The sequence below is a fragment of the Juglans regia genome, chromosome 7, assembly GCF_001411555.2.
Source record: "Juglans regia cultivar Chandler chromosome 7, Walnut 2.0, whole genome shotgun sequence".
Lineage (NCBI taxonomy): Eukaryota > Viridiplantae > Streptophyta > Magnoliopsida > Fagales > Juglandaceae > Juglans > Juglans regia.
The window spans coordinates 38,608,225-38,662,125 of NC_049907.1; the positions used below are offsets into that span (position 1 = coordinate 38,608,225).

At 35.0% G+C, this 53,901-nt stretch overlaps 7 protein-coding genes across 12 annotated transcripts; 4 read left to right on the plus strand and 3 right to left on the minus strand.

Annotated features, from left to right (window-relative positions):
- Window positions 1-9,480: 9,480 nt before the first annotated feature.
- On the plus strand, window positions 9,481-13,807 carry LOC109019524. The gene is made up of 5 exons (XM_019001813.2): window positions 9,481-9,785; window positions 11,387-12,163; window positions 12,817-13,002; window positions 13,131-13,256; window positions 13,373-13,807. Exons 1-5 carry the CDS (start codon window positions 9,684-9,686, stop codon window positions 13,478-13,480), a joined length of 1,299 nt encoding a protein of 432 aa, XP_018857358.1. The 5' UTR covers window positions 9,481-9,683; the 3' UTR covers window positions 13,481-13,807.
- Window positions 13,808-22,699: 8,892 nt separating this feature from the next.
- LOC108983015 lies at window positions 22,700-28,558 on the plus strand. 6 transcript variants are annotated; one of them, XM_018954525.2, is made up of 4 exons: window positions 22,700-23,716; window positions 23,916-24,076; window positions 24,892-26,763; window positions 27,315-28,558. In XM_018954525.2, exons 3-4 carry the CDS (start codon window positions 25,003-25,005, stop codon window positions 27,483-27,485), a joined length of 1,932 nt encoding a protein of 643 aa, XP_018810070.2. In that variant the 5' UTR covers window positions 22,700-23,716; window positions 23,916-24,076; window positions 24,892-25,002; the 3' UTR covers window positions 27,486-28,558. The 6 variants fall into 6 exon arrangements, 3 of the variants coding, with proteins under 3 accessions (XP_018810070.2, XP_018810072.2, XP_035547848.1); XR_001994796.2 differs by lacking the exon at window positions 22,700-23,716 and having other exon boundaries at window positions 23,767-24,076; window positions 27,315-27,936; window positions 28,201-28,558; XR_001994797.2 differs by lacking the exon at window positions 22,700-23,716 and having other exon boundaries at window positions 23,767-24,076; window positions 27,315-27,936; window positions 28,232-28,558.
- Window positions 28,559-30,505: 1,947 nt separating this feature from the next.
- Window positions 30,506-34,291, plus strand: LOC109016475 (60S ribosomal protein L23). Its single transcript, XM_035692457.1, has 4 exons — window positions 30,506-30,736; window positions 31,606-31,890; window positions 33,784-33,825; window positions 34,004-34,291. The coding sequence occupies exons 1-4, from the start codon at window positions 30,724-30,726 to the stop codon at window positions 34,084-34,086; spliced, it is 423 nt and encodes a 140-aa protein (XP_035548350.1). The 5' UTR covers window positions 30,506-30,723; the 3' UTR covers window positions 34,087-34,291.
- A 232-nt stretch (window positions 34,292-34,523) lies between these two features.
- LOC108983007 (peroxygenase-like) lies at window positions 34,524-36,648 on the minus strand. The gene is made up of 6 exons (XM_018954514.2): window positions 36,299-36,648; window positions 35,608-35,757; window positions 35,390-35,475; window positions 35,210-35,304; window positions 34,996-35,121; window positions 34,524-34,891 (listed from the first exon to the last, which is right to left on the minus strand). Exons 1-6 carry the CDS (start codon window positions 36,405-36,407, stop codon window positions 34,738-34,740), a joined length of 720 nt encoding a protein of 239 aa, XP_018810059.1. The 5' UTR covers window positions 36,408-36,648; the 3' UTR covers window positions 34,524-34,737.
- A 1,191-nt stretch (window positions 36,649-37,839) lies between these two features.
- On the plus strand, window positions 37,840-40,394 carry LOC108983011 (eukaryotic translation initiation factor). Its single transcript, XM_018954519.2, has 5 exons — window positions 37,840-38,129; window positions 38,585-38,753; window positions 38,879-39,004; window positions 39,914-39,979; window positions 40,074-40,394. Exons 1-5 carry the CDS (start codon window positions 37,945-37,947, stop codon window positions 40,119-40,121), a joined length of 594 nt encoding a protein of 197 aa, XP_018810064.1. The 5' UTR covers window positions 37,840-37,944; the 3' UTR covers window positions 40,122-40,394.
- Window positions 40,395-41,076: 682 nt separating this feature from the next.
- On the minus strand, window positions 41,077-42,024 carry LOC108983012 (protein PROTON GRADIENT REGULATION 5, chloroplastic-like). The gene is made up of 2 exons (XM_018954520.2): window positions 41,654-42,024; window positions 41,077-41,358 (listed from the first exon to the last, which is right to left on the minus strand). The coding sequence occupies exons 1-2, from the start codon at window positions 41,930-41,932 to the stop codon at window positions 41,254-41,256; spliced, it is 384 nt and encodes a 127-aa protein (XP_018810065.1). The 5' UTR covers window positions 41,933-42,024; the 3' UTR covers window positions 41,077-41,253.
- A 4,621-nt stretch (window positions 42,025-46,645) lies between these two features.
- Window positions 46,646-51,587, minus strand: LOC108983009 (actin-related protein 2/3 complex subunit 2B). The gene is made up of 10 exons (XM_018954517.2): window positions 51,444-51,587; window positions 50,290-50,356; window positions 49,698-49,905; window positions 48,732-48,898; window positions 48,319-48,396; window positions 48,060-48,192; window positions 47,694-47,785; window positions 47,540-47,596; window positions 47,241-47,301; window positions 46,646-46,981 (listed from the first exon to the last, which is right to left on the minus strand). The coding sequence occupies exons 1-10, from the start codon at window positions 51,500-51,502 to the stop codon at window positions 46,782-46,784; spliced, it is 1,122 nt and encodes a 373-aa protein (XP_018810062.1). The 5' UTR covers window positions 51,503-51,587; the 3' UTR covers window positions 46,646-46,781.
- Between the last annotated feature and the right edge of the window lie 2,314 nt (window positions 51,588-53,901).

A 53,901-nucleotide genomic window follows, 5' to 3' on the forward strand; every position in this document is an offset into this window, starting at 1 on the left:
AAAAAATCAAACAAAATCTAAAAAACAGATAAAAAATCACAAAAGCTGATTTTGTACCCAGAAGCTGCCAAAAAACAAAATTGCCAAAAAAAAAAATTACACATTGCCTAGAAGCTGATTTTGTGCGATTGTCAGGGCAGCGCTCCAATATTAGCTTCCATGGTCCTGTTATTGCACTTTCTACAAAATAAAATAAAATATATGTCAAAAAGATTTTTAAGAAGAATACATATAAGTGGATAAAAAAAACTGTACAAAAAAAATTGTACCCCTCGCTGAACACAAAAAAACATATGCATGCATATTTGATGAATTTTTTTCCATATCTGATTTGAGAGTTTTTATTTTCTCATGTATGGCTTGGTTGGTTTTGCAGTTTTTACTTGGTTTTGAAGTGATCACCTGGGAGGAGAGGGAATATTGCACTTTAAAAAGATAATGTGTTTTGAGAGGCCAAACCAAACCAAACCACTTGAGATCTATGCAGCCTCGCTTCCAGCTAAACAAATTCTGGTTTTTGCTCTTCATATAACTTCACTTCCAACTAAACAAATTCTGGTCTTTGCTAAGGATCAATTAAATTGTCATAGGTGAATAATTGATTAAAGTGTTCGGTGTTCATCTTTGGCAAAGCTCTTCTCTTATCTTCCATTTTTTCTTCTTTTATTGGTTGGGTGTTCATTTTTGGCAAAACTCTTATATTCTCTTCCATTTTCTTCTTTTATTGGTTGGGTGTTCATTTTTGGCAAAACTCTTATATTCTCTTCCATTTTTTTCTTTTACTGGTTTTTGATGTTTATTACTGGTTTTTACTAATGATTTGTTTTCAGTTGCTTTCCCAGTTTTGTAAGGTGTTCTTGGCTGAGGATCAGTTGGAATTTCTGGCTCTTATCTTTGTAAGTGTATGGTATTATTTATTTTGTCCCGTCGTTTGTTATATAATTTATTTTTTCAATTTTATTTATTTATTGTTGTTCTATTTTATATTGTTTATGAGGCGACACTTTCATTAATGAAAATGATGCATATGTTATTCTATTTATTCATTAATAGTGCATGTGTATTGTGTGCTTTGATGTTATTTATTGTTGTTCTATTTTATATTGTTTAGGAGGCAACACTTTCATTAATGAAAATGGTGCATATGTTATTCTATTTATTCATTAATAGTGCATGTGTATTGTGTGGTTTGATGGTGACCTAAAAATCTTAACTTTCTGTATAGGGTTGGATAATGGTTACACGAACCTAGAATGGTGCATGTGCAAGTGTTGGCCCATGCAAACAATTTTATATAAAGAATGTCCGCAGACATGAGCACCCAAAATATATAAAATATTTTCCAAAAATTTGATTGATTGCAGAAAAATAATTGTTGAGGAATAATCTCACATTGACTGTGGACAAGGTCTTGGGCATGTTTATAAGTAATGAGCAATCCTCTCTTATACAACCGGTTTTATGAGATGAGTTAGGCCCATGAATTTCATCATGGTATCAGAGCCTGCCACAGGACGAATGTGGGCCTACACTACTTACCCCGTGACAAGGATCAGAAAAAATACTGGCCTGCACGTGAGGGAGGGTGTTGAGGAATAATCCCACATTGACTGTGGACAAGGTCTTGGGCATGTTTATAAGCAATGAGCAATCCTCTCTTATACAACCGGTTTTATGAGATGAATTAGGCCCATGAATTTCATCAATAATATTATATCTTTGAAGAGATAACGAATAACAAAAAAAAAAAAGACAACACAAAAAATCTCTTCACATATTTGAGAAGAATAAACCTCAACAGATAAAAGGCAACAATAGATAAATATAATATTATTTATATTGAGACAACGAATAACAAAAAAAAAAGGCAACACAAAAAATCTCTTCACATATTTGTGAATAATAAACCTCAACAGATAAAAGGCAACAATAAATAGATATAATATTATTTATATTATATTTATTTATTGTTATTCGTTGATTCTGAGATAAAAGGCAAGACACAGCAAACAAAAAAACAAAGAAGAATAAATCAGAATAAACCTCAACATATGTTTATATCTTTGAAGATATTGTCTCCAGATTTATTGTTTTCTATTTTTTTTTTCTGTTTGATCTTTATTTTGTTTTTTCTATTGTAAATCTGTAGATAAATTAATGGACTTTGTTCGGATCTGTTGGTTTTTTTTTCCGTTTATAAATCTCCACATATTTGAGATTTGAGGTTTCGAAATAATTTTAATAGCACAAGTCTAATCACAAAACCCTAATAACACAAACACAATCACAAAAATCCTAAATTTTGGATTAAAAAATCCTAATAAAACAATTACATAATATCATCTACCATATTTGAGATTTCAAACTAATTTTAAAAACACAAAAAAAACTTACCATGGGGAATCGAAGACAGAGAGGGTGAGGTGAGGCCGACTGTCTGTGCATGGTATCACTGGTAGGCTGCGGCTAGGTTGTGTGCGACGGAGAATGGAGCTCAAGGACGAGAGAGTGAGGCTAAGGAAGAGAGACGAGAGATGGGAGAGTGAAGTATAGACGAGACAGTGAGGTGGTAGAGACGGGAAGAGTTAGGCAAGACGAGAGAGTGAGGGGAGAGAGTTGAAGAAAAGCGAAGAGAGGACGTGGTGGTGGGAGAAACAGAGATACGCGGAAATGAGGATGGGTGAGTTCGGGGAGATGGGTATGGCGGCGCAAGGTTCAGCAAGAAGAAGAAGAAGAAGAAGCAGAATGAAGAAAGAAGAAGAAGAAGAGATAGGAGAAGGGAGGGGAGGGCTCGTGCGGCGCATCAGAGAGCGGATGAGAAAAATATAAAACCCTTAGGGTTTCACCAAGAATAAGAAGAATGAAGAAAGAAGAAGAAAAAGAGATGGGAGAAGGGAGGGGAGGGTTCGTGTGGCGCATCAGAGAGGGGAAGAGAAAAACATAAAACCCTTAGGGTTTCACTTCAGTAGCTCTAAAACAGCACCGTTTCCGCAGGGCTGGGCTCCCATTTTCTCTCGTACGAGTTGGGCCCGAAGTTACAGACACACACAAAGCACAACCGAAATAGATCACTATAAAACCACTATAAAAAGCCCAAACTCAAAGAAAAAGATTAGAGATGAAAAAGATTAGAACATAATTACTTAAAATAAGATAAAACAACCATCCACTTAAAAATAAATGCCAACAATAATAATAATTAAATCAAAATAAAAGCAAATAATTATAGGTAATTAACTAATTAAAAACATACTGATTAGGAATCTCACATCAAAAGTGGAAGACACAAACGCATGGCTTACAGGTAGGGAATAAAAGATCGTTGGTGTAAGTCGGAGTAGAGTCAATAATATATAAAAGACTATCATGTGAGAATAGGGTTCTTTCTTGCTTCAAACGGCGTCGTATGGGTTGCTGAAGTGTTAGGGACTGAGTTTTAGATGTGAGAATTTGAGTTTTTTTTTTGGCTTTAGATCTGAAAAATACATAAGTGTTAGAAATAATTTCCAACCTAACTATTTAAAATGTTAAATAGTTATTCATTACTCTATTTAAATGTTATTCTTGTTGTTTAAAATGTTATTTTACTATTTTACAATAGTAAAATAAAATAATAAAATATTATTAGAAAATTGAAGTTTATATCATATATTATTGTGACACAGGAGACCCAATCTGAAAAATGAAAATAATATATAAGAAAACACCTTAAAACAAAATACACAACAACTTTTACAATAGTAAAATAAAATAATGAATACAATCATAATAATAATAAAAAAATTGAAATTAAAGAGCCAATAATGATATAAAATATTATTAGAAAATTGAAATTTATCTAATATATTATTATGATACAGAAGGCCTAATCCGAAAAACAAAAATAATATATAAGAAAACACTTTAATACAAAATACACAATAATTTTTACAATAGTAAAATAAAATAATGAAGACGCTCATAATAATAATAATAATAATAAAAATAATAATAAATTGAAATTAAAGAGTCAATAATAATATAAGATATTATTAGAAAATTGAAGTTTATGTAATATATTATTGTGAGAGAAAAGGCCCAATTCGAAAAACAAAAATAATATATAAGAAAACACCTTAACTCAAAATACACAACAAGTTTTATAATAGTAAAATAAAATAATGAAGACCATCATAATAATAAAAAAATTGAAATTAAATTGCCAATAATAAAATAATGAAGACACTCATAATAATAATAATAAATTGAAATTAAAGAGCCAATAATAATATAAAATATTATAAAAAAATTAAGTTTATGTAATATATTATTGTGACAGAAAAGGCCCAATCCGAAAAATTAAAATAATATATAAGAAAACACCTTAACACAAAATATACAACAACTTTTACAATAATAAAATAAAATAATGAAGACCATCATAATAATAAATAAAAAAATTAAAATTAAAGAGCCAATAATAATATAAAATATTATTAAAAAATTGAAGTTTATATAATATATTATTGTGACAAAATAGGAGAAGTATAAAAAAAATTCTCGTGTCCTCATTTGGTTTGGGATTAATGAGAAAGTTTTGAATAAAATACTAGAAATAAGTTTTAAAAGTGGTTTAAATTTTTTTGCATCGTTTCAAAATATTTGCAAAAGACATATTTGAACAATCTTTTTTTGCTTATGTGTGTGTGTATGTATACAATATAATCAAAATTTACAATGCCTTTTGTGTCTAGACATGAATTATCCTCCTTATCAACAGATCTAAATATATAAAAAAACTCTTCAATATTTGTTACAAGACCTGTAAGTACCTTTTTATATAATATATATATTTCTTTTTTTGTTGGACCCTGCTTGTAATTTTTAGTGGGTACTTACTAATAGCAAATTAATTTGGATAAATATTTTATTTTAAGAATTTTGATATGGGATATTGATATATGCTTTTTATAGGTTCTATTTTCATGTGTGATTTTGTTGTCTTTGTTTCCTTGTTGATTTAATATGTATTTTTTAACATATTAATCAATAAAATTGTTTATAGCATTTAAAATGCATCATGGAGGTATACATTTCGCATTAAGTAGTTATTAATTATTCATTTAGTTTTGATTGTGTGGAATATTATCCAACGTTTGGAAGAATTATTTGCTTTATTTACAAATTATATAAATAATACCAGAAAACTTTACTAAAACTATCAATGTTATAAATATGTATTGCACTATGTTATATTCTGAACTAATGTTTTTATAATCTAATCTATGCAAGCATATAATTATTATACTCGATTTAACTATCATTACCCCTAAATATTTACTAGATTTTACATTTTTTTCCATATACTTTAAATTATTGATTAAATTCAACTTTTATATAAAATATATACTTTTTTTTCAAAATGATTATTCCGCGGAACAAGGTAAACGTGCTTTGCACGTTGTTCGGACCGAGTTATATACTTGAAACTACACCGCAATGGTAGAGTGGCGAATTGATGCCCCTCTGTCGAGAATCCTGGCATTCATTGTAGCAGCTAGGCATGTGAATGGAGACTGCCATTGCTAGCCAGTCATCCATTTTCCTCTCGACGCTGGAATCTGTTTTTTGCAGCAGAGCAGACCAGGGAAGATAGATGCAAAATACAGCGAAACATTATCTTAGAGCCCAAGCAAGCATATCTCGCAGGACTACTGGGGAAGATTTTTCATGAAGCACGCGAACCAGTTCGTGATCGATCATGCAATCGAATTTTGCCAAAGCAGGCAAAACAGAAGCTCTTTACGAGCGAATTTATAATCTGCCTTGCCATATTGGGTAACGAAAGAACTGAGTAGAGTTAATGCAGCTAGAATCTGAATAGCATGAATGCAGCACCAAGCATATATATATATAGCCCAAACTGAGAAAAGTGGAGGGGGAATTTAACCATCTTTTGCTGAGCAAATGCACGAGGTATGTTTTGATCAGCAATCAAGCAGATGACGAATGGGCCCGAGCTACGGGTCGTGTGGCAAAGAAACGAGAGGGATTTGATTCCTGTGACATGTACGAAAGGAGTATCTGAAGATTGCTGAAGATAGGTAGATACGTAAGGGAAGCAAAGCAGAGCAGGCCGCCATGAGATAAGATTTCATTTTCGTAGGCTAGCTAGCTAGGTGGTAATGCATGCAGCATGTGGTTGTCTGTCCTTTGCATTGTATTGGGAATCATGCATATATGAGTGCATGAAATCTCCCATCAGTTCGAGCTTTGTTCTGTTTAGCGTAAAACCTATTTTGTTGTCTTCTGGATGGATGGAAATTTAATCCCATTTTCGTGTTAATGCATTCGATCGAGTGCAGAAAATTATAGCAAGCTAGCATATAATTTAATTACGTATGGTGGTGGACTAGAAGCTGGCTTCGACTGTCCACGTGTCGAACAAAACAAAGTTGTGCAACCTGTTTTTTTTTTTTTTTTTTGGGGGTTTTCTTTGATCATGCATGTAATTTACGTACGTTAGGCAATGGCAACATGTTCGTAGCATAAGCAATTTTATCCATACAGGATGATGGAGATATTGTAGCTAGGCAACATGTTTGGTTGTTGAGATTATCTAAGTTTGGTTTAGTCCCCACTAACGCATGCATCGTGCGATAGATGAATTGGTGTTCGATCTATTACAATTTCAATCAATTTAAAACATGGATATATATGCAAATACCAATTGTGGTATATATAATTCGACAAAAATCAATAACAAACTACAAGAAAACTATTTATTTGTAGTCAGTTAATTCCAACAAAATGATTAGTTACAGTTAAAATGAGTCTATTTTGATCACAAATAGTATTTTCGTCGCAATTAAATAGTCACAAAAATCTATTTTTCTTGTAGTGACATGAATAAAAGCAGTAAAATTTAATGAACCCGTGCATGATCTTTATTGACAAGGTGATTTCATTTATAAAACATCATAAAAATCAAGTAGGCCATATCCAAACACCACTTACAAATCCACTATATATAAATCAGATGAGATCATGAGTTGAGAGTATTTCATTATCCAAACCACCCCTAAAAGAAAAGTTTGTTATACCTTCTCGGCTCTCGCTCGAAGGAAAATGCAATAATTAGAAATTTCAATTGATATTGGATTCCACACTTAATTGATGATTAAACCTACCTACATATACTCTCTTCCACAATTTTCCATTAGATAGACTATATACAGTGCAATTATAAATATACTTGAGAGATAGATCCTCATCAAACCTTTTAATAATCTTCTTATTATCAGACCTAATCACCACCATTATATGCACTACTGATTATTAGATGTTTAAATATTTTTGGTGAATTCATCGATGCTGTTGGAATTAATATCACAGAAATGGATCGATGAATTAAAGTGATTGCAACATCCACTCTTCTAACTTTTCCAAACTTCTAAATAAAATATAATAAACAATTCAATTTTTTCAAATTTCAGAATATAAATAATATTAAAAAATCATATGCAAATAATATTTTATTCAACTTTCAACTCTCATATCATCTTAACTCACTATCCAAACATCTATAAGTTATCGTAATTTCCACTCAAGCGATGATACTATAAACTTGCTGGATGAACTTTGCTTGAGCAAGTATTCATGTGTCAACCTTCTTCAAAGATCAAACCACCCTAACTAATTCAACTAAAATAAATTACAAGTCAAGATGCCTATGTTCTAAATTTAGAATTTGCCCACACAAATATTAACATTGTCACTATTGTTCCCTTCACACACTAGTAAAACATAAATTCACACACTAGGGGCAGGGTGTAAGTGGAGAATTAGAAATGACATATCAGAGTATTTGGAATGATCAATGGATTCCAAGACATCTCTCTTTATTGTCGGAAGGGGTTGGGATGGTGGAAGGCTCAAGGGCTAATACGGTTGACTCACTCTTTGTGGATAATGAGAAGGCGTGGGATATCAATAAGCTTATCAATCCAAGTATAGTAGCTGACATTCTGAAAGTGTTCTTGTACCCTACTAACATGGAAGATAGAATGATTTGGTCTCATGAAATGAGTGGTTAGTTCAGTGTAAGAAGTTGCTATAGATATATTTACTCTCGACTTGGTACCCAGATTGTAGAAGCTTCTAATCGGCAGACTCAGCATGTTTTTTGGAAGCATTTGTGGAAGATGAGAGTTCTCAATAAGGTTAAAATTTTTGCTTGACGTGCCTGTAAGGATGGATTACCTACTAGACAGAAGTTAGTGCAAAAACATGTTTTATCTGATGGCATATGTAGTCTTTGTCTCTTAGAGGTATGCAAATAAAATTTCAAAACTTGTGGTGGAAAGTAATAGCTTCATGATCATTGTTGAAGCTCTACAGGATGACAATATGAATAACTCTATGATAGGTGTTATACCAGGAAATTAAAAAAATGTCTTCTAGTTTTGGATCTTGTAGCTTTCCACATGTATATCGGGAGGGGAATATGGTAGCTCATACGTTGGCTATGAATGCTTTCAATGTTGAAAGTATTAATATATGGTGTGATTGTATTCTGGATTGTATTTCTCAAGTCTTATAGCTTGATAATTGTCTATAATCATGTTTTTAGTTGATTAATGAAATTATCTTTTCTATCAAAATAAAAAGAACCTGCCCTGCATCAATTAGTTTTGTGACCTTAAATTCGTTTGACATGCATGTTCATGGCATTAGAAATAGATAATAACAATTAAGTGAAATGTTTAAGGCATAAAAAGATTTTATAAAAATAAATTTACAGATTAACGTAATTTGATGTACTGTTATATCAAAATATAAAATTACATTTATTGTAAAATAAAATTAACGTATCATATGAAATCACGTCAATCTGTGATTTGTTTTTTATGAAATTTCTTTATGGACATAGTACTACTAGACAATTAAATATAAAACACAATATATATATATATATATCCCATATATAATACCAATTATTTCTCTCTTTTTTAAACTCAAAAGACCGAAGAATTCCTTATTAATCCGAAGATAAATTCCAAAGTTACTATCAAAAAGCAGGTCCTCCAAGAAGCAAGCCGCAAACAAGCCAAATCCCAGATATATATTGAACTATATATGATTTACTAAAAAAAAACTGTTAAAGAGAAAAGACAGAAGAGGTTTTTACTATTCAAACTCGGACAGGGCCCCAGGAATAGTAAAGGCTTGGTCAAAGGAATTTCAGCTAGACCGTTACATCCCATGTGTCACGAGGCATACCCTCATGCAAGTCCAGGGGGAGACTGATCAGCTAGGTCGCACATACAGAGTGGAGCAGGGAATAGTTTCTCTCCCCCTGTAAGGAAGTGCCACGCTTGCGCGAGTAGCTAGGGAGGCAATTGGCGGACGACCGCGACCCTCGGGTTGACCCTCCAACATTGTGCTAAGTACGGACGCTCCTCGGGCTCTATATATATTTGTAACTTCTGCCACCCCATTACTTCCATTTTCCAAGCTAATTATTAATTAGCTCTAACTTCTTCTTTCGAAACAAGAAAAACCAAAACTCATACCGAAATCACTCTCTCTAGAGCTCTCTTTTCTGTTATTCAGTTTGTTTGTGATCTGTTTGAGAGTGTATTCTTGTTTCGGATAAGCTTTTATAGTCCGAGGATTGGGGCGTCCGAGGTCGACTCTATTACATGCTTTCCATTGCTCGACAGGGAACTTCGGCTTTCGCGGCCTTGTGTAAAGGTGGTAAGATGTTGCAGGACGTGGTTCAGCCACCGGAGCAGCTTCCCCTTGTAATGTTTCCTGACCTTAAACAAACTCGTGTGCATTTGTCACGTTCGTGCATGCAATTGTTTGTTCTTTTGGCTAAATGCATGCGTGTTTCCTTCATGTTTTTCCAGAACCAATAATTTGCGTTAGCTTGTGGCTTATATGATTATGTTTTGCAAGTTCATCAGTTGGGTTACCACTTTTCTTTTCTTTTCTTTTCTTTTTTCCACGAGATTTTCTGTGTTTTGAAGCCCGAATTTGGGGTATGAACTCGATTCGTCAAACAAATTCGTGGGGATTAGATATCTTAGATTTTTTTTAACTTGTTCATTGGCGATTAAGCTCTGATATCCGTACATATTCTTATTTTCACAGGTGCGATTTTCCTCTTTCAACTTCTCAAAATTCATATATATATATATATACACACATATATTCTCAAGTGGCACCAATATTGTTCCCCTCCATTATCTTCTTTTACAATTTCCGATCTTAAGTCATCCTTTGCTCGATCTTCCCCACATCTCCTCGTTTAAATTTGTCATTGAACGTCTAGATTAACGATCTTTACATTCCCAAAAGTTCAAGTATACGTGCAATTAAAATAAAAAAGAAAAAGGGAACTTCTGTGTTAAAGTATAAGTAACTTCCGTTTCATCGAGTCAGTCACAGCTCGCTAGAACATTCACCGAAACATTATTTCAATCTTGTGTCCAAGCACGCCGGCCCACCAAACTGTCATTGTCGAAGGGCACCATCGTAGTTGCAGTAATATAATCCTGAATTTCCCTTTAGCTAGAAAATTTCAATCTTTGCTTTTGGTGCTTGTGGAATATGTAGCTTTTACGCTTCTCTTTTGAACTTTTCCAATTACGATTCTTTACTCAGATTGAATGAAAGGGCATTCATTGTGACAAGCATCGCAAATATGGATAACATTAGGCGTTCTTTTAAGTGCCTTTCAATTCCCAGTGTTTGTTCAAACTGGTCTATCTCTATATATATCTTGAACAAAATCAACATACCATTAGCTTCCTTCTTTGTTTACTATGTTGATTTCTTGCTAATATTGGATACCTTTGTTCCTACATGTCACATGGAGAGCATAAATGCGCATCCTTTTCAATTAGCAAAAAAACCCACCATTAGATCATCCACTTTTGCAGAACTTGTATGTTTGTTTATCTCATATTGGACACAGAACACTGGTTCATGGCTACCACTCGTGAACTAATTATAACATCGCCTTGAGTTTTGGTACATGCGTACAGAGAGAGGGGGATGTCATTTGAAATACGTATGCTTGAGTGGAATCAATTAAGGTCGGCTTAAAGAGATATGTAGCACGCTTTAAAAGGCTCACCTTTGATGACCTGCAAACTAAAAATCAGCATCATTAGAGAATATTAGCTTTCAGTTTTGACTTTCTTTCTCAAATCATGGCCTATGTGAATAGATGCACCGTGTCTATTAGTAAATAGGAACTTGATGAAGAAGGATCCTTCAAATACTTAGCTTAAAGAGAAGGTTCACCGTAATCTTAGGATTAATATTAAGGTTTGCATATGCTTCAGTTATTTATTGTCGTGATGTTAATATTGTCTTTTCAATCAATGTTTTGCAGGATGAAATTTTTGATTTTAGTGACCTAGAGCTTTTCCCTGATCAGAACTTGCAGAATTCTGAGGGTACTTCTAGCTCCAACTGTTGTTATGAAGAAAACTCCTATACCACAAATCTCTCCTTACCTCCAGATATAGACACTAACTTGAACGGCTACCAAGATAATAATGGCAATTCTAACACAACGTACAACCCTGCCCCCACAACCACCAACACCAGCACTGCCACCACAGCCACCACCTCAAACATTACCGCCAACAACAGTAGCAATCTGTCTATAATCTTTGGTTCCCAGGAGGAAATTGACAATGATATATCTGCTTCCATCGACTTTTCTCCATCCCCTCCCTTCTCTGTTCCACCGTATCTTACAATCCAACATGATCAATTTGATTTCTCTTCAGTGCAGCCTCAAATTCCTATATCAGATGCTGTTGTTGATGGGTTCTCACAGTATCCTGCTGACCCAGTTGCACCTCTTATGGGGGCTTCCTTACCAGCCGTTTACAAAGAGGATTGTTTGTCCTCAGTGCCATCTTATGTGTCTTTGAACCCTTCATCTCCTTCTTGTTCTTTTCTTGGCCCTGCTTTGGGAACATACATGCCTGCAGGAGCCATGAATGCTGCAGCATTATCTGCTGATAGCTCTGGGATTTTCGGTGGAACCATTCTTATGGGTTCTGACCTGCAACCACAAGAATTGGATTATCAAGGAGACAACGGTGGAATTTACTATTCAGATTCCATGCAGCGGGTTTTCAACTCTGGAGACCTTCAGGTACAAGGGGTTCTGTTGGACCGGTTTTGGTGCTTATGAAATGCTGAATAGATTTCTTATCTTCTGCCCCATAGGAACCTATATAACAGTTTGCTCTGAATAAAGCAGCATTAAAAGGTTCCACTTTATAGGGAGAATAAAAGAATTCAAAGCACAAAAAGAACTTTTTTTTATGCTGCTCTGGATAGATCGCTATCAGGTTTAGTGCTCTGGTATGATGAACAACATTTAGGATGTGGCATTCTTGCCAAAAGATCTTTAGTTTATGGCATTGCGAATGTTTCCCCTATTCTAGGACTAAAGGTTGAAACTTCTAATTAATCAAAAAGGAAGTGTGGGTAACTGGGTATGCATTTACTTCCCTTTCTCTTACTTGGGGCATCCGAACTGAGTGGCAAATCCTACAGAAAAGAGAGAAAATAGACTTAAGAGGACCTTTGTGAAGAACTTTTGGTCTATCACCCTCATGAAGCCCCACATCAACATACGTACCAAATTACTGACTAGGTAATCTATCAATTTTGAGATTAATAACATGGGAAAATATCAATACGTGTTTACCATAACATGGCTTCAGAAACATAAATTTAGCTCTAGCTTTTTCCATAAAAAAGGGACTCTTGTTTATTTTCCTTCTCAATTTTTCTAAAAAGGCACTTACTACTGAGAGTCAGCAACTCGTGGGTAAGGCTGGGAGTTCTACTCCATTAGCATCGGATATTTCAAGTCTGGAAGACTCAACTTACAAAGTAGGAAAACTCTCTGTCGAACAGAGGAAAGAGAAGATCCATAGGTACCTGAAGAAGAGGAATGAGAGGAACTTCAGCAAGAAAATAAAGGTGCTCTCTCTCTCTCTCTCTGCATCATGCTCAAAACAAGAATCTATGCATTCAATACCATCAGAATCTTATGTGCAGGCAGATTGTTTTGAAATTTTAGTTACTAATGATTGAAAGCATATGTGCAGTATGCCTGCCGCAAAACACTAGCAGACAGCCGACCCCGAGTCAGAGGAAGATTTGCAAAGAATGATGACTTTGGAGAGGCCCTTAGGCCTGCTTGTAGCAATCATGAAGAGGATGACGAGGATGAAGTAAGATCTGCTGAGCATGAAACATTAAAATTAGCAACTGTATTTACAAATTCCCAAAAACTTTAAAATGCCGGATCAAGCTGTTATCTCATCCTAAATGTTCATCTTTTGTACAGGTAGTTGTGAAAGAAGAAGATGATCTAGTTGATTCTTCAGATATCTTTTCTCATATTAGTGGAGTGAACTCCTTTAAATGCAGCTATCCAATACAATCCTGGATCTGATAAAGGTTCTGGGACATCAAATATTACTGCAATTTTGGAGGACCCTATTTTGGCCAGGATTTATGTATCTATCCGGGTTTATTAAACAAAAAGTGAATAATTGGGTCATTATTTATAATAGGTAATGGAGTCAGGATCATGTAGTGAGTAAATTACATTATAGTTTTTGTATACTTTTGTACACACTTCTAAAATCCAAAAGTTGTGCAAAACCAGAAGGCAAGTGACAAGAACTCGATCAAATATAGAGAGAGTTTGAGAGCTGATGGAAAAGGAAGGAATACTGAATTGTATTGAGGAATTAATGAATAGAAGCAATTTCACTAAGTCTGCTATTACATCATACTTATACTGAAAATGTAAACTAACATAATTAACTAATTACATTGTATTGACTATTTTAGCCTTAGCCTTTTCTACTTTGGACTTTAATTCCATATTATCTATATGTGATGCAATACTCCAACACCCCCCTTCAAGATGAACATGAATGTTAAGAATGTTCATCTTGCGAAGAACATGGTGAAAAGGCAATGATCCAAGTGGCTTTGTAAGTATGTCTGCCAGCTGTAGCCGAGAGGGAATGTAAAATAACTTGATGAACTTTTCCTGCAGCTTCTCTCGAACTAAATGGCAATCAATTTGTATGTGCTTAGTTCTCTCATGTTGTACTGGATTTGTGGCAATGGACATAGCAGATTTGCTGTCTGTATACAAGAGTGTTGGTTGAGAGTGATCAATCTGTAAGTCTTTTAGTGCATAGATTAACCATTGTATCTCACAAGTTGTAATTGCAAGAGCTCTGTACTCTGCTTCAGCAGAGGATCTGCTAATGGTGGCCTGCTTTTTCGACTTCCATGAGATCAAAGAATTTCCCAAGAACACTGCAAAACCTGTTATGCTCTTCCTGGTATCATTGCAGCCTGCCCAGTCACTATCTGAGAAAGCTTTCAACTGAAGTTCTGAGGATGAAGGGAAGAATAAACCTTGTCCAGGAGTAGCCTTTAAGTATCTGAGGACCCTCACTGTTGCTTTGTGGTGATTGACTGTCTGTTTTGCCATAAATTGGCTCAAGACTTGGACAGAATAGGCAAGATCTGGTCTGGTAATTATTAAGTATAACAATCTGCCAACTAGTTTTCTATATGCTAATGGATTTTCATATGGTTCTGAATCATCAATAGTCAGTTTAAGATTTGATTCCATAGGAAATGCTGCAGGTTTTGAACCAATGTGGCCAGTATCTTGTAGTATGTCCAATGCATACTTTCGTTGGCAAAGAGAGATCCCAGTTTGAGATCTTGCTACCTCTAGTCCAAAAAAATATTTTAATGGTCCCAAGTCTTTAATTGTAAATTGATCATCGAGAAATTTCTTTAACAGTTCAATATCTTGTAAACTATTACTGGCTAATAGTACATCATCAACATATACTATCAATGCCATAAAGGATGTTGCTGACTTTTTGATGAATAATGAACAATCAGAGTTACCTTGAGAGAAACCATAGCTGATAAGAGAGGTAGACAGTTTTTCAAACCATTGTCTAGAGGCTTGCTTAAGACCATATAGACTTTTTAAAAGTCTGCAAACTTTGTTGTTCTGATTTGGCAGTCCAGGAGGTAAATCCATGTAAACCTCTTCATGTAGTTCACCATGTAAAAATGCATTGTTCACATCTAATTGATGAATATGCCAATTCTTAATTGTAACAACAGCAAGTAGAAGTCTAATAGAAGTAATCTTAGCAACAGGTGAGAAGGTGTCAAAGAAATCTAAACCTTCTTGTTGATTGTAACCTTTTGCTACTAATCTTGCTTTGTGTCTCTCTATTGTTCCATCAGCTTTGTATTTGATTCTAAACACCAATTTGCAACCAATGGTCTGTTTATATTTAGGTAAAGTAACAAGCTCCCATGTTTTGTTTAACTCTAAAGCATCAAGTTTATTTTTCATAGCTTTTAGCCATTCTGGAAATTGAGCAGCTTGTTTATATGTTTTGGGTTCTAATGAAGTTGTGATAGAAGTAAGAAAGGCCTTATGAGATAATGAGAGTCTATTTGCAGAAAGGAAAGGGGAAATGAAATAGAAATTACCTTTGCTAGAACCATCAGTAGAAGAAGTTGAAGGAGTTGCATTTGAAGAAACTTGACTACAATAATAATTCTGCAGAAAATGAGGTGCTTGTTTAAGTCGAGTGGATTTTCTGAGTTGTTGAGGATTATTGGAAATCTGATTATTCTTAGGTATCGAAGGATTTTGATGGTCATCATCAATATATGAGGTTGATGACATAGGTGGATTAGTAACTGGATTGCTATGGAAATTATCACAGCTGTATGAATTTTCTGATGGAGGAAATAGAAAAGAATGACTTTGAGGATCAGTTGGTACAACTGTAAAAGGAAGAATGTTTTCATGAAATATAACATTTCTGGAAATGAAGACTTTCTTAGTATGGAGATCCATTACTTTGTAGCCTTTTATATCAGAGGGATACCCGAGAAATATGCATTTGACAGCTCTAGGATCAAATTTGTGTCTGTGATGTTGAAGTGTTGAAGCAAAGCAAAGGCAACCAAATACTTTTAGATGAGCAAGCTTTGGTATTTTATTGAAAATCATTTCATAGGGAGTTTTATTTTTAAGCATAGGGGTAGGAATCCTATTGATAATATGAGCTACTGTGAGAACACAGTCACTCCAAAAAGATAATGGAATATTTGCTTGAAACATTAAAGCCCTAGCTGTACTTAGCAAATGTTGATGTTTTCTTTCAACTATGTCATTTTGTTGTGGGGTTTCTACACAACTTCTTTGGTGTAAAATTCTATTTTTATGATAGAAATATGTGAGAATGAATTCAGGTCCATTATCTGATCTTATGACTTTGATAGCAATGTCAAACTGTGTTTTAATCATTTTACAAAAAGTTTTAAGTAGGAATGGAACTTTAGATTTTGTTTTAAGCATATAAACCTAAGTACAATGTGTAAAGTCATCAACAATTGTTAAAAAAAATCTATAACCTGAGTAAAAAATAGTTCCAAATGGACCCATATGTCACAATGAACCAAATCAAACATTTTATTAGACTTGCTATGTGATACAGGAAATGTTAGTTTTCTTTGCTTTGCTAAGGGACAAATGTCACATACATTTTGACAATCGATAGAGATAGAAGAATCAAGGTGTTTAAGATAAGAGAGTCTAGAAAGGGACACATGTCCTAATCTGTAATGCCATAAGTCCAATGACTTTTGAGAGGCAGCAGAAAAATGAGTGAAACTAGTCTTAGAGTTTGCACAAGCAGGATTGAAGTAGTATAAGCCTTGTTTCTCAGATGCAATCTCAATCATCTTCTTCATTAATTGGTCCTGTAAAAGACAATGAGTACGAAAGAAAGACAAGGAAATATTAGAATATTTGGTTAGCTTAGAAATAGATAGAAGATTAAAGGCAAATGATGGTACACATAAGACATTTTGCAAGAAAAGATTATTAGAAATGCAAATTGTTCCTATATGTGTAGCTGGTATAATCTGTCCATTGGGCAGATTTATAGATGCATTTATTTGTTTAGGAGGAAAACAATAGAACAGTGGTGAACAGATCATATGATCTGTTGCACCAGTATCCAATATCCAAGAACATTTGGATTTTGAATTGGAAGAAACTGAGTTGCAAGAAGAATTACCAGAAAATTGAGATGAAGTGGCAAGATTGCAAGCTAATGTATTCTGGGTGTTTGAGGAATTTTGAGATGATTGTAATGACTGAGAGGAATTGGCAATAGCTAGTAGTTTATTAAAATCTTCAGAAGTCAAAGAAACCATGTGAGACTCATTGCTGTTTTGATTACAAACTTCATCAATTGCAATTGCAGCATGGGCAGCAGAATGAGTTCTTTTTCCTTTAGGTCCAGTCCACCCAGGAGGGTATCCATGAAGCTGGAAGCACTTGTCCACCGTATGTCCATTGTATCCACAATGCGTACAATGAAAAGTAGATTTCTTGGATTTTTCTTTTGAAAATCTGTATTGGTTTGCTGCAGGATTCGACTGTTTAACCATCAATGCATGAGTTTCAGTATGAACTAAGTTGGTCAATTGTCTTTGGCTTTCTTCTTGGAGTAATAAGCAAAAGACCTTGGCCATAGGTGGTAATGGAATTGAAAGAAGCAACTGACTTCTTATGGATGCAAAAGAATCATTTAAACCAACCAGAAACTTTAGAACATAATCTGCTTGATGCCTTTGTAGCATAAAAGAGAAAAGATCACATGAACATCTTGAAATTTTTCCACAAGTACATGTTGGTAAGGGACGAAAACTGACATATTCATCCTATAAAGTCTTGAAGGCACTGAAATACTTAGTGATAGAGAAAGAACCCCGGTTGATGCAACTCAAAGATTTTTCAAGGTGAAAAACCCTTGGTCCATCACTTCTTAAGTACCCAGTCTTTAATTCATTCCAAAGATCAAGAGATGAATTTACATAAAGCAAACTGTTTCGAATATCTTTGGAAATAGAGTTTATAAGCCAAGAAAGTACCAAGTTATTAGCCCTCAACCAAGTTGTGTGAAGAATAGATTCAGAAATGTTTGGAGGTCGAATTGAACCATCAATGAATGCCACTTTATTCTTGACAGATAGAGCAATGGTGATCGAGCGGCTCCAAGCAACATAGTTATCTCCAGTAAAGATTTATGAGACAAGAAGTGCACCAGGATTATCACTTGGATGCAGATAGTATGGACTTGATGAGATATCTGATGGATTTGTGATGACAGAATCAGTAGAACTTTCAGTAGGCATTTCAAGAAAGAAAGATTAAGAATCACAGACTTCAAGAAAAGAGGCCATGCAGAAAAATCACTACAAAATCTTGAAGAAGTTGTAATGCAGAGAAGAAAAAAATATAGAAAATGATCAAAAGATGAAAGGGAATGAATCGAATTCCAGAAAGAAAAAAAAAACTGTGCGGAATTTCTAATCTGATACCATGACAAGAACTCGATCAAATATAGAGAGAGTTTGAGAGCTGATGGAAAAGGAAGGAATACTAAATTGTATTGAGGAATTAATGAATAGAAGCAATTTCACTAAGTCTGCTATTACATCATACTTATACTGAAAATGTAAACTAACAGAATTAACTAATTACATTGTATTGACTATTTTAGCCTTAGCCTTTTCTACTTTGGACTTTAATTCCATATTATCTATATGTGATGCAATACTCCAACAGCAAACTTGCCTTTCAAGACTAAAATTCAAAATTTTTAAAACTTCTTATCTTATCATTATAACTTTTTCAAATTTTCACACAAAATAAAATAAACAATTCAACATTTTCAAATTCAAAATAAAAATAATATTAAAAAATAATTCTAATAATATTTCATTCAATTTTTTAAACTTTAATCTCAATTTATCTCATGTCGTCTCTGAAAACAAATGAGGCCTAATTGCTGGAAATAGTAAGAGAGAGAGAGCATATGTATGTAGTTCTGTTTGAAGCTCTTAGACTACTTGTATTCATGAAAAATTTACCAGATGTATAGAGTGCGATCTCATGCTTCAATTCAAAGGCATTTTACATTCCGCAGTGTATTTTTCTTTGTGAATATGAACACAATATGGAGTAAGTTTTAAATACCGTGCCGAGTAGTGACTGGTATAGGAAAGGTATATGTTTTGTACTGGATTAAATACCGATCGTACCGGTGCATTTCAGTCAATACTAGTTGGTTTCAGTGTATTGGCAAAATTAGTGAATTTTTATATTTTCAGTATATTTTCATAATTTTCACATCTGGAGACTATTTTTGTAATTTTTTTAATCCCCTTTTCTCGAGAACTGAAAATCAAATCCCTACTTCCATTTTCGTGATGAAGATGAACGATTATTTTTTTAATAGTTATATTGAAAACTTAGAAGTATTATTGAGTTTTATAAATATGTTTTAACTTTTTAAAATTTGTATTGATGTTATTTTGAAATATAATTTATATATATAATTAATTTATCTATATATAGACTATTCAAAAATATTTTGTATCAGTATTTTAATCGAAACGATCAATAAAAAGATATTCAAAACTTTGATATGGATGCCACCTAGTGCCAACAACTTAATTTTGATTCTTTCAACCAAACCACATATAAATAAGTTAAGGGTGATTGGGTTCCAAATGAAATTCATTGATTCAATCACAGTGGGTCACAGGTTTGAAGCCCACAATCTGCTCAGCACAAACCCAGCCCAACAAAAGTGCAAATCGGCATCATTTTTATTTTTATTTTTGTTAATTATGATTCATTCATGGAAACGAGTTTCTCTGTCTCTCTTTAAAGCAAGTTAATTCATTAAACTAAAAAAAGTGATACATAAGTAGGGGTGAGGTTCTCCAACACTCGTCCCAAAAGTAATAAAAAATAGTACAAAGTAATGAACGGATTTATTTGAGACTAATTTCTTGATCTCTATCTATGCTTTATAAAAAGATGCCGTTTTATAGAAAGACGAAAATATGTTTGCAAAAAATACGAACAATGGAACCATCGTCGGGGACGGTGGAACCTCTGCTGAAAGCGGTAAAGATGGCGGGTGCACTGTCACATATTGTCTGAAGATGATTTTTGAAGAAGTCCACGATCCCTCGTACAAAATCATTAGTTAGGGAAAGCGGTAACATAGAGTAGCAGTCAGAATCTAAACCAAGTCGCCGACAATGGATCAACACAGAATCTCTCAATTATATTACATATTTGTTTCCTTATTGAGGACTACTATATCCACAAAAAAATTACAGAAAAATAATTTCACAAATTAACGTGATTTCATAATCCGTTAGATCTATTTTATAATAAAAGTAATTTTACAATATGACAAATCACGTCAAACCATATCAATTTATGAGATTATTTTTATATAATCACTTTATGACTAGAGTATTTTCCTTCATTCTTTATTTATTTTTTATTTTTTTGAAAAACCTTCCTTCTTTATTTATAAGACAGCATGTGTATTAAAAGCAATATATTGTTACAGTCAACTAAGAACAGCAGTCTTCCGAAGCTAATTATTGGAGTGCCAAAAGCTTGATTGTAAAACATCTGAAACAATGGACCTTTTCAGGGTCAGGTAAACTTGATATGGACACCACGTTCTCCTTTCTGCAAGCGAGTCTAAAATTTGGTACATTTCATTGTCATTCGAGCCGTCAAATTTTACTAGAATCGCGCAGACTTTTTAGGATTCTATGACTTCGTGCTCTTCCTTCCTGCTAGCAGTTGGAATACGCCATTCTTTTATTCTTTACCAAAACTTAACGCAAAAAACAAACCCAAATCCACGAGTAAAGGAAAGAGTAGAGAGAGTTGATTTGTCCTTTGGGGCTTGACAAATGCAACCCCAGAGAGTTAGGTGAGATTAAAAATGTAGAATTCCGAGGAGCCAAACAACAGAAAGGTTATAATTTTTCAATAGGTTGTTGGTCGGACGGCTCCTATAAAAAAACAGAGCTTTTCCTTTTTCAATCAAAATTTAAATCTTGGTTCACCCAATTGAGCCTCCGATAGACCAATTCAAGATTCAGTTTTTGTCCTATTTCCATAACTAATCTTTTAGAACATGCAAAAAAGATGGGAAATTTGAGATTTGAAAATGAATTCTAAAAGAAAAAAAATCTATTCATCATCTATTTTCTCATCATCTTCATCCAGTAGTTAACCACTATTCTTCGAGTGGCCAAAAGCAACCCATATGTGAATAATATTATCTTTTTTTTTTTTTTTGTTTATTTTTAGTTGTGTTAAGCGAAACAAAGTCATGTTTCTGCTGATGACCATAATAAGTACCTGTTGCTAGTCTTGAAAAATCCCCAAAACGATGTACACTTGTAGTTGATAATTATTGGTTACTCAAAAGGATCGGTGCCAAGACTCAAAATAGTGAGTTTTTTGGGTTTAGAATTCACTTAAGCCTTATAAAAACGAGAAATGATATTTGTAGTCGTGAATGTAAAAGCGTCGTATAGTAATTTTGAAAAAAATAAATAAATATGAGATCCACATGAAAAGAAATTAATTTTTTAATAATAAATCTTACTCTTTTTTAAAATGACTATACGATATTTACATATTCTATGACTATATATAATATTACTACGTAAATACACCAACATAAAGTATGCACTCCCGGGGTCGAATCATCAGCATGCTGCATGACGTACGTGTAGACCGATGCCGCACATGCACAGGCACATGGTTGCGGAGATTCCATTAGGATTGTCCGTCTAATCAGAGTAAAGGGTTCCATTCTGTGGAGGGGGCATAAAATTTCACTTTCGACGGGGCCCAACTTCTACCCAAATGGAATTCACTTTCTCACTTTCCTCGTTGATCCGCACAGCATGATTTCATAATAGGGGCATATTCTGCATGTGTTACCATCCTAGAACGTGGAATATGTAGCTACGAAATCGGTTCTGTTCTCACCCAACTTCTTTCTTTGATCTGGTGTGAGGATCAACCTTCTATGCTTCAAACTCGGTGCCAAATCTCCTCACTTCCTTCTCCTTCCTTGCAACAAAAAATCCCCTCTTCCACTTCCTTTTCAATTGAACTCAACAGTATTCATACGAACTTCAAAACAAGATACATACCAAGTATTTATTTAAGCGTGTTTTCTTGTTTTCAGTTTACAAGCAGGCCAGACATGGGTTTTTCACCAGACATTTTCTTTGAGGAAAAATCTACTTTACCTTCCAATTTAACCGATCAAGTTGACCGCTTGATAAACAAAATTTATTTATTTATTTATTTTATTAAGTGATTAAAGAATTGATTTTAAGTGTATTAATATATTTTTTAAAATATTTAAATATATTAAAAAAATACAAATAAAAAAATTAAAAAAAAATTACAAAATAACTATTGATCGGACTACTCTGAATGACAGAGTAGCCTACCTCTTTCTTTAAAGTTTTGTTCTGTATGTGTCTTAGTACCGTACGAGTGTAAGGTTAATATTTAGGAAAAAACTACTATGAGGTCTAAAACATACAGCTTTATTTGACCGCTGAGTGATTTTGTTTTTTATTTTTTTACTTAATAATAAAAGAAGTGATTTTGAATATCTTAATATATTTTTTTTTATAAAATATTTAAATATATTAAAAAAAATATAAATAAAAAAAAATTGTAAAAACAACTAGCATTATAAACGAGGTGCGTGCTAAAGTGGAATGGTTGGTGTTCGTGTTGACCATTTGCATCTTGTTTAATAGTCTTTAAGATAAGTTAGTCATAATTACACATACAAGGTGCGTGTGCGTACCTTGTTGTAAAGTATATATTATGTTGTCTCGCAGCTGCTGCCGATGCCGCCGCCGCCTGCCGCCGCGCACACAACAACGAACGCATGTGTTTTGCACACTCAAAACGGCCGTGGTATACATGATACGAGCATAACCTGGTAAAGAGATTGGGTAGAGAGCTATACAGTACACACTCTGTAGCGACACGTTCATAAAAATTTACAAGAGAATTCAAACCGGGGGGCGAGGCCCGCTGTCCTCGGTTATATTCCAATTTCCACCGAAAAAAGTACGATAATACGACAACAGGATTGTTAAATTTGACGCCGCCCTACAATAAAGAAGTGGTGGAGGAGAATATGAGCGCATTAAAACAAGACGGAATGTAATGTGAGGAAGGGATGTATGTACTTCAAGAACACTTCACTTCCTACGTTATCCCGTTTTCTGTGTTTTCTGTTTCTGGATCTCTCTCTTTCCCATGATCGGGGGAAATTAAGAAATTCTGGGTAGGTAAAAGAACAAGGACACAATATATCAGAACAGAGAAAAATGTTTCCACTTTCCAGGAATCACCATAGATAACAAAAACAATTTGCTTTCTCCCAGGCTCCCACTTGGCGCCCGAGTGGCCATCCTCCTTTGGCTTTAGTGGAGACCCGTAGCTATCATGCGCACCAGCTCACTCGATCTCCAAAATTCCATTCTTTTTTCATTTTTTTTTTGCTTCTTGTGTTTTGGGGCGAAGGCTTGTATTGGCCCAGAAAACTGCCAGAATGTGTCAATGAAAGTGGGGGGGTCCTACACGAAGACGCGGATTTGGGGGCCGAGGAGGCACTAAGATTTCAACTGATCGACGTCGCTGACAAGTGACACCCATTTCGCCCCCACTACGCCACTCGTTCAGGTAGCTTCACACACAAATACAAACGCTTTCTAGAACGGTGTCCAAAAACAGTTACAATTTTTTTTTAAAAAACAGAGAGAACAGTGAGTTTTAGAAGATAGTATCAGAGCTTATGGCTTTTTTCTTGTCCAAAGTATAGGTTTCCCATTTTATCCTTTTTCTTTCCGTTTTTCCAATGTTTTGAGTTTTGACTTTTCAGTCTCTTGCTTTTCTTGCCTGGGGGATAACGAGCTCGAAGTTTAAGGATAAGAGTGGTTTATTGGGAATCGGCTACTTCTCGTCAGCTTGCACCTGGGTACGTTCCTGTGCGAGTCTATTTGACTGGGGTGGTATTTTTTCTTCTTGGATCCAATCCCTGATGTAAGAAAAGTTTATCTTTTTAATAATTTTTTCTCTGTCTGCAACTTTTTGTTGGGTTTTGTTAATTATTTTCTGTAAGCAACTTTGTGGCTTTATTGCATTTTCTACCGTTTTGTTTCGTGGTTTTCTCTGTTTTTTGGGGTTTTGTTTATAGTTTATTTATTTTTATTTGAGTGACTTTGTGGGTCTATTGCATTTTCAACTGATTTCCTTCATGGGTTTCTATTTGTTTTTCTTCAATGGGTTTCAAGGCTGGGAGGATGTTGATAAATTAAATCTTTTTCCTCTGTTTCATGTTTCTCGGTTCATGCAAAGATATATCACGGTTTGGGAGGGGTTCCAGTGTTGCGCTGAGCTGCGTCGGTACCAACTAGCGTTGAGGAATTCTTTCAATTTAATTTTAGCGACCTACCATTTTTTCATTTGGACGCGAATGATTTTCCAGCAATTTGCTCTCTGTATGTCTGTGTTATGAAATTGAGTTTCGGATGCATAGTTGAGGTTTCTGTATATGTGTATATTTCCACAAATGAGTCTTCATCTTTTCTTGAGCCTTATGTTTAGATGTATTCTATTGATATAATAGCATGAAATGATAAGGGTTCCTAGTCTACTCCTTTCGAATTAGAAACAAATTTCGTTAATACAAGAAAGGGAAAGTTGGGAGTTGCTTCTTATTTATTGTATGACGATGTTCATAAATAAACTGTCCGTGATTTGTTATAGTTTCTGTTGGTTTCTGACCTTTATTGTATCTTATTGCTTGTTTTGCAAATATTTTATGGCTTTATACTAACTATTTCTTTTGCATTCAGATTCCTTGTTAGGAATAACATGGAGAGAGAGGTTTATATAGTGCAGTCTGCCATCAAAATCGTAATATCTTGTTGAATCTGGAAGATGGAAACTAGAGTTTTCTGCCATTGATGTGCTGTCGTTCATTGGATCAGAGGATGGAAGAAACATTTGTCAATGCTCGTGAAGATTTCCAGGCAAAAGAAGATTCAGTGCATAGCTTGAGTGAGGACAGAGAATTATCCAGAGAAGATAGTCTGGAATTTTCTGAGTCAAAATCAAAAGAGTTGGTGAGAAGGATAAATTCACCTCACGCGATTATTTTAAATGTTAAGCAACCACAATTGTGCACAGGATGCAATCTGCGTAATTGTGTCTTGGAGAGGAGGATTCCAAAGCATATGGTAAGTGTGGACGAGAAATATCTTCGTCATTGCCTGGAATTGATTAATATCAATGCATCAAAAGCAGCACGATGCAATGGATCTACAAATTTGAGGTCTCTGAAGATGGGCATTTTGTCCGACAGCTTAAATCCAGCTAAAATCAGAAGCAGAGATACATATGACTCAGCCAGTTTCATTTTTGAATGTCCATTGGATTCTGGGGCTGGGGGTGTAGTTGTAAGCCCTGCAGGACAGTGGATTGTAGGTACGATCATGGGGAGCAAGAGTATGATGAACATATTGAAGAGCCCTTTGTTTCACCCCTTTGGTGCCTTAGATGGCAATGACAACTTCAGAAGATCGAACTTGAATGATGTCAGACGCTCAGTATGCTATGATATCGTGGAATCTCCCAGTGGTTTAAGTATATCTTCACCACAAAAACTAAAAAAGGAATCTCCAGTTACTGGAAGCCATAAAAGTGGATCTGATAGTGTGAATAAAAGGCTTGTTTCTATGTCTAGCACAATCTCTACATGTCCTGATCAACCTTCTTCTTCTGCCTCTGCCTCTGTGTCTCAGGGGATGCTGCAATGCGTATGGAAGGGAGGGCTTCCTCATTTTGTATTTTCCGCAGATGATCAGGGGGAGGCCTACATAGCCAACTTGCAGAAGGTTGGGTCAACTGATGACAAGGCTGTGGACTATATATACTCATTCTATTCAAGAAAGGCTGGCCAGAAGGATCATAGGAGCTGTGATAATGAGTCACACTTAGTTGGTAAGATGAAGGTCTCGGCTTCTTTCACCATCTGTCCGGACAGTTCTAAAATCATGGAGACTGAGTTTATCTTATACAGTAGTGATGCAAATTGTGGCATAGAGACGCACACTTCAAACCTTAGTCTGAGAAAGAATAAGGGCTTGTCAAAGAAGGTGGTCGAAGTTTTTAGAGCAAGCCACTCATCCAAACAGAGAACTTTCTCTAAGTTTGGTGGATCTGGTACCATGCTGGAAAATTGTTCTTTGGAGTCATCTGTAGATACGAGTAACAACCTCGATGAAATAGGTGGGGCCCATAAGTTTGAAAATCCTTTTCTGCCAAATTTTGAATTGGCTGCCATTATTGTGAAAGATCATCTCCATGACTATCATCGAGAAGAAACTGGGGGTTGGGGCTTGAAATTTCTAAAAAAAAGGGGGCCTAAGCAGAAGATTGATTCTCTGGAAGCTTCAGTACCTTGTGAAAGCTGTGCTCGAAATACCGGCAATTGCTCTACAAGTATGGACATTCTAATCCCGGCAGGTCTTCATGGGGGGCCAAGAACAAAAAACTGTGGCCCTTCTAGTCTCATTGAAAGATGGAGATCTGGTGGACACTGTGACTGTGGGGGTTGGGACATTGGGTGTCCTTTGACAATACTTAAAACTAAATTGAGCAAAGAAGAAAATCTTCCCAAATTGGAGACACAGGATGAGTGCAAGTTGGTCGATGTATTCAAACAGGTGTGCTACTCTACTTGTATTATTTTTCTCCGATAAGATTCAGAATTGCGGGTACCTATAAAAAAAAAAGATTAAGAATTGCGGGTGAATAATTGTGACTACTATAGAGTTTGCTTTTGCCTCACATCTTCATAAGAACTGTGTTTTCTGTTCTTCTCCACATAAGAAGTTATTTAATACTCCTTCTGTCATGATATTTTTCTTGATTAGGGTTGGAAATGATTTGGAATTAGTGAGCACTTAATTTTATCATAATCCTGCCGTTTTCTACTGTGACTTATAAAAAATGATGGCATACTTTGCTGACTAGATATGATGTCCACTGTGTTAATACTAAAACCTTTTATTTGATCGATCCTTCATCTTTTTGTGTCTTTTAATTCTTTGCACTTTCAAACTAAGGTATTTTGCTTGTTATAGAAAAATTTCTGGGAACAATTTTTCCTGTTCCTATCCATTCACACTGTATATGTGTCATATTTGCTGAAGTTTTAATCAACCTTTCCTTAGACATGTAATGATATAACTATGACCAATCTTCAAATTTTCAGGGCTCTCAGCATGCTGCTCCCCCCTTGAGGATGATAAATGTTCATGATGGTTTGTATTTTGTTCATTTTCAACCACTTCTATCAGCTCTGCAGTCTTTCTCAATTGCAGTAGCGATTATCCACACACAGAATCCAACTCTTCGGCCCAAAAATGCACAAGAAAGGAAGTAGCAAGATACAGAATTGGTGGTTATGTAATAGTTGTAACCTTTCGGCATTACAGCAGTAAGCCAAAATTTTAGCATTTATTCATGATTTGGGATATGGGTTTTCATGTTTTACAGTTGTTGACTGCCTAGATTCAGATTGTTTTTATACTTTCTTCTGTAATCTGATCCTTTACATCAAAAGTACAAGCCTTTGGCATGGTGAATTTTGTTTGAAATCTTTTGATGACAATCTGTGTGCTGTGAACCCCCACCTTGAAGATGGAAAATGTTCATGATGGTTTGTATTTTTAGTTATTTTCAACCACTTCTATTGGCTTTGCTGTCTTTCTCGATTGCAGTAGCGCATATCCACACGTGGGTTCCAACTCTGGCCAGAAATTGCACAAGAAAGGAAGTAGCAAGATCCAGGGGTGGTGGTTATGTAATAGTTGTAACCATTCAGTATTACAGCAGTAAGTCAAAATTTTAGCAGTTATTCATGAATTGAGATATTAGCTTTAGTGTTTTAGACTTGTTAATTACTAGAGTGTTTGATACTGCATGGTTTGTTTAATGTTTTGATTCTTAGACCAAAAAATCCTGTAACCTGCTCCTTTCTTTCAAATGTACAAGCCTTTGGTATAGTGAATTTGGTTTGAAATCCCCTTGATGACAATTTGCATGCTGTGGAACCCCACCTCTAGGATGGTTAATGTTCATGATGGTTTGTATTTTAGGCATTTTCAACAACTTCTGTCAGTTCTGCAGTCTTTTTCGATTGCAGTAGCGATTATCCACATGTGGTGTCCAACTCGCAAGCCCAGAAATGTACAAGAAATGAAGTAGCAAGATCCAGGGTTGGCGGTTATGTAATAATTGTAACCTTTCAGTATTACTGCAGCAAGTTAAGATTTTGGTATTTATACGTGAACTGAGATATTGTTTTACAAACCCTATATTCAGAGTGTTTTCATACTGTGGGTTTTGGTCCTGCAGGGTTTATTTTATGTTCTGGTTCTTAGACCAAAAACTCCTGTAATATGCTCCTTTATGTCAAATGTACAAGCCTTTGGTATAGTGAATTTGGTTCTGCAATCCTCTTGCTGTCTTGTTTATGTTATACCACTTTTCCTTTCTTGTAACAGTCTCCTGTTGCACATTGAAAGCCAAAATTGGTGAGACAGTGAAATGGAAGGGTCAACCTGCCTATATTGCTAGAGCAGTAGATTTGATGTTGTTGTCCTGATTTTCGTATCCATTTATTGTTCATTCATGAGGATTCAAATAAGTATATATTTCATTCTGCTGAAATTAAAAGTTGTTCATTTAGAAATTTTAATGAATTTATCTTTGCAACTATAGACCACCCATGATGCATGCATCATTGAAAAATAAGAATATACTGTGGTACAAAAAATAGGTGAAATATGCATGGAAATAATGCAACAATGTAGATGTGACTTGTGAGCATGGTGCATATTTTCATTTTCATTTCGTATTTGAAGAGACTTTTTACCTTCATACATTCACTTTGTTTAGGGAAAAGTGTTGTGTTTTTCTTACTCTTTTTTCTTTTCAAGTTTATAATAATTATTGAGAAATGATAGTTACAGTCGTGAGTGCGTAAGCGTCGTACAATCATTTTGAAAAAAGTGAATAAATATGGGGTTTATATGAAAAAAAAAATTAATTTTTTTAACAGTAAATTTTACTTTTTTTCAAAGCGACTGCACAGTGATGCATGTAGCATTACTCATAATTATTTTTCCATTTTATGTTATTTTTGTCAAATTGACAATTTCTGCTCTCAATCATGAATAGAGTCAGTCATCTGCGAGGCTGACTTCTTTTTATTTACTCTTCAAGCATGTGATACGGGTCCTAGGGAGTCCATTCAAGAAAGGGAAATGACATGAAAAATTATCAGTGTCCATTCACATCTAAGAAAGAAAAACTGGAAATGTATTTGTTGGGTGAACATTTCTTGTGATGTCGAATGTCATTATAGATATTTAAATATATCTCTCTACCACTAGTTGATAGCAGGAGACTTGACAACTCGTGATTAGAACAATTGGTATCAGAGCAAAGACGTACATGGATTTATCACGAAGGAGAGTTGATAACATCACTCTTTCCAACTGTTCTAAAAATGAAATACTTGGAAAAGAAGTTGTCTTTGTTTGATACTTCATTTTCCTTTGGTTGGGATATATAATCTTGCTAATTAATGAGATAGTTTTAATTAGCTTAATTTATGGAATAATTTTTTATTTACCTTGATAACCAAGAAACAAACAGGACTGTAATTAGCTTAATTTTTTCAGCAGAGTATTTTTGAAGACCCCAGCCATGTAATGACTAGTAACATACCTACCTTAACTCATTATGATTGGTAATATTTTCAAATTTGTCGAAATTTTGTCTCGAACCCGATTTCAAAAAAAAAAAAAAAAAAAAACAAAAAAAAAAAAAACAAATACCTAACATTATCAAATTAGGTTTCGTTTAGATATTGAGAATATTTTAGATGATCTGAATTTATCTATAAATAGTAGTGCATTATGATATTTAAGTGAATTTTGTGAGTGCCATTGATATGTATTTGAATATATAAATTATGTTCATATGTTTTAACTTTGAAAAATTCTAGTCATCACTCATCATCCCATACATCATTTTTTTTTAATTTTAATTAATTAATTAATTAATTTTTCTCTTACCAAATTTGTGATATATAGATGATAAATAGAAGAATTCAATCAGTTTAAGAATAATAAAAATAACAAAAAGAAATAAAAAAAAAAAGTGTGGTGTAGTGTGTGGAGATGATGAGTATCAAATCTCTTTAATTTTTTTTTACAGAAAGTTGAAAAAGTCACGAATCTCATCAATAATTAATTTGTTATTGTAGTGATGAAATAATAATAAAAGTCTCATCAATAAATAATAATGAGTAATGATGAAAAAAATAAAATTATTTAAGATGAAATGAATTGTGTATTTGAATGAAGATCAATCCATACGAAACTATCTCAGTCCGAGAGATTACAACACCCAAACGGGCCTTCAAAGTTAAATGCGAATTCAGTACAACTAATTTATGGTGGGCTGTATTTTCTCCGATAGCCTGGTACTATCTTGGTATTAGGAAAAAAGGTCATGGGCGTTTTGGAATTTAAGCCCTAGGGCCTAGACATCCATCTATATAACCACTCACCAAAACCCTAATTACCTCGCAGTATCTTCAGCCGGCGAAAATGTCGAAGCGAGGTGAGTACGATATTGCATTCTCTCCTTTCCCTCCTTTTCGTTTTTCTTTTATCAATTAGACTTTTTTTTTTTCGTTTCTGGTTGGTTACCGAGAAAAACTTATGACGAGGGCAGAGATCCAACATTTTTCCTACTGTTATACTTTTCATGGATCACTAAAATGAGACACAAGTTTTTGAACTTTGTTTATTTGTCTTTCGTGTTTATCGTTGACCAATTAGCTTGGGATTTGAGAATCGAATTTTCCTTTTCTTTCCCTTGGTTTTCCTGGCTAGGCGTGCTGCCATATGTAGGGTTTAAGATCCTACTGTTCTGAGAGGAAGCCTATTAAAATAAATTCACATCAAAATTTTTTTGTTTCCTTTATCATTTTATATACTCTGTTTTCTCGGCTTCCAGAAAGATACTTTTTGGATTTTTTTTTTAATCTGATATGGTTGTGGATTCTTTGGATAACATGGAGTGTGGAATCTGTTTAGCTTCCGAGAAAAATCGATGGATTTGACAGAGATCCTTTCTTTCTGCTGTTATGTGTTTCATGAATAACTAAAACGAGAGTATACGATACATTTATAAATTTTTTTGATCTTGTTCCTATGCTAACTTCTCTGCTTTTTAGCAGCCATAGAAAAGCTAGATGAATTTGTTAATATTGTCGCTATACGTATTGGATGCTTTGGTAACATGGCATGTGGGATCTTTTTGGTTGGGGAAAAATGTAAGAAAAGGGAACGAATTACACAGTGAATGTAGGAACTTTCAACTTTATGTGCCATGACGGAATGGAAAACCGATTAAAGTGGGAATTTACGTGATTATGAATTCAAATGAAATAGTATTAAGGAGTTGTTGGTGCTTTTCTGGTTTAGGACGTGGAGGATCAGCAGGGAACAAGTTTAGGATGTCACTGGGTTTGCCAGTGGCGGCAACTGTGAACTGTGCTGATAACACAGGGGCAAAGAACCTGTATATCATCTCTGTGAAGGGGATCAAGGGTCGCCTGAACCGGTTGCCATCTGCTTGTGTTGGTGACATGGTGATGGCCACTGTCAAGAAAGGGAAACCTGATCTCAGGAAGAAGGTTCTGCCTGCAGTCATTGTCAGGCAGCGGAAGCCATGGCGCCGAAAGGATGGGGTCTTCATGTACTTTGAAGGTAATTTTTTAATTACATTGTTGCTCTTGTGATATGATCCTATCCTTTCATTCATTTTACCATTTACACCATTGGTTACATAACGGGGAGTTCTTATTTGGTTGTATCACTTGGTTGTCTTGATTGTTATGGTGTACTTTATTTTATTTTTGTTTTATTCTCCATTTTTATCTGCTATTGTTTTGTTTAGTACCTACACATTTCATTTTGTCATTTTCTTATTGGGAATGTTTTTTCATGATAACTGGAATATGAATGGTTTGCTTGCCTTCTTTGGTGTAACATTAATGTTGTGAAGTGTCATTTATATCTAAATACAGCAATTGACCGGAGCTTGGCCTTGTCATCATTTCTATTTTTGGTTATTATATCCGAGGTGTGGCATGCCATTTTAGAGTTGTTCCTGGAAACTCAGTGGTGTTGAGACTTGAAACTAGGATTTCCATTAATACTGCTTTTTCACAGTCTCTTTATTGCATAAATTTCATGCAATTAAAAAGGATTTTGATCCATTCCTTGTTTTTTGCTTGGCCGTGGAAGAAATTAAGGTTGCTGGTTAAGCAGCGTCTTGATGCATCTATATATCTCACTTGCTAGAGGGTTTGGTTGTGTAGTATGATATGGTGCTTCCTGAGACCAGCGATATGTTGCTGTGCTGTCAAATATCCTATCGAGCAAGATCTCTATTTTCTAGAATCTTTCTTTGTGATATTTGACACATTTTTTGCCAGCATTATTACTGTTATTTTTGCTTGTTGTACTTGCTATAAGCATGTCTGACTGAGATGCTGGTGATGTGGTGTAGAGAATAAAACAATTTTATGGTTTCTCTACATCTCCCATACCCAGCTATAGTTAAATTACCAACCTCCCAAAACCGGGATGGTAACTTTTTTTGTTTAATCATCCCTGTCAAGGTTGGAATACTTGTGTTCCTGCTTTTTCTGTTAGATTTATAGGGTTATTCTCCTCTTTTTCTCAACCTCCTGCAATAATAAGGGTAGTCAGTGATAGTGATGCAGCCTTTCTGTAAAATTTATATGACTGCTATTAGGTGTCGAATTGCCATGGCCATAATTTTTGCATCTCACAATTTTGAAAACTTGGCTGTCCGTTATTTTGGTAGTTAGCTCATATTGTGTGTGATATCACCAGACATAAGTCAGGTATCCTCTTCAACATTCTATGGAAGATACAGTTACATTTCTGGAAAATTGTTGTGCCACTCGTTTCAGATGTGATTTTTCTTTTCAAGCTTACGTCTGCTCCATTTTGGCCCTATATCTAGTTCTATAAGTGTGTAATCTCTCTCTTTGACTGCAAAGTTCATGGTGGTCGATTATTATTGAATGTTAATTCTTCTCTACGACAGTTGTTGTTTTTTTTCCACTAAATGAATTCAGGTTTACCGTTTTCGTGGCTACTTGAAAATATGTAATCTTGCCAGACATTAGTCAGGTATCTTCCTTAATATGCCACGGTAGATACAGTTACGAGTCTGGAAAATTGATTGTGTCCATCGTTGCAGATGTTACTGTGCTTTTCATGCCTGCATCTGCTCCATTTGGTCCCTACATATGGCTGTATTAGCATATTAGGGCAGGTTTGGGGGGTGAGATGAGAATTTTGTATTTTGTTTTAGTGTTTAAAATATTATGTTTTAGTATTATTATTGTATTGAGATTTGAAAAAGTTGAATTGTTTATTATATTTTGTATGAGGATATGAAAAAAGTGTAATGATGAGATGAGATGAGATGAGAATTTTGTGTCTCATCCCACCCCCCAAACCTGCCCTAAGTTAGCTTGTTTTTAGGATGTCAGCTGTACCGGTCTCTTGTTTTTCTTATTTGACATTGTGGTGCCTGCATTGATATACTATTTTCTTTGGCAGATAATGCTGGTGTGATCGTGAATCCGAAAGGAGAAATGAAAGGTATTGCCTTATCTCAATAGAGGCAGACTAGCTAAGTGTTGTGTATTTGCATGAATGTTATATGTGATGGTGACTTTCTGGGTCAGCCCACCCTAGTTCATATCAAATTTTGTTTGTCATATTTTATGTTTATACCGAGGTTCGACTTATTCCGACCGATTTCTGTTTTATATTCCAGGGTCTGCTATTACTGGTCCCATTGGGAAGGAATGTGCTGATCTTTGGCCAAGGATCGCAAGTGCAGCGAATGCCATCGTTTAAGATAGTTCTAAAGTCGCAATTTTTGTTTCTCTTTTACTGGTAGAGCTTTCCCTAAATTGACTGGATTTTGTTATATCAATTTTGAATATGGTCGGTTTACAGTGGAGGTTTGTAGAATGGTATGATCTTTTGTTTCTGTATTTTAAAGCTATGTTTTTATAGCGTTCTTCGCATGCTAATCAAATTTAGTACTCCCAATTTTCTGATAACAGACTTTTCATAAATTACACTTTGAAGTTTCTAGTTAATCCATTTCACGAGAGGCTTTTTAAAAAATTGTTTGGGTATAGCATTTACGGATGCTATTAGGTGTGAAAGCATCAGCATCGAATTGAGGGAAATTAAGTTGGGATGCAGTTTTTGAATTCTTGATTGAAAAAAAAGGAGAGCCACATTGCCCCGGAAATTGGCAGTAGACACAATCCATGCCAGAGGAGAGGGATGAAGAAAAATACACATACCAACATTTAAGCGCAATATACATACAGCATCGCCCGCTGGTTAATGGTTCTAAATAAATATAAGAGCTTTTTAGTCTGATGAGCTACTCAAGACTCAAGAAGTGTTTAAAGAGAAGGCCCATGCCATCTCTTTCAATTATTACAACCCCCATTTTCATAGATTACCAAAAACTTAACTCTGTAGGCTTTTCTAACCCATCTTAGCCTCTCCGCCGGCATTCATCTTGGCGCAGTACTCGAACAAACTGCCATCAAAACAGCGCCTCACCGCTTCTTTAGACAGCATTCCCTCCTCGTCTCTGGCCAGGACATACAGAAGCCCCCACTCCACCTTGGATCCAATCCTGCAAAAACCCCCCAAACCTTGGAGTGTGAGCACCATTAATATTTAATCCTCAGCAGCATGCATTTTGAATTGAAGGTTGGTTTAATATAAGATGTATATAACCATCCAAAGAGGTCGAATGCAACTCGATTCGCTTCTGTCATTTCCCATATCTCGCCAAGAGTGAGCTTGTCCGGCACTGTACGAGCAAACTTGCTGAATATGTTTTCAAGATTGACCGGCACATACCTATAATTTGGTGGAAAAAATATTAAAGCTTTTGACACGATTTCATTGGAAGAGAGATATAGGAAGTGATCGTTGATGCTGCACTTGCCTTCCTTCTGTGTCGTAGGTTCCAGAGTCACTACCATGCTTGGCTTTGTGAATGTTGTATATGTATATAGGAAAGAAAGGAGAAGGGAACCAGCCCTGTCAAATTAACATTAAGGCATAAAATGTTAACAATAGGGGTAAAGCTTAATTCCTATTCTAGCAGCGAGAAGATTTTACTTACAGACAGGGTACGATAACTGAGCGCTCCATTGATAACAACGGCGAAAATAAGAGAGGCAATGATATTGAAACCAATTGCTCTTAGTCCTAGGAAAAAGTAGGAGAACAAGCAACAAACAACACATGAAGGGAGCGAAAAGTTAAGACACATTCAAAACTATATGCTAAGAAAATTAACTCCGAAGCAAGCGCGCAAGATGGTATATATATGGAATTTACCAGAGTAAGTTTCCCAAGGATAAACGATTCCATTGTCGTCAGAGTCGAAAAACGATACATGCTGCTGAAGAACACTCATGTTGTAATGTTTGTGCCCAGGTGTGCCATATGGAAGGTATGTATCAGGAGCAGCCAATGCTCTGGGCAGATCTGTTTATTTTCCTCGCATATATATATATCTATATATCATACAAGGCAACCATAGTACGAACAACATACATACATACATGCATGTATAATTTTAAGTATATATAAAAGACATTATAAGTTTTGTTACGATCTCTTACGTCCCGTTTCAATTTGAAAAGGGTTTCATCTCATCCCATCATTATAATTTTTTTAAATTATCGTATAAAATATAATAAACAATTCAATTTTTCAAGTTTTAAAATAATAATAATATTAAAAAATAATATTCTAATAATATTTTTTTAATTTTCATTTTTCATCTATCTCATCTCATCTCTGAAGTCAAATCAGTCCTTAATTTAAAATGACGGATACCCAAAAAAGAAGATAATATCTATCGTTCATTTATACATAATCAGAAGGAGAGATTCATTAGTTAAATTAAAATTCTCCATAATCAAATAACAAATTACTCCCACAGATGAAAAGACAAAAAAAAAAAAGGAAATCTCCACAGACGGACAAAGAAAGAGAGAGATTGATAGAGAGTCGCACTACTTACATGGCTTTGGAAGAGAGACTTCCAAGTCATCTCTGACCTTCCTCTCAGATGTCACAGGTGCATATCGAGTCTCTGTTGCCAGCGAATCTCTCTCAATCAAAGCAGCCATTTTTCTGGATCTTGCAAGGTGGTTTCCTCTTGATTTCAATCTATTCCCTGTGGCTTTGCGCTAGCAGTATAGCAGCGTTGGATATAAACAAGTTGTGGTAGTGCAAAATGTTTTGAAGGGAAGGGGGGAGATGTAGGACAAGGAGGAGGATAACCTAAACGAATCATGGTTTGCGTGGCGTGCAGAGCAAAACGCCACATACGATCCCATCAATGAAAGAAACTCATGCTGTGGCAAGCTCTCGGGAGTCCGGACATGCAACACCCGGGCCTTAATCCCTTGCCTTGCATGTTTACAGCTTGCAGTTGGTGCATGTTTTGGTTGCCACGCACAAGGAAAAAATAATCCTTTTTTTTTTTTAAAAAAAATTTTAAGATTTTCTTTTATAACTTTTATATATTTAACAATATCTATGCATGAATTTACATGCCCAATTCTATCATAATTGTAAAAAATATTTGGATAAAATATTATAAGAAATCTTAATCCATTTTTTATTTAATTTTGAGACATCAAGATCAAAGAATTTAACTTGATAAATTGAATACATTTAAAAAAAAATGTTGAATTCAAGATCTTATAATAAAATGTTGACGTGGACAGATATAACATCTGTTGTGTTATCCACATGTTGAAATTAAACAAAAATAGATGAGAAGTTAAAAAAAAAAATACATATTTCTATGTATATGTACATGTAAATAAATTTAAAATATATACATAGAGAATTAAAATAAAATCTTATAAATTGACATAGTTTTAAATAAGGGTGTTAGTACTATGCTGTCCAACTTTGACTACTGGGCTTGCCTCTAATACAAATTGTACTTTTTATTTTATTTTAAATATTTTAAAACATTTTTAAATATTTCGTTTAAAAAAAATCAATACAATAATCACTTCTTTAATCATTAACTAAAAAATAAAATAAAATAAAATAAAATAAAATAAAATAAAATACATAAGTGATCAAATTAAAAGACAAACTCAAATGATATGGTATTATTTTCTTTAAAATAAATACCTCATATATATTATAGATTATACAAGATATCCTTATCACAAAAAAAGAACATCTATTATTAAATAATTTTTTGTAAATGTTTTACAGTATAATGTTTATTGAAATAATAATGTACTATGCTTCCTTAATTTGTTCCCTCATTTTGATGGATCATGAATTTAATTTTAAATTTTTTTTTTAATAATTAAGAAAGTGATTATAAGTGTATTGATATTTTTTTATTTTTAAAAATATTTAAAAAATATTTTAAATAAAAAGCTAAAAAAAAAAATATAATTTACATTAGGGACGCAAATTGAAGAGAAACAGTAAACACTACTCTCGCTGAGAACTTTGTAATTCTCAATCTGTGCTGTGATTTTCCTACCGAATTCGGCCCAAAAACCCAACAGGTTAGAGCCCTATAACAGGCCCACTTCACCAACAAACTAACAACCACGCGCATTCGCAGGGTGAGGAGAGATTTGGAGAGAGGCGAAGCGAGAGAGAGAAAAAAAAAAAAAAAAAGAAATCATGGCGAGCGAGGTAGCGATAGTGGCGGCGACGGCTTCGGAGGATACAGTGACGAAACAACCTCACAAGTTGGAGAGAAAGTGGACGTTCTGGTTCGACAACCAGTCCAAGCCAAAGCAAGGTGCCGCCTGGGGCACCTCTCTCCGCAAGCTCTACACCTTCGACACCGTCGAAGAGTTCTGGTGGTACATATTCCACTTTATTCCCTATTCCTTCCTCTCTTTCTCTTAGTGAGAAGTTAGATCTATATCTTTATTGAGTTTTGATTTGAGCTATTTCGTCTCGTGTCCTGTTTGGCTGCTGTGAAAGTTACTTGGGCACATAGAAAAAATATCGCAGTTTGAATGTTGTGATTGGGTTTATAGTTAGATCCAAGGTAGCGAAAACAAAGCAAATAGCTTTGTTTATTAATATTAATTTCCATGGTCGTTTTCCTTGAACCAGCTCGATAAAACTCCGCGTTCCCAATATTATCTAGTTCTTGATTTATTTTCCATTAAGAGAACTTCAGAATTAATAATTCTCTGCTCCCGTTATGATTTTCTAGTTCTTATATCTTTTAATTTTGTTCTCAGCTGCAGTAGAAAGTTGTAGAGCCGATTCTTTTCATTCAAGTTTAAAGCTTGATCTCTTTCCGCAGTTTGTATGATCAGATATTTAGGCCCAGCAAGTTGCCGGCAAATGCAGATTTCCACTTGTTCAAAGCTGGGATTGAACCTAAATGGGAAGATCCAGAGTGTGCTAATGGTGGAAAGTGGTCCATCCCCAGCAGCAGAAAGACTAATCTTGATAACATGTGGCTAGAAACTGTAATAATCTCTGTTCCTGTCATTTGCTTTCTGAAATATTATCTTGTAATGCTTGGTTAATTGAGTGTTGGTACAGAACTTATGGGCATTGTGGCAATTAACGGTTTTTTTTTTTTACTGGATAGTTGATGGCCTTGATTGGAGAGCAATTTGATGAGGCTGATGAGATTTGTGGTGTGGTTGCGAGTGTGCGACCGAGGCAGGACAAACTTGCATTGTGGACCAAGACAGCGGCAAATGAAGCCGTCCAGGTCTAATTTACTATTAATATTTATATCGAGAGTCCAATTGTACTGTTGGTTTGGCTACTTCCACAAAGACACACTTTGTTAGTTAAATAGATGATCCGTTGAGGCCAATTGTTTGAATCTTATCAAAACATGAGTTTGTGTGTGGGAAATTGTGATTTTTTGCAGAGGAACACCTTGGCACATATCAAGCTTTTATGTATTCTAGATCACCTTGGCATATATGAAGCTTTTACCTATTCCCTGTGTGAAAGATTCATTAGGCAGATTAGTGCCTCATCCTTTGCGTGCATGCCTGTAATTGTGAATTTTCATTTTGCTGCATGATGAAACCTTATGAGAGGTTTGATGTGCATGACACATTGCATTCACACGTGTACTATTTGCTGCCTCCCAATGATTATTAATGTGTGCAGAATCTGTCTCTACACTCTACAGCAGTACAGTCTCTTTATCTTCTCTTCTGCTGATATATTGTTTCAATCTGTCCTAGAATCAAATTTTTTATTTTTATTTTATATGGTTATGAGTTGAAGACGGTTGCTTGACCACCAATGCTAATCAAAACCCTTTTGATTTATTTAAGGCCAGATGGACAGATTTGAGAAATGCAGTAGCTTCTTGCAAGTGTCACTATATTTTGACCAAGCATTTATCTCTCTATTTGTTTTTGTTGCTTTGTGCCTTTGCTGCAAATCACATAATACAGAGATCTGTATATCCATTTGAGTGCATCACACAGACTACACTTTGATCCAGCAACTTAATCTTTGCACTAATAAAGTGTTTTTTTTGGGTTCCTGTGGCTTCAAGTCAGTTTGCTCCTTTATTGCTCTATTCTTAAACCACAAAATGATGTTTTCTCCGTGATTGTTCTATTCTTTGACACAAAATGTTGTTTATTTTATGCAGATGAGCATTGGGAGGAAGTGGAAGGAGATCATTGATGTTACTGATAAAATGACTTACAACTTCCATGTAAGCTCTATGGTGTAGTAGTATTAAAATTTTAGCATGTATATGGGTCTATGTTTTTATGTATCAATATCTCTGACGACATTGTTCATTGCAGGATGATTCTAGAAGGGAAAGAACAGCGAAAGTTCGATACACTGTGTAATCGTGCAATTATTTTGCTGTCTGGTTTTCTTCCATCAGTTGTGGCATCACGATGAAAGTCAATGGAATTTCTATGATGTTATTTTTGTTATGATCTACAAGACGTGTAGTTGATATATAGTTTGCTAAGTGAGATGTGTTTAAGGGATGTAATGCTCTTAGGTTTTTCATATTTTGCCTTTTGGTACTTAATACTTTTATTACTGGCTGTTTACTACGGCCTCTACTTGCAAAAGAAGATTATATGAATCGCAATCTGCTGCTTTTCTTCCTCCTACGGTTTTAAAAACTTGAGAGAGGCTGAGACCCATTGGATGGCTGATTTTGTGATCTTTAGTGTGTTCACAATTCACAAGGCGGTGAAAATGCAAAGATTAAATTCATTGATACTATAATCTTTCAAAATTGTATTATTCCTGAGATCTTGTTTCACAAAGAATGTGGTTGAGTTCTCAACAATGATAGTTCATCGAAATAGTTGAATCTTATTCTATATGTCACTCAATTGGCAGAAGCGGCAGCAGGGTTGTCTGGCGAAAGCTCAATGCCGAATTGCAGATGGCTCTGCAATGCCAAGCCCAGGGCTTGGGTTGAATTATAGTCCTCAAAATTATGGAACTCACAAAAACCTTATCGCAGCATATTTCATGCTTAAAACTGGAATCAGATGCAAATGCAAGACAGTGCTGAGTCGTCTCCGTCCAGCACCATCTGAATCGAGTCCCTATGAATATAATAAGACATTGCACATGATCATAGCCCGTATGGGGAGGGCTGAAAACTTATGTTGACTGTACAGATATTCCATTGATGTTCACTTTTTCTTGTTGCCCCAAAGATATCATTCCTCCTTTAGGTTTACCAACCCAGGTCCTGCTTTTATTTATATATAAATTATGGCGAGGACCCTAAAAATGTGATTATATTGGCTCTGATCAAACGAATAATTACTATTCTTGGGAGTTGACCCTCTCAGGTTGCTGCCTTTATGGGAATTTATTCGGATAATTGAATATATATTAAAGCTATCTGAAAACTGAGAAGTACATACAGACGGGAATCAGGGATTCAGGATATATAGGAATGTAGTTTACGTGCCAAATCTAGAAGTATGAAGTTAAAACTATTTTCCACTATGCAAGGAAGCCTAGCAATTCTCCATTCTTCTTGGCCAGTCGAATCAGACCCTGTCTTTGCTTTTGATCTGCTCCAATTGACTTGCAGAATTCAGTAATCACCTGAAATTATATCGTGGAAATCAAGAAAAATAAACAAGCATATCATTGAATGATGAAATCATGCATAGTAGTAGTCTACAGGAAGCCTCGAAATGCAAAAATAGAGAGAGAGAGAGAGTTGCACTTTCAGCTTGCAAAAAGTGCACAGGTTTGGTGAATACACAAGCTTCGGGCAGAAACTGTAAAGAGTTTCTGTTTTTTGTTCATCCATTCGTGCATAGAATTGAAATATATAAATATATATATATATATATATATATATATATATATATATATTTATTAAAGAAAGGCGTACCTGTGAGTGTACAGCAATAGCCTTTCCTCTAATCTGATTGAAGCGTTTCTTGCCAATGATGTTACGAGTAACAACAACAATCGGCGCAAAGAGACCCTTTCCTTCATTGACGTTCTTCATCATGGGTCGTGCTCTCACCGGCTTTCCAACTCGAACATGGTTTGGTACTGACTTGGCTAACATGGCATAATCTTCACCAGTCATTGAAGTTCCCCAGCTTCCATGGAAGGAGGAGCACAAGCTTCCCTTGAACCCAATTGCAGATATCGAAGTAGCCATCGACAAACAAACACAAACAACGGCAGATTTCAAAGGCTAAGATGTTTATTGATGGGTTTTATGTACTTGTGAGGGAGGGGATATCATGGTGTAATCTTGAGAGCCTCTAGTTTTTTTATTGGATGTAATGTGAGAGAGAGGCCAAGAGACATTAGCAGCCACACATACAGGTATACGTGTAACGTAGCTTGGAATTTAGCTTCAGATTTTCTACAACACAAAAGTATGAATTGCATATTACTACTTACTTATGGTCCCCATTTAATTGGAGATCTGAATCTATAATTTAGAGGTTCTTTCTGTGGGTCCAGCCCCCTTCAGCCAACCTTTTACAAGCCGTTCGATATCAGTACCTAGGAAGCAAGTCGAATCTTTAATTAGTCGTTGATAAAGAAAAGGTAAAACGCAAATTTGATAACACTTGGACGTTGCAAAATGAAGCTGGAGAACTTCATGATCTTGACATTGACCGTGGCAATGAGGTAGGTTTTTCAATCGAAGTTTCATTTCACATTCCCAGTCCCTACCATCTGCCATGTGAAGAACATGCAGCTTCTGGTTGTGGGCGGCTACCATTAACATGGAAGTTTCAAACTTTGGTGAATGTGACATATATAGGAAGATTCTGATAATATGTTAAATTTTGGTTCTTATGGACGGTGTTTGGTGCTAGGAAGATGTGTCGATGCAGAAAAAAATGTTGGTCTAATAGGCTTTTTCCTTCCCATTTTGTTTTGATTACTTGGCCTGCCACTTGTATTTAAAAGCATTTTTTATTTTTTTTCGAAGGGTTATGATTTCCTCTTTCTGAACTCCACAGGTGACAAAATATCATTTCTCTTGTTGAAAACCCACCAGTACTTCATTTGTAAACTTGGTCTTATTCATATATCATCTACCTAAAAATGAAAAAAAAAAAAATGATGATCGATGTTGCTCTTCATTGATATTATTTGTACTTTTTTAAAGTCTGCTTGTCGAACTATAATGATCACTTACAGTGAAGACGTTGAAACTTCTCTGTGCAAGCAACATATTCTCAAGGAAAGTATTTATCTAATTGTCTGAAGTAAATCCAAGATATTCAGTTATTTTGAAGATGGAGATCTCCAACTTATTTATAGGTTTCCAAGAGAATGGATGCTTAACAAAGACAAAGTAAACATTGTTGAGTTTGGCTTGATTTCCTATTGAAAATGTCATTTTTGAGGCTTGGCTTGACTGCTGCTTGACTCTGGCACAACTGTGACTCAACCCTGCCTCAAGTAACCTTAGCTCGACACTTTGCTCGATAGTCTGCTCGAGCAAATCTTCAGATAGGGAGTTCGCTTGACACCTGCTCAACAGTCAGCTCGAGCGAGTGTCTGCCCTAAAATGTCCGCTTGACATCGCTCGACACTTCGTTAGAGCGAATATTCTGAAATTTGGACTCTCGCGCCTTGGACTATAAATACATGCTTTTCTCATATATTTTTCAATTGATTAGCAGCCAAACATTGTAGATTGTGAAAAATCTTGAGAGTTCTATTGGGTGAATTGGGACTTTGAGATTGAATATTTTGTGATTGATCTCTTGTACTCCACCTTTGTTGATAGTGAATTCTTTGAGACCGACCTCGACAATGGATGTAGGCTCACATTGAGCCGAACCATTTAAATCTTGATGTTCTTTGTGTGATTGTCGTTATTTCTTATGTTTGCTTCCACTGTTATACTTCAATTTAGCCTTTGATAACCTGTGTATTTCAACAAACTGGTATCAGAGTGCCAGGCTCTGTGCGAGATCTTGAGAGATAGCTATGGAAAAGTTTGAAGTGGAGAAATTTGATAGTCAAAACAATTTCAGTTTGTGGTGCATCAAGATGAAGCCTTTACTGCGACAACAAGATTTGTCAAAGGTATTGGATGAGAATGTGACTGATGATTCTCTTGCACCGTTAAGAGAAAAAGATGAGAAAGTACATAGTGCTATCTTGTTGTCACTATCAGATGGAGTTTTGAAGGAGATTGCTAATGAGGAGACCACTGCTAGTATTTGGAAGAAACTTGAGAGCTTGTATATGAAGAAATCGCTTACCAACCGTTTGTATTTGAAGCAACGATTATACACTCTCAAGATGAGAGAAGGTACTCCTATTTCCGATCATCTAGATAAATTTAATAAAATCATTATAGATTTGAGGAATATTGATATTAAACTTGATGATAAGGATCAAGCCTTAATTGTGTTGTGTTCGTTGCCGGTTTCATTTGATAATTTTGTGAACTTGATGTTGTATGGTAGATATACTATCTCCTTGGTAGATATAAAATCTACTTTGAATTCTAAAGAGTTGAGAACAAAATTAGGTGTACAAGGCACGGATAATCGAGCCGATGACTTGTTTATGAAATGTTCTTTTGGTAGTAGATCTGGGGAAAGAAGTTCGGAAAAAAGTAGGGGTAATTCCAGTGATATATCTAAATTTAATAAGAAAAATATTAAATGTCACTACTGTCATGTGTTTGGTCTTTACAAAAATGAGTGTCTCAAATTGAAAATTAAGGAGGAAGGTAAGAGTTCCTATAATGTTGTTAGAATTGAAGAACAGTCTAACAACTCTGATATTGTCCTAACAATCAGCGGCTCTAGCGGCCGATTTGGTGACAAGTGGGTCATGAATTCAGCTTGTAAGTTTCATATGTGTTTTAGGACAGATTGGTTCAATACATATGAATCAGTCAATGGTGATTCCATTTTGGTTGAGAATGATATGACTTGTAATATTGTTGGGATCAGTTCAGTAGAGATTGAAATGTATGATGGAATTGTTAGAACTTTGTCTAACGTTCGGCATATTCCGTCTTTGAAGAAAAATCTTATATCTTTGGGCACTCTTGATTCCTTTGATTATCAGTATTCAGCTGTAGGTGGAGTCATTTGAGTCTACAAGGACTCTTCGGTGGTAATGATAGGGAAGAAGACAAATAATCTTTATTTTCTTCAGGGCAGTATCGTGATTGGTGGAACTGCATCTTCAAACATTCCAGATTCAGGTATTACTCATTTATGGCACATGTGATTGGGCCATATGAGTGAACGAGTGTGGTCATTTATGAATAGGCAGTTGTTTGCTTTATGTGATTAGAAGACAAAAAAGCTTGATTTTTTGTTTGATTGTATTCTTGTAAAGCAGTGCAGAATTAGGTTTACTGCAGTTTATTTTTTTCTTATTTTTGTGGTATATCTTGTGTGATGTGGTGTCCTGTTTGTACTCATATTTGTTAAGGATCATTTGAAAAATATTCTGGGTTTATTTATTTTTAAACTCTTTGTTTTGTGATATATTTGATGTGTTCAAGCACTTGAGAAGGCTAGTGATCTACATACAAGAAGGTAGAGCGTTCTTCAGACCATATAATTAGGTCCACTCCATAGAATTGAGGTAGCTGAATGGAATGAATCAAACTCTTGTATGAGAGCTCGTAATATGTTTTTGGGTTTGCAGGCTTGTCTGCAAATTTGGGTGAAGTGGACAACACAACTTTCTATTGGGTGAACCATTCTTTTTTCACAATGTGTGTTGTCTTCTACAGAGAAGGAGAACAAGGTTATATCAAGACTGTGAAGTTGCTGGGAGAGCTTCACAATAGAGTGCAGATGATACTCTAGATCATGCTATTGAAATTAAGCATGACTTTGATTTTGGCATTGGTGCACAGTGAGAGCAGTCTACAGTTTCATTTGGTAGATAGAGGAGGCAGTTTAGCCACCTTTGGAATATGCTCATGCAGACTTTGTGGTGTTCTTACTTTGGCAGAGAATATTTGTTGTTAGTCTTTGTGTGTATTCGGAAGCTGTTGTTCAAGTAAGCAGTTTGTATTGTGGTGTGTGTGCTTTTGTGTGAAGAGGAGATTCTTCATTAGGATTAAGCTTGTGATTTGGTCAAGTCATCTATGATGTTGAAGACTTTTGGGTGGAAACCGAGTCCTTCAAAGATAGACGTTGTGTCCCTGTTTGGAATTTGTGGATGAGTTTTATTTCTTGATCTTTGATGGGAATCTTTGATGTCTTTGTTGTCGAATGGTGAAATTCAACTTGATGGAATTCATATTTTGTTTAGGCTTGACGAAATTCAAGTCAAGGTGGAGATTTGTTGAGTTTGGCTTGATTTCCTAATGAAAATGTCAATTCTGAGGCTTGGCTCGACTGTTGATTAACCCTGGCTCGACTGTGGCTTAATCCTAGCTCAAGCAACCTTAGCTCGACACTTCGCTCGACAGTCCGCTCGAGCAAGTGCCTGCCTTAAAATGTCTGCTTGACACTCCGCTCGAGTGAATGTTCTAAAATTTGGTTTCTTACGCTGTGGACTATAAATACATGCTTTTCTCATGTATTTTTCAACTGATTAGCAACCAAACATTGTAGAGAGAGAATCTTTATTGAAGAATCCTGAGGGTTCTATTGGGTGAATTGGGGCTTTGGGATTAAAGATTTTGTAATTGATCTCTTGTACTCCACCTTTGTTGATAGTGAATTCGTTGAGACCGACTCCGACAATGAACGTAGGCTTACATTGAGCTGAATCACTTAAATCTTGGTGTTCTTTGTATGATTATCGTTATTTCTTTTGTTTGCTTATGCCATTATACTTCAATTTAGTCTTTGATAACCGATGTATCCCAATTCCCAACAAGCATTGGAGTGCAGAAGAAGCGAAGAACATAAAAAAGTTTTAGGAACATAGGTTGCTTTGTATTGATAATGTGAAGCATTTAAATTATGGGACTCAATGGAGTTGTAGAAGTCCGATTCAATGTCCCAACTTCATGCAATCATACACAGGGACATACAAACTTTTGGAAAACTTTAATCTAATTTGGTATATCCCATCGAAGAAGAAAACTTTGGGAATCTCAACCATCGTCGACGAAAACGCCCGAATCCATGGATTTTGATTCTGAAACGTATTCGCTTGATCTTCCTGCTTAAGACGCCATATGATCTTCGTTTGAGGATTTTAGACTTTGATAAGCTGACCAGTTTTCTCATATAATTACACCCTGCATCTGCATCAAATCCAACATCAACAGATATGCCAACATTGAAGAAATATAATTTGTTTTAGTTTCACTATCTCTCTGCATCAAAACAAGCATTAACAAATATATAAAAATTTATCAGAAAATATCATCATTTTTGTTCCAGAATGGCATTGGATGAATTGGTGGATTGAGTTAAGTTCACGTCTGAGGAAAAGATAAGGTACTGGTGCTGTTGTTTCTTCCCGAGTCTTTCTTAATTATAATATGTCTGTTGAAAGCATACCTTGATCTTTTCCAAATTGTTCTTCTTCTTCTTCTTCTTCTGAGCTTGCCTTCTGCAGGACCTGCGAGTCACATGGAGAGAACCATTATCGATCGCTTTCTTCTTGGTTCTAGTTTATCTTTTGTGAGGTCTGACTGTGGTTTGATTGGAATGCTTTATTTTTGCAACATTGATTGATTGTTTTGAGTCGCAAATTACCTTCATGAAAGGGAATCAGATGAAAAAAAAAAAAAGAAAGTTTTTTTAATAGTTATTGCTACGTCTGTGGAGTGTAATTTATATGATGCAACTTGGGTTACCTTAACCAAACTTTCCAAACGCTTTCTCATCCTGCGTTGAATAAAACCTCTGGTGCACTATTTTAAGAACCTTGTCAGCCAAAGATGTAAGAGAATGCTTAACAAAAATAGAAGAGAAAGGAAAAAGAGAGAAAAAAAGGGGAAAAAATCTTACTTTTACGTGGGATTTGACGTATGCATAGAAGTTCAATAGACTCCATACAGTCTTATCTAGTCTTTTGCCCTCAACATGGCGTGAATAAATATCTGAAAAAAATAATACAGAGGTGTCTTAGATTGAGCTTACTCGAGCTTTATCTGGTATATGGAAAATTAAAGAGATGAAAGTAGATGCTGTATCTAAAACAACGAAGAAGTACTCTGATATGAAGTTCTCTTTATAGGTTGGCGATGAAAGATTTAGATCAAGGATTTAATTGACGTTGTGGTTGATAGTAACACAATTATTTTTTCAAAATGTGGTCGATAATATTCAATCTTTCCATTGCAATGTGATTAAAGATAAAGAATAATAGGATACCAAAAGAAACAAATCCTCCATTAGTGCTCAAATCTTCAAAAGTTTCTCCTCTCAGTTCTGGAGGAGGAATGGGTGACCAGATGCAAGGAGGTGCTTTAGCCCATTCTTGAGAGCTTCCCACATCCATAAGTTCCTAGAGAAAACGAATAGAAGAAGGACCAAGAAGTAAGAAGAAATCCGCCAATTTGAGGAATAACTCAAGTAGATATATAATGGTTAGGTGATTGAAATATTGAGAATACATTCAGCCACAAATTACCTGAAAGAAGGCTGTTGCAATAATGACATCCGAATTTTCTTTGAAACGCATTGGAAATACTGCTATGATTTTTTGTGGCTGTCAAACATACGAATTCCATTCCACTTAGAAAATCCAGAATAGCAGAAACGAGTAGAGTAAGATTTGAAACTGTTCAGACTTTTCAATTTGGGCTTGAATTTGAAATGTAGGTTTTTGGATGAGCTTTTTGATATGCCAAATTACTAGATGATTGTCTCTGCAGCTACCTCGCAGGTCTCTGGCAAGTGGCAGCCAATGTTCTTATGGGCATGTAGGCAAGGCTACATAAAATTGGTATATATATATATATATATATAGCAGAGTAGAAATTTTTTTGAAGCAATATCTAGAATCCACTTGCGATGGAGGGTTTGAATGTACGTGGGAATTACCTGTCTGATGACAAAGAACGGCTCCCTTGGGTGATAGACTAGTTTGATAGGTTTGTGCATCCCATGAAGTGTAACCTGGGAATTGACATTCTGCAACATTTCTTTCAGCTGATAACTTATTATTACCGCTTGCATTGCAGAGATCTGCGTTATTACCTTTACAGAGTCTGGAACAATAAAACTTGCTTCAATTACCATAATTCATGTTTTGCTGATTCATCCATTATTAATTTACTTTTGAATAACCAATGACTTGCGGAAGGGAAATGATTTTGCCGATTCATGCCTACGTTCTTGTGATTTTATAATTTTTTTTTTCTCTGTGTTTTTCTTCCCCAGAAGGAAATCATGTTATAATACATTTGAACTTTTATTTATGATCCAAGTATTAAATTTTTCCTCCATAAATGATGCTTTACCTATATCCTTTTACCTTTTTTTGGCAGGTTTAGCAGGAGATTATGTCAGTTTCCCTCAACTAGCTTCATATTTCTGGATACTTATGTTTGTCTACTCATGCACAGGGAGGAATGTTCTTTCTTTCTTATGTGTCTTAGATGTTTCAAGATGTTTACTCCCTCAACTCAGATTGAATAGCCTGTTTTTAATCTTCAATTTTAAGTTCATCTGAATACCTAATAACCCACTCCATTGTATCTTTTCCTGTAATCTGGTCAAATGCTTACCATATTGGGATTAAATCTAGTAAGGGAAACTAAATGAATACAAACTTCTATTTTACAAAGTCCCAACTATTTTGGGTGAAGAGAGTATAAGATATCATTTTATTTCCATTCTTGGCAACCAAGACTCTGCAAATGCATATTAACCTCCATTTATGGTGCCATAGAAGTTGTTACTGTTTCAAGAGAAAAGCAGCTTTAAGATGTAAATAGTACCATAAGATCTTAGTTCAAGTAATTATTCCTATATCTATCTCTGAAATGATGTGAAGGATTACCAAACCTTTGTCACGTGGAATTTTACTGAAGTTGAGTCTTAGAGTGAGATGGTATCCTTCTTTTGCTGGTTCAACAATATCAACAGCATTAGAACCAACTCCCTTTATCATCTCTATAGTGGCATGCGAGAGCTTATCCGGTAGCAGGGCACCTTGGGACAGTAGTGGGGTGGATATTGACAAGTAAGTGTGATGTGGGTCTGATGCTGAAGACTGTTTGACATTGGAGAGGAATCATCATCAATTTAGTATAATTCTTGAATGATTAGTGAAAACCTCAGAGACACACATAATTGCAAGCTGACAACACAAACGCGTATACGCAAAAATTAAATCCCAACTCTTTCTTAGATCTGTAATTTGTATTGCTTGCTTCACAATCATGATATGATCATATACAGCTCAATACCAGAATCATATGCAGAATATAACACTCCCGAGTTCTGAAATACAATTCGTGATTAAATGCATTTTAGATGCATTCATGAGAATGCATTTTACTGAATTAGGTGAAAGAAACATACAAATGGATGTTGGATAGAGAGTGACTAAAATATATTAAGGCTTTTGTTTGATGAAGAGTGCCGAGGGTTTTACCTGGATGTGATATTGGACGGATCCAAATTCATACAATTGATGATCAATCTCCATGGGCTTTTCGGCTCTGTCATGAAGGAAAAACGTTGATCATCAGATCAGTGGTCATCATGCTTTCTTTTCTCTGATTTTTTTTGAAAACTACAATGTTTATAATTTTGTTGTAAATATTTATATAACTTATGTTTGCTCCATTTATGTCCTGAAAATACCAAAGAAAAGCTTAAGAGTCTTAAAACTTTCAAGACAGCTACATCATTCCTTGTTTCTCATACTTCGGAGTTTTATTGTCCTGTTTTCTCCAACTAAAATGCGACCTTGCATTTACAATACCATCAATCTTACCAATCCATTACGAAGTTTAGCTATTACTATTTCAAGGTTTGATTCGATGTTATAACTCCAATGTAGCATTTCAGAGCTATAATGGGTGATTCTTCAGCCTGTTTCAGTGATGCGTCACTCCCTTGATGGGCTAGAATTTTGTTTTTTTGCCAGTAGGCCAAGAAAGATTTTCCGTACTGTCATGTTGGTCAGAGCTTCTATGATCAACTGAACCCAGAGATCAGTGGTCCTCCTAAGGACAAGCAACAGGTTCATGCCTGCTTGGTGGAAGATGTAGCTATCAACTATTATGATAATGGAAGTATACAGCTTCTTCCCACCCACCAATTCAGATGGGAGGATATTCCGTTGCTTGTCCACCTGGAAACCACATATTTTTATCTAAGGCATTAAGCAGGATGGACTTTACATGTTGCATGCGTGCGCATCATTAAAATGGGCAGCAAAGTGGCCGACGCATGCTTCCTCATTTTCGCTTGTTATTGTCATGATCATGCGTGCAGAGCTTTCTATAACTTGGCATCAAAATGGGCACACACTTGCAATTAAGAGCCTTTTTTTTTTTTGTCATTTTCAAACTCTATATTCTCAGTAGTGATCAAAGAATAGTTTTATCAGCACAATGACACAGTTAAGTATACTTACTGAGGACCATATATATATATATAATAAGGCACTAATTAAGAACTACACTAAATACCAATTAACTCTATTTTTTCCCAGCTTTTTTGGCTGGAAATAGGACCGACCACAAAAGCAATATGGCAAATGGTTATTAGTGACTTATCAATAGATAAAAATGTTCTTACCGGTAGAGTTTGAGCAGGATATCCTTCAGTGCCGGAGACGCTCTTTCAAAACATGCCATCCTCCGAAATGCCCGACTCTCTCAACTCTCCCCACGCAAATGGGTGAAAGTGGAAGTGAACTGAGCAGGTGTAGCTGTTTTTGGAGGTTGTTGAACTTTGAGTAGAATATAAGTTCAATGTCGCAATCATGTTTAGCAACATTTGAAGCAAGTAGTAGTTTTCCCACCATCTTTCTCTCAGCTTACTTTTTATCATTCACTTGGGTAAAAAGCACGCCAAGCAGATAGCCTGCATGTATGTTATATCCTGATCTTCTTGACACGTTTTTGTTTTTAATTCCCATTGTAAAGACCGATATTTGCTTGAGTTTTGCATTCAATCTAAGTTGATTAGCTCAATTAATGTGACACTTCTTTGTCGTCTTCGTTTTTTGTTTCTTTTCTTATCATGATCTCCAAACACATCCCACTTTGGCAGTAGAAAGCACTTCATTTTCTAGGTAAAATTACATGAAATGTTAAAATAAGAGAGACAAACAGAGGAGGTGAGATCCCAACAAGCATCTGGCAATAGCACTTATGTAATGTTGTATGCAGCATATGTTTGTTTTGGCACAAGATCTGTACAAAAGAGAAACTGTATTATTGAACAATCTGTGTTTGCTAGTCTTGTTTTACAACGTTTTTTTTTGTTTTCCCTCTCTTTAGCTGAATATTTTGGATTATTGAAGTAGTCTTGAAGTCAAGAGAGCTGGTGCAAAGGGTCTTCAAGTGACAATACGTCTGATATACCTAACATTGAAAGGATTTCTTCCATCCTTTATATCAAAAGAGATTCAAAATCACCAACAGCCTATCAATTTAAAAGACTTCCCTCTTAATACCAAATGAAGAATTCTAATTTTATTATCTCAATAAAAGATGCTTTTGTAATTCAAACACCAATAAATTCATGGTACAAAGTTTAAACTTTTGCAGTATGTAATTAATTAAGGATAATTTGTCACATTTTCAAGGAAATCGTGGGGGTAAAAGCAGGGAGGGGGGTAGGGTCTATGGGCTTGGATATTTATTGAGGGATAATTTCATATTATTTGTCGATAAGGTCTTAGACGTGTTTATAAGGAATGAACAATTATCTCTTGTAAAATCGGTTTTATAAAATAAGTTAGGCTCATGAATATCTTCATAGTATCAGAGTAGATGTCTGAAGTTCGAATCATGACTTTACATTTTATTTCATTTGATTAAATATTCTACATGTTGAGTCACCTATTGAGAGAGAGTATGGTCTACATGTAAGAATGAATGTTAAGATATAAAATAAAGATAAACGACGATTTTAAAATGAATGTCTACACTTCTTTGAACTTATCTCTCAATGCGTAAACAGTTTCCCAACTATTTACATGCTTCTGAAAATGCATTTTTGGAGTCTTATCCCATTTTGCAACACTTTTTTCCGACACTATCCGGACAATGCAGTGAGCTTATGGCTAATGTCAGATTCTTTATTCACCAACAAGTAAAACATTGAGCTTCACTAAAGCGACCGAAAAATATCTCGAAAAATGTTTCGAGAAGTTCATTTCATTTATTTTTTTAAATTTTTTTTATGTATTTTTTAAAATATTATATAAAAAAATATATAATATTTAAAAAAAATAAAAAATTTAAAACATCATTAAAAAATATTTCTTTAATCACTAAAAAATAAAATTTTTTTTTAGACATACTTTCGAGACCTAAATTCGATGGGTTTAGTATTTCTCTAAAATATTACATGATATGAATTAAAAAAATACCTTTAACAGATCAATTAAATTCAAATGTAAAAATTCCAACGAACCAATGAATCCTTATCCATTGTTGTGCTTTACAAAGTTTTGGGCCCCAAGGAGTTCTGACAGAACCCATCTGCCCAAGAAAAATCTAAGAAAAAAAGTTGGATCGGAATTATAAATAATAGTATTTTATAAATTTTATTAAAATCAATTTAATTTATAAAATATAAAAATATTAATAAAAAATTCTATTTTCATGCAGCGTATAGAGCATACGTAATAAATACGATATAATTTTATTTATAAGATAATTTGTAAACATCACGGGACCCTTTAGACCCTTCTCAGTTCTCAGCAAATGTCTAAGCTAATTAAATTGCAATAACCATCGTATCGGATCATAAGCATAAAAAGTTATTGACATTATACATTGGGGAAAGAAAAAATCTATTTATAAACTTTCTTATTGATGCATTCAACACGTTACTAATTTACTGATGCAAAAGCCTTTTACAAAAACTAACAATAAAATTGAGGGGAAAGTTGGCGAAGAGAGAGAGAAAAGAACGAGAGAAAGATTGAGGGGAGGTTGATGAAAATAATAAAATAGTATGATGAAAGATGAACAGTAACTCGCCAACAAAAGAGTCTCTAAGAATTACCGTAGTTGATATG

Excerpts from the sequence above, each read along its gene's own strand:
- LOC108983011 (XM_018954519.2), top strand. The coding sequence starts at position 37,945 with ATGGCGAGCGAGGTAGCGATAGTGGCGGCGACGGCTTCGGAGGATACA. Across the intron at positions 38,754-38,878 it reads ATAACATGTGGCTAGAAACT|TTGATGGCCTTGATTGGAGA; the intron begins GTAATAATCTCT and ends TTTACTGGATAG. Across the intron at positions 39,980-40,073 it reads AAATGACTTACAACTTCCAT|GATGATTCTAGAAGGGAAAG; the intron begins GTAAGCTCTATG and ends TGTTCATTGCAG.
- LOC108983007 (XM_018954514.2), bottom strand. The coding sequence starts at position 36,407 with ATGGCTGCTTTGATTGAGAGAGATTCGCTGGCAACAGAGACTCGATAT. Across the intron at positions 35,476-35,607 it reads TCCTTGGGAAACTTACTCTG|GACTAAGAGCAATTGGTTTC; the intron begins GTAAATTCCATA and ends ACTTTTTCCTAG. Across the intron at positions 35,122-35,209 it reads ACCTACGACACAGAAGGAAG|GTATGTGCCGGTCAATCTTG; the intron begins GCAAGTGCAGCA and ends ACCAAATTATAG.
- LOC109016475 (XM_035692457.1), top strand. Across the intron at positions 31,891-33,783 it reads GGTCTTCATGTACTTTGAAG|ATAATGCTGGTGTGATCGTG; the intron begins GTAATTTTTTAA and ends TTTCTTTGGCAG. Across the intron at positions 33,826-34,003 it reads TCCGAAAGGAGAAATGAAAG|GGTCTGCTATTACTGGTCCC; the intron begins GTATTGCCTTAT and ends TTTATATTCCAG.
- LOC108983012 (XM_018954520.2), bottom strand. The coding sequence starts at position 41,932 with ATGGCTACTTCGATATCTGCAATTGGGTTCAAGGGAAGCTTGTGCTCC. Across the intron at positions 41,359-41,653 it reads CTATTGCTGTACACTCACAG|GTGATTACTGAATTCTGCAA; the intron begins GTACGCCTTTCT and ends ATATAATTTCAG.
- LOC108983015 (XM_018954525.2), top strand. The coding sequence starts at position 25,003 with ATGTGCTGTCGTTCATTGGATCAGAGGATGGAAGAAACATTTGTCAAT. Across the intron at positions 26,764-27,314 it reads TGGTCGATGTATTCAAACAG|GGCTCTCAGCATGCTGCTCC; the intron begins GTGTGCTACTCT and ends TCAAATTTTCAG.
- LOC109019524 (XM_019001813.2), top strand. The coding sequence starts at position 9,684 with ATGCTTTCCATTGCTCGACAGGGAACTTCGGCTTTCGCGGCCTTGTGT. Across the intron at positions 12,164-12,816 it reads TCAACTCTGGAGACCTTCAG|GCACTTACTACTGAGAGTCA; the intron begins GTACAAGGGGTT and ends TTTTCTAAAAAG. Across the intron at positions 13,257-13,372 it reads AAGAGGATGACGAGGATGAA|GTAGTTGTGAAAGAAGAAGA; the intron begins GTAAGATCTGCT and ends TCTTTTGTACAG.
- LOC108983009 (XM_018954517.2), bottom strand. The coding sequence starts at position 51,502 with ATGGCATGTTTTGAAAGAGCGTCTCCGGCACTGAAGGATATCCTGCTC. Across the intron at positions 47,597-47,693 it reads ACGTCAAATCCCACGTAAAA|TGCACCAGAGGTTTTATTCA; the intron begins GTAAGATTTTTT and ends TTCTTAAAATAG. Across the intron at positions 46,982-47,240 it reads ACAATTTGGAAAAGATCAAG|ATGCAGGGTGTAATTATATG; the intron begins GTATGCTTTCAA and ends GATTTGATGCAG.